The sequence below is a fragment of the Humulus lupulus genome, chromosome 3, assembly GCF_963169125.1.
Source record: "Humulus lupulus chromosome 3, drHumLupu1.1, whole genome shotgun sequence".
NCBI lineage: Eukaryota > Viridiplantae > Streptophyta > Magnoliopsida > Rosales > Cannabaceae > Humulus > Humulus lupulus.
In genome coordinates, this window is record NC_084795.1 from 4,742,504 (window position 1) to 4,814,592 (window position 72,089).

The 72,089-nt window shown below is 29.7% G+C and overlaps 4 protein-coding genes, 2 long non-coding RNA genes and 2 other non-coding genes across 10 annotated transcripts; 3 read left to right on the forward strand and 5 right to left on the reverse strand.

The window, feature by feature from the left end:
* The first annotated feature begins 1,459 nt into the window (after nucleotides 1–1,459).
* On the forward strand, nucleotides 1,460–2,548 carry LOC133821863 (E3 ubiquitin-protein ligase RHA2A-like). The gene has a single exon (XM_062254025.1). It carries the CDS (start codon nucleotides 1,611–1,613, stop codon nucleotides 2,124–2,126), a length of 516 nt encoding a protein of 171 aa, XP_062110009.1. The 5' UTR covers nucleotides 1,460–1,610; the 3' UTR covers nucleotides 2,127–2,548.
* A 17,949-nt stretch (nucleotides 2,549–20,497) lies between these two features.
* On the forward strand, nucleotides 20,498–20,571 carry TRNAN-GUU (transfer RNA asparagine (anticodon GUU)). The gene has a single exon. It is a non-coding gene; the product is annotated as a tRNA-Asn (tRNA).
* Nucleotides 20,572–21,354: 783 nt separating this feature from the next.
* Nucleotides 21,355–21,428, forward strand: TRNAN-GUU (transfer RNA asparagine (anticodon GUU)). Its single transcript has one exon. It is a non-coding gene; the product is annotated as a tRNA-Asn (tRNA).
* A 287-nt stretch (nucleotides 21,429–21,715) lies between these two features.
* Nucleotides 21,716–29,500, reverse strand: LOC133821864 (uncharacterized). 2 transcript variants are annotated; one of them, XR_009887771.1, is made up of 3 exons: nucleotides 28,977–29,477; nucleotides 22,300–22,485; nucleotides 21,716–22,210 (listed from the first exon to the last, which is right to left on the reverse strand). It is a non-coding gene; the product is annotated as an uncharacterized LOC133821864 (long non-coding RNA). The 2 variants fall into 2 exon arrangements; XR_009887772.1 differs by lacking the exon at nucleotides 22,300–22,485 and having other exon boundaries at nucleotides 28,977–29,500.
* Nucleotides 29,501–37,956: 8,456 nt separating this feature from the next.
* Nucleotides 37,957–40,294, reverse strand: LOC133820901 (zinc finger CCCH domain-containing protein 15). Its single transcript, XM_062253467.1, has 3 exons — nucleotides 40,115–40,294; nucleotides 39,382–39,990; nucleotides 37,957–38,512 (listed from the first exon to the last, which is right to left on the reverse strand). The coding sequence occupies exons 2-3, from the start codon at nucleotides 39,976–39,978 to the stop codon at nucleotides 38,207–38,209; spliced, it is 903 nt and encodes a 300-aa protein (XP_062109451.1). The 5' UTR covers nucleotides 39,979–39,990; nucleotides 40,115–40,294; the 3' UTR covers nucleotides 37,957–38,206.
* A 7,031-nt stretch (nucleotides 40,295–47,325) lies between these two features.
* LOC133821865 (zinc finger protein CONSTANS-LIKE 10-like) lies at nucleotides 47,326–53,135 on the reverse strand. 2 transcript variants are annotated; one of them, XM_062254027.1, is made up of 6 exons: nucleotides 52,950–53,133; nucleotides 52,124–52,687; nucleotides 51,704–52,033; nucleotides 51,358–51,579; nucleotides 50,097–50,443; nucleotides 47,326–47,598 (listed from the first exon to the last, which is right to left on the reverse strand). In XM_062254027.1, the coding sequence occupies exons 2-6, from the start codon at nucleotides 52,541–52,543 to the stop codon at nucleotides 47,472–47,474; spliced, it is 1,446 nt and encodes a 481-aa protein (XP_062110011.1). In that variant the 5' UTR covers nucleotides 52,544–52,687; nucleotides 52,950–53,133; the 3' UTR covers nucleotides 47,326–47,471. The 2 variants fall into 2 exon arrangements, with proteins under 2 accessions (XP_062110011.1, XP_062110010.1); XM_062254026.1 differs by having other exon boundaries at nucleotides 51,704–52,687; nucleotides 52,950–53,135.
* A 2,089-nt stretch (nucleotides 53,136–55,224) lies between these two features.
* LOC133821866 (uncharacterized) lies at nucleotides 55,225–58,692 on the reverse strand. Its single transcript, XM_062254028.1, has 7 exons — nucleotides 58,547–58,692; nucleotides 58,365–58,443; nucleotides 57,921–57,979; nucleotides 57,643–57,785; nucleotides 57,137–57,347; nucleotides 56,295–56,466; nucleotides 55,225–55,545 (listed from the first exon to the last, which is right to left on the reverse strand). Exons 1-6 carry the CDS (start codon nucleotides 58,547–58,549, stop codon nucleotides 56,296–56,298), a joined length of 666 nt encoding a protein of 221 aa, XP_062110012.1. The 5' UTR covers nucleotides 58,550–58,692; the 3' UTR covers nucleotides 55,225–55,545; nucleotide 56,295.
* Nucleotides 58,693–65,753: 7,061 nt separating this feature from the next.
* On the reverse strand, nucleotides 65,754–67,921 carry LOC133821867 (uncharacterized). The gene is made up of 2 exons (XR_009887773.1): nucleotides 67,697–67,921; nucleotides 65,754–66,536 (listed from the first exon to the last, which is right to left on the reverse strand). It is a non-coding gene; the product is annotated as an uncharacterized LOC133821867 (long non-coding RNA).
* Between the last annotated feature and the right edge of the window lie 4,168 nt (nucleotides 67,922–72,089).

The window sequence follows — 72,089 nt, forward strand, 5'->3', positions numbered from 1 at the left end:
AAATTTTCAGAAAATTCCGAATAGTTTACAGTACTGAAAACTAAGTTCAAACATGTTGCTTTCTACGCGCATAAAAAAATTAGTCACGCGTGCAACAACATGTTTGAACAAAGTTTTTGGTACTGTAAACTATTCAGAATTTTCTGAAAATCGCGCTGATTCTCTAAATAGCTACAATATATACGGTCATAAAAAAAAATCGCGCCGAAAACTATTCATAGATTGAGAATACTAAAAATTCCACCGGTAGGGCTCAAAGTAAATTCCCAATAAAAAAATTCTCCAATAATAATATTGTTTGGAATAATAACTACAAATTTGGAATTATTGAATTCTCATCACATGTGTGCATACAGTTGATGAAATGATTAATGAAAAATAATTAGTGTGGTGGTTGATGCTTTTATCATTACTCACCCGTTAAAAGTGCAAATATTAATTGTTTTAATGAAACTTTATCATCTTTTTTAGAAGTTAAAAACAAATTAAGAGAACTTCAATCAATCATTCAATCCTGTCAATCAACAAGCTTGTGATTTTTTGATTCTCTATAAAATCTCAAATTATAATTTAATTTTAAATTAGTAAAAGAGTAGTAATTTTTTATTTATTTATTTTTAATTAGAATAATAGTGATAAAAATGCTCAAACAATAAATACTATGTAAAAAATTTGACAATAAAACTACTTTAAGTAGTTACAATTTTTATAATTAAATACTCATGTAAAAATTTTGACAGAAAAACTACTTAAATAATAGTTTTTCTTGCACTTAACTCCCTGCCGTTAAATCAATATTATGTGACATATGGTACTTAATTGCAAAAATTATAACTACTTAAGTAGTTTTTCCATCATTATCCCTTTTTTAGTTTTGTAAATTTAAACTTGACAAAAAAAATGTACAAAAGAAATAAATATTAAAAATAGAGCATTACATGAGTTTTTGTTTTACAAATTGGTAGAAAATAAATAACAATTTTTATTATAATTAGAATATTATTACTAGGAAGGAAGTAGTATACTTACCTACCATGGTAGAAGTCTTCATAATTAATTAGTATAAATTACACAGAATTTCAAATTTTAGAAATATCATTTAATTTTTAGTCACTTTTAAAAAAAATTAATTTTATACTCAATATTTATTTGAATCTATTAATTATACCAATAAGAGTATTATAAAAAATGTTATTATAATAATAAATAAAAATTAACAAAATTTATTTAATAACGAGTACTTTATCAACTAATTCCTCGTAATTATCCAAAACCAAAACAAACCATTTTAATTGATACATTATATTAAATACTTTTTTTTACAATTTTGCCTTTTACTCCTTCCTAATCTTTTTATTTACTATTTCGTCCTTTTCTTTCCTTTTCAACTAACCAAACTCCTTTTTCCTATGTTTTTATTTACCGCTCTTTCCGACCACAACGCCCATATAACTCCATTCTCCCTCACAATACTCCTTTGCCTCTCTCTCTCTCTTCTTTTCTCCATTTCTCTCTCTAGAAAAACCCATTTCTCTCTTCTCTTCTCATCTCGAACTCGATTCAATCAAAACCAAAACTCTAAATTGGAAGAAAAATCTACATAAACTGAGATGGGATTACAAAGCCAATTAAACGACGTGTCGTCTGATTCGATCCCACTCCTGGTGGTGGCCCTCATCGCCGGTTGCGTCAGTCACGTTCGCTCCGCCGTCTTGGGCCTCGTCCATTTCCTGGGCCTCTCCCGATTTGGGCCCGACCCAGTCGACGACGGCGCCAGCGGCTTTTTGGGAGCCGTGGGCTCCGGACTCGCCGGCTTAATCGTCCTAGCCAACCAGCTCAACCTCAACCGCGCCTACTCCTACCCTTACCGCTCCGACGCCTCCTGCGGTGGAGGCTCCGATTGTGTGGTCTGCATGTCCACCTTAAGGACTGGGGAACAGGTACGCAAGCTCTCCTGCCGCCACGTGTTCCACAAGAATTGCTTCGATGGATGGCTCGAACATCTCAATTTCAATTGCCCTCTCTGCCGTTCGCCGCTCCATGAAGCCAACTTCGACGAGAGCGTGGCGCTCACGCGTCGCCGGCGCGTCGGCGCCGATCTCGTCTCGTGGTTTTCTCATCGGTGAAGTGTCGTATCCGACGGTCAGGATCGATCGATCGCCGCCAGCCTCCGATTATAATGATGTGCTGGTGCTTTTTTTTTTGGGTAGATTTACAATTTTCCTACTTTTTTTTTATAATTACTTTTTAGGTTTATGGCAGTTTTGACTGAGGGCTTTTTTTCTTTGCCACTTTTTATTTTTAATTTTCTTTTTAACATTTTTCTTTAATTTTTTTTTTTTTTTTAAAGAGCTCGTTGTGGAGTTTTTTTTTTCAGACTGCCTGTAAATTTGTCCCTTTTTTTTTCTTTCATATAGAATAATAAGAAAGAGGGATCTCTTTGTAAAAAAAAAAAGATAGTAAATTAGTTTTCGTTTTATTTTGTTATTAGTATTTAGTTGTAATTATGTTAACTAATATTAATAATTATAAAAAGTGCTTCTTAGTAGTTTTTTTTGCCACATATTCATGAACAAAGTTTTTTAGCTTTGCTTTTGGTATTTTAGAAAGTAACAAATTAAAAAAAATAATTATTATAAATAGGGCTAACATTAGAAAAAAAAATGATGGAGATAGAGATGTGTTTGGCTGTGCAATTAATTCTAGTGCCAAGTTGCAAACAATTGGAAGCACATAAGATCAGAAGGTGGTAATATTGATTTTTATTTTTGACCAAATTAGAAAATAATAATAATAATAATAAATGGTTCTCTGCTTTTTTATTTATTTATATTTTATTTTATTTAAGTTTTTACTGTTGTACTGATTAATCCTTGTTAATATGAAAAAGGAAGGGTGAATTTTTTTTATCTACTTGCAAGAAAGTCACTTGTAAAGAAATGAAAAACACATCAAAAGTTCGAAAATAAAACTACATAAAAATTGAACAAAAATGTTATTATATCTTCTTTTATCTTACTATTAGATCGAAAAAAAAAAGTGATTAAAACCTCTTTAATTGGTTGATCGGGTGTAGAAATATAGTGTTTTTTTTTTCAAAGTCACTTTGCACAGTAATCTTTTTTTTCTTAAACAATCTCAATACTCGTAAAGATATTATTAAAAATTCTCGATCATAAAAATTCATTATCTGTTTGGACTCTATATTTTGACAAATTACTTTTGGAGTTCGTATTTTACAAAATAGTTCAAATAGACTCATAAACTCAATTTTAATAATTTTTTTTAACTGAAATCACAAATAATTTACCAAACTAACAACTCATAACAAAAACACAACTACTTTACCTAATATTCAATTTTTTTTAGTTCATCAAAATCAATTTAGGGTTCTATTACAAAACGCAATGTTCATTCAAACAATAACAGTTAATGAGACAAAACATATGATCTAAAAAAGTATAACAACTCATGACAAAAACACAACTATTCTACCTAATATTCAATTTTTTTTGTTCTTCAAAATCAATTTAGGGTTTTATTATAATCATTTTACGAAATACAATGTACATTCAAACACTAACAGTTAATAAGACAAAACACGTAAACCCAAATAAATATTTTATAAAATAACCTAGTTTTACCAACTATTCTTAATTGTATGAACATGAAAGAGAGAGAGAAAAAAAGTTAATAAATGTTAAATTGGGTAGATATGCAGTGTAGTGTAGTGTAAGTGGAATGGGACCATGAATGAAGAGGCATCTATTGTGTATCGTTTTCAGTCTTAGTTGTTAGCTGCGTTTGGACACTAATAAATTGCATGTTATGTTGCCCAAGATTTCCCTCTTTATATCTCATTTTATTACCCCTTTGCTTCTATTCAAATCACCTCCTTCTTCCTATATATATATATATATATATATCACTATCACAACATCATTCTATATCAATCAATTTTCAATATTGTTTTGGGTGACTCATTATGAGTTGTAATCATTTTTTTTTAGATTTTTTCGTAAATATACATTTTTGTTTACTTTTTTTTTTTTTTACAGTTTATACTTTTTTTTTTAAAAAAAATAAGTTATTAAGTTTTCAAAAATACGATTTTCAAAGTTTCATAATTAAAAAAAATGATTTTTTAGGAAAAACAACTTGAAAATAATTTACTAGATAAAGAAATAATAATATATATACATCAGAATAACTAAATTTCAACAAATAAAAAAAACTAAAGACAACTTGAAAACAACACAAAAAAGAAATAAAGACAAAACCGTAAAAATGTAAAAAAAAAAATTAAACCGTAAAATTGAAGAAAAAAAATGTTTGACTGTAAAAGCATAATTTTTTAACGAAAAATAAGTATTTTATGTAAAAATCTGTTTTATTTTTAGGACTTGAATTTAAGCATAATACTACATATCATTTTTTTTTTGTCACAACTTTTTTTTTTTATGAGAATTTGTATTTATAATTGTAAATTTTGAAACTTAAGAGATAAAAAAATTATAAATTTGAAATAATTAAGTTTATAAAAGTTAGAAATGGGTAAGCCATATTTTTATATATTCACTATTAAAAGTTCATATTTTTAAAAAAACCCCTCACACATATTAGCATCTTCCAAGTCACTAAAGTGGCATTCACATTAGGAAACTCTTTTGGGCTTTACTTAAATCAGGAAGGCCCACATTATAAGTAATCAGGCCCAAGATTTTTAAATGTCCAACTAGTATCTTGGGCCATAGGATACTTGTATTTACTTATGGTGTTGTTTATTGGATTTTATTTGCAACAATGACATAATATATTATATTTACATATATGCCATTTTTATACCATTTTTTTGTTTTATATACTGGTTTTTGTAATACAAACATACAACCTTATTTTTTTTATTTCGTTTTGAGCATTGTGTAATAAATTAAATTATATACATTATTTTTATTATATTTTTAATTGCTGATAATGGATCTTTGAAACTAATTATCTCTCTCTCTTCTATGCAACTTTAAAAAAAAAATGTCGGTCACACCGTTGGTTGTTTGAGCTCAAGAGTGGTACCATTGCGACCTACTCTTAAAGGTGATCATTTTGATAAGTGGGAATCATAAGTTTTTTCACTGTCACCAGAGAAGATAAACGGAATTAAAAGTAATATTTTTGTTTATAAAAAAAATCGAAATGTGTTGTATTTAAAAAGTAACTATGTAGTTGCTTTTTAATTTGGTTAAACAAAAATTCATAATAAAGAACCAAAATGTGTATTTTTTTTTATTACAATTCAAAAGCAACTTCTAAGTTTTTTTTTGTTTGATTAATAAAAGAAACACTATTATTTACATGTAAATTACATTAGTGACTAAAAAATTAATTAAAAATTTGTATTAAAAAAGTTATTATATAGTATACTAAAAGTAACTTTTGATGATAAGCTATATAACAATTTGTTATACTTCATTATATCTCACTAGTTCCTAAAACAAGTTTGAATGTAACATAAAAATTTCTTAAATAATAAGACACTATAATATAACTTAAAAAAAAACTAATCAATATTTTAAGATAAAAAAGTTTCAACAAATAAATTTAGGAGGTAACCATATCTATATTAAATAATATGCTCTAAAAATAATTTTTTTTGTTAAAAGTAACAAATTGGTAACTTATTTCCTTTATAAGTAACCAAAATGTTACTTTTGAAGACTCAGAAAAATAGAAAATTCAGGATTTCGGGAATGTTTCCAATTCAGATATATTATTTTTGAAATCGAGTATTTTTTAATGATGTGACAAGGTATTTCTGTAAATAAAATTTTGTATGTGATTTTTGTAATTATCCTATGTTATATGTATATAATTGTAAAGTTCCCAACTAAATATAACACAACATGGAGACTTACAAAAATGCATGCAACTTAAAAAAAATAAGGTTGGAAAAAAAATTAACAAAATATGGAATAGCTAAATTATAAAAACATGGTGGCAAAGAGTGGAAAATACAATGTAATTACAAAACAAAAATACATTTCTTTTCTATAAACAACATTTAAAGATTGATTCGTAACTAAAATACAGAATATTTCTAACAAAGATTTACATAACTAATTTAAAAAATTTGTGAAAAAACATTTTTGTAAACTAAAGTTTATTAAAATGCTAGATTGCATAAAATAACTAGATTTGTAATGAAAGTTGTGGTCGGCAGTGGTCAACCAAGGGCATGAGGATAGATGGAGAATGACTATTATGCGAGTTTATATAACATATTTTCTACATGTATACATATATTAGAAAATTCTATGGTAGGGTGTGATATGTTAAATTGTAAACAATATTATGAGCATCAAATCTATATATCAGATTCAAAACAACAGTATATGTTCATACAACAATCTAAGAACACATTTTATTTAGAGCATTGAATTGAATATATAGATATAAAACATACGTGACAATGAGTCTCCAATGTTCATCTTTGAATCTCTCACGATCTACACAAAGATGATTATAAAATAGCAATACAAGAGAGAACTTATGGAGAGCAACCCTTACCAAAACCACATGCATTTCTCCACCCAACAATATATATGTTCTATATATATGTCTCGTATGCCTTCTTACCCTAAGGGGTATATTGGGCCTATTGGACTTATATTACTAGATATGGTAGACTATGGTTTAATGGGCCAACCTATAGTTTTTAGGGTGCTACCATGTGCCTCAATTGCAATTAGATTAATATTAATCATCCCATTATGGTCTTTAACTATTCGTAGAAACTCTAGAAAATGATTGTGATAATAGAATTATGTTTGTAATTATATTAGTCCATATAAAATTCTAACATGATATTTGTATCACATTCAAAAATCACAATCAAATCATTCATTGAGATTGTACTACGATCTTGGTCATTTATCATAATTGTATACTCTGAATGAATGGTCAGGATCGTACCTTACTGGTAAGCAAAAATTTGATACAAAATATAATTCAATTTGAGAATATCAATCAATATCTATGATATATAAAGTAATTCATTCAATATTTACATACATAAATTGAGTTTAAAGACTATATCAGTTAATATATCTATGTACTAAAAGCTGGTTAATTATTTTCTTTATTTATACGAAATTAGTGTAAAAAAAGAAGAGATTGAGCTCATTAGTCCTGTGTTGAGAGTGATTTTGTATAAGGGGTTTTGAGCTAATTGGAGATTGAGGGATTAATCCCTAATATCATTCTAGTGGATTTGACTAGTGATTTTGTCCCTGCCTTAGATGTAAGATCCTTTATGATCTTAACCAAATATTTATTGTTTGACTATGGGTTTTACTTTTTCATAGTGTTTGCATTAGGTTTTTTTCTTTTTCTCAACATATATAATTGTCAAATTCTTAAGTGGGTGTTTAATGTAGAACCTCACACTTGGGGACATCTTTAGTGCTTAAAGCCAAATTGATGGCTCATTAGGCTGGCCTATGACCATGAGATTGGACTAATTGAAAGCGATTAATTATGTGGTGTTGGCACCATTAAATAAAGAAAATTGCCAAGGGGCACCATTAGTGTCCAACAGCACAAGTAGATGACATACCGTTATTGATGCAATCCAATATCGAATCTCAATTATTTGAATTTAATAAGTATTATGAAATATCGCTAACCAATCATGAGGTGGTGTTGGACACCTATAACAATAATCATAAATAAAGTTGTGATGTCCTTTAAAGTATATGTTTTTTTTTTCTAATTTAAGATTTAAGAATGTGAGATAGCTTAGTTTTAGCTAAAATTTTGATTTGGGTTTTCTTTGGGGAAATTTAAGGGGAATTGAGATCTATTGATGAACCTTCAAAAGAGAATAGTATCTTAACCCTAATATACACCATTTCACCCAATAATAAAAAATAAAAAGAAAATCTTACCAACTCTCATAACCGAATATACATCAATTGATTGATTTTTTTTTTTCTACCCTTTTTTTGCTCTACTGCTTTTTATTGTTTTCTTCTTTTGGCAGTTAAAGCTTTCAATCAGATGAAGAAAGAAAGTCCAAAAAGTGTAATAACAAAAAAAGAAAAAAAAAAGAAAAAGAAAAGAGAATCCTATGGAATTTCCAACCCTGCCTGACTACTTTAGATAAATCATAATAGTAAAACGACAAAAAAAATATATATACAAAATAAACAACAACAACAAATAAGAACCAGAACCAAAACAAAAGTTTCTTTTTTTATATTTAATTCATTAGAAGAAAAATAAAAATAAAAATAAAAATTACAAGATAGGTTGTAAGTTATGCATGCCTGGTAACACTTACTTAAAAACAACAAACCTTAGTTTCCTAAATAACATGTTTACCACGTATGCATCTCTTACATCCCATGTTTAGTAACCTTAATTAAAGTAAACCCAATTAAAAAGAAAAAAGAAAAAAAACATTAAAAAAGGGCAAAAACTTAATAAAAATACAGAGACGAGGTTAAACATGTAATAAAAGCAAAATTAAAGGACTAAAATGTTAAAAAGGTAAAATAATAATAATCGGACCGGCTACCCTCAATTCCCCTGGCGATGCAATAATAATGTCCGCTCTCCCGATTCTGCCCCTTATATTTGGGCGAGAAAAAAGCTCAGGAGAGCGCAATTGCAAAGCCTATTAGCTTTGGGTTTTTTTGTTGTTGTTGTTGTTGCTTCTGTTCAACTTCGACACGTATTTACAAAATTGCCCTCCTCTGAGGAACCCCCTCCGCCGCCTTTATCGTCTTCTTCGCCGCCATCCGGCTGCCGGGGTTGGTTTCCGGCGTTGATCATGATTGCACGGTAAGTGTTTGTGAAAATGTCAATGAGAGAAAAGAAAAGAAGAAAAGGTAAGTGAGGGAGTTTAAAGGTTTGAAGAGAGGTAGTAAGTAGCTATAGGGTGTCTTCTTCTCTGGCTATGGCTAGAAAAAGAGAGAGTACAAGAAATTAGAAAGAGGGTTGATGAGTATAGGGGGTAAGAGGGGGGACATGATGGGTCATATATAAAGGCATAAGTGTAAGCTTTTTTTTTTTTGGTTCATTATATCAATATATGACTATGAATGAATGAGTAAGTGGGATTTGTTTATTATACCCTTTAACGAGTTAATAATATAAATTTGTTTTCCTTAAAGTTAGGTTGAAAATTCTTGGTCCAAGCTGAGAGGTAAGGGCATGTTTGTGGGGAATGCAAATAACTCCACTAACTCGTTTTCCAAGGCTCTTGGAATTTTCATATTTATTCCCATGGAGGAGAAGAAAAGGTGGAGTTGATGGGGTTAGTTTGTCTGTGTGTATGCGAACGTGGCTGCTTTGCTTTGCTTTGATTTGCTTTGTTTTACTACACTCACTCTCTGGCTCTCTGCTGCTGCAGCAGCACCGCACCAAAAAAATTGGTGCACTAATAAGGCTGTGTTTGTCATTTTCCCTTTTCTCACTAAGCTCAAGTCTCAAGACATAAGTTTTTATGGCCAACTTTTTAGTTTTATTACCTTATTATTGAGTGTTTGGGAAAGAAAGAAATGTATAAATATATATATATATATATATATATATAGAGAGGAATTTTCTTAGAGGGTCACTTTAAGCTCTACTGGTAGGACTCTCAGTGTTCTCGATTCGTGAACAGTTTTCGACGTGATTTTTTTTTTATCACTATATATATTGTAGCTATTTAGAACATCCTGCAAATTTTCAGAAAATTTCGAATAGTTTACAGTACCGAAAACTAAGTTCAAACATGCTGTTGCACTCGGGACTACTTTTTTTATTTGTAGGAAAACAACATGTTTGAACATAGTTTTCGGTACTGTAAACTATTCGGAATTTTCTGAAAATTTGCAGGATGTTCTAAATAGCTACAATATACACGATCATAAAAAAAAATCGCGCTGAAAACTGTTCATGGGTCGAGAAAAATACTGAGAATCCTACCGGTAGGACTTAAAGTGAAACCCTATACGAGAATTGGCGTATATAAATATATATATAATTATAGTTGTAGTAATTGTTTTTGTTTTTGTTGTGGTGAATGGTGAGGCATGTATTGGCGCATTGCCTAGAATGCTGTGCATGGATTTGGGGTGCTCCTAAGTGAGATGTGTATAGAGAGACTACTATTATTGACACCAAAATTTCAGCTAACCCCACCCACTTGGGACACTTGCTTTGTTATGTGCTGATTGTGGAGTATGATTAAGCAATGAATCACTGTTCAGAATATGGAGAAACTCAATGAAATCTCAGATGCAAATTTCAATGATGAAAGATGAACAAGTTAGATTTGTGAAAAGAATAATATAAGGGGAACTTGCATGTAATGTATTCATATCGATTGTTGTTCACATAATGTCAAAAATGAAATACGTGTGCCCTATTATTCGCAATGAATATTATTTAGAAAAATTGGCGAAAAATGATATCTTTTTCTTAGTGATTTTGTACTTTGGTCTACTTTTGATAATTTTTTGTAAAATGACCCATGTTTAAAATTTAACCAGATGTCTAAATTTTTCGTCAGGCTATTTGAATTTTTCGACTGCCTGTCTAAGTTATGATAGACTATTTTAAAAAAAATTATTATAACTATGTTAGAGTGCAAAAAGACTTTATAAAATATGTCATTTTGCCAAGGGACCCTATTATTTATGATAGTGTCATTTTTTTTAAAGTCAAAATTTATCTTGGAAATCAAATAGGATGTCGAGAATTTTTGATATAGTATTTTTGAATTCTTTATAAGGTGTCGATTATTTCCGATAGGGTGTTTGAAATGCCATTTTGCAAAATGACTATAAAAAGAAGATTATTTTGCCAAACACTCATTTGTAAGTGGTGAAATGTTTATCTTCAATCATTTATTAGTAGGTTTAACTTGTATATATATGATCATTATTAAAACCTTGTTACTTATTTCATCAGTTAATAGTGTAAATATCACCTCATACCAAATATGAAATGAAGTGTTGAGGTAATTTTATTTAAGAAGAAAGTTACTCAATAATTTGGCCTTTTGTAGCTACCTTCTTCTAGCTTCACAGTTATGCAAAAAAGTTCAATATTATGAATATGCTTATGTAGGGACACTAATTACCATCTAATTATCATCTTTATCTTCATGTAAAGTTTGTATAATTTATTATTTACTTAATCTAAGAGTTGATATATGTATATGAGTAATTGGTGAAAATGACATATTTTTTTAAATTATTTTGCATTCTGGCCTAATTTGGATAATTTTTTTACAAAATGAGTTCTGTTTCAAATTTCGACCAGCTGTTTGAAAATTTTCGATCAGTTGTCTGAAGCGACGGAGACCATTTTACAAAAAATTATCATAACTAAAATAACTTTAAAAAATAGATCATTTTATTAAAGGACTCTATATATAACGTATTATGAAAAGAATGAAAAAAAAATAAAGCACAATAGAATAATTATCAAATATCTTAGCATATACAGTTTATATATGCTGAGAAGATTCAGATTGTTGATCTTGGACAGAAAAATGGAAGTGTTTTTTTTTCTTATTTGAGAAAAAAAAAAAGGGGATTCTCATAGCTTATACCTCAATTTTTTATATACAAAATATATTTATACATATTTTTCAATAAAAATAATTTTTGCAAGCTTCTTTCAATACCTTATTAAATTAATAAGCACTTCCAATGGTTATCTTAATCACATTATGAAATTTAAAGTTTTACTTTTGCACAAAAGCAAGAGAAACAATATTCTAATGAAAGAAAAAGCTATACTTTGTTACAAATAAATAATTGTTGACAGCCTTTATAAGCAATTTGCAATTATTTGAACATAATATATGGATTGTGTTATTAATTGCTCAATTAATTTTACTTGGATAATGCATTTTCCTTTTCTTTTCTTTTATTTTTATTTTTTATTTTTTTTCTGTGTAGAGTACATTAACACAGCCTTAATTATATATATGGACAAATAATTGAAAAGGGTCATTTTCCATGGACAGAAATGTGGCTAACATGGCAATAACTTTTGGGTGATAACTTAATAGTGGAAGAAGAAGCTTAGAAAATGGATAAGCAAAAAAATAAGAAATAATTGGTAAAAATAAACTTTTTTATAATGTTATGTTGTAAAATAATATTTTTTTAAATAATTTTTTGCAGAATAATTTTTTTTTTATATCAGATCGAGAATTTCTAATAGAGTGTTGAGAGATATAACGAGTATTATAATACTATTTTATAGAAAATTATCAAAAACAAAATTATTATGAAAAATAACTATTTTGTCAAACCCCAAATATAAATTTGAAATAAAAATAAAGCAAAAAACAAAAGAAAATTGAGAGAACTACAATTCACATTAAAGTTTAAACCAAAAGCAAAAGATACAATAAAGCCAATCCATCAATTTCTTATTATAACATAAGTCAGCGGTTTTAGGATTCTCTCTTTTTCATCTTTTGCTGTTCAGTCCATTATTGCCATGTTATTTTTTTTTTTTTAAATAATAATAATAATTGTTGAAAAATGTTATAAAGATATTTATAAATTGACCAAACTAACCCCATCTTCACCTTTTTCTTTTTTCCCACCTGAAAAGTGGGTGGACGGTCTTGATCATTTGGTGGTGCGCCAATCTTTTTCAAATCTCCTTTTCAACTGATCCAAGCTCGTACAGCCGTTGATCTCGATCAACGGTTGAGATTGATTTGGGAGGCAATCACCTGTTTGAAGTTGACCTGTGTACATGTTGATGACGTGGCAACCATGATAGAGTGGAGTCTAGGGCTAGGGAAGTACCTTGGTGGGTATCTTTTGTCTTCTATTAAGGGATTCAATCTCAGCCGTCCAATCAGATCGTGCTTTTTTGTTTTGAGCCGCTAGATTTTTTTTCACGTCATCATTACGTCACGTTCTCGTCGAGATTAACTCTCAAATTTGTTTAACTTTTTTTTTTCTTGGTGATTACTATTTTTTTTATTTTATTTTTATGTAAACATGGAAAAATTTGTTAATGCTACATGTCAAATCTACAGAGAAAAAATATAAAAAATTATCATTGACATTAATTTCCAACAAAACCAATAGTGAAAAAAGTGAAATTTGTTAAATCAAGGGTGGTTAGGGTGTGATTTGATTAGTTTGGAAACTAATAAAATGACATATGGAGTTTGAAACACTAGAGATAAGACATGCTCTATGAAAACTTAAATACCAAATAAAGTGGAAAAAAAAACATTATCTTGTTAACTAACCATAAATATAAAAATAATTTTCCATACTATTTGAAATGAAGAATTTTAGCATCTATAATTAAAGGAGGTCCTTATTAAAAAAATATGCTTTAGTTAATATATATTTGGAAACTATGCTCCAAATTTGAAATTGGTCGACAAAGCCATTAGCATAAAAGTCCCTATTGCTTGTCTTTCTCTTTACCTATCTAGTCTCTCCTTCTTTGTATTTACTCGTGCTCTTTAATCACCCACCATCACGATTTAAGGGTGTGATTGGTAGAGTATCTAAATCCAACTTTATCATTTTAAAAACTTAAAAATAGTGGGACCTACGATAATAAGTCATTGGTATGATATTTTTGAAAATAAAATTCAAATCAGTATTCTAATTTTGTGTTATAAAATCAAAAACAAGAAAATCACGTTTTCTCTCATTCCAAATCATTATATCCTAAAATCCTAAAAATCTATCACTATTTTATATTTTTAGATTCCATACCAATCACATATTCAGTTTTTTAAAACCCAAAAACAGTTTTCAGATACTGAACCAATCATATTTTCAAACTATAAATTCAGATTTTATTTTAGAAACACACTTTTTGAAAATGCAATTTTCCAATCACGAACCAATCATTTTAAATGTGTAGTAACTTAACATATGAAAAATTATGCTTTTCAATTTTGTTGTTATGTTCAAAAAAATTGTATTTGGTTAATTTTGGTGCTAAATTAATGAAGTTTTAATGTTAGCTTAAAAACACCTGAAAAATAATAACTGCCACTATTGTCGAATTCTCATCCAATTACATAAATCATTAAAATTAGGGTAGTTAACCGTTTGGTACCCTGTGTTTTTACAAAGTATCATTTTGGTACCCTCTGTTTTCAATAATGCTCATATGGTATCTTGTATTTTAAAATCGTACATATTTGGTACCCTAAACTCAAATTTAATTAAGGGTAGGTAACCATTTGGTACCTTGTGTTTTTGCAAAGTATCATTTTGGTACCCTCTGTTTTCAATAATGCTCATATGGTACATTGTATTTTAAAATCGTATATATTTGGTACCTTAAACTTAAATTTAATTAATAAATTTTTTACCAATTTAATCAAAATGATATCAATTATGTAAGTTCCAAATTTAAATTTAATTATTTAATTACATATAACTGATAACAGTTTGATCATATTGACAAAATTTTATCTATTAAATCTGAGTCTAGGGTATCAAATATGTATAATTTTAAAATACAAGGTACCTTATGAGCATTATTGAAAATAGATGGTACCAAAATGATAATTTGCAAAAACATAAGGTACCAAATGAGTAAATTCCCTTAAAAATATATTAAGATAAAACCCTAACTTAAGTGTCGGGATTAATGGTGGATGAGTGCATCGCCGGAGTTAAAGCCATCAAGGTGGGTTAAGTGTGTTGTTGGGGCGCACAATCTTTGTTAACAAGGGCGAAAGTATTCTTACCTCTAAGGGGCCTTAGCCCCCTCAAATTTTGTGTCGGGGGATTGCTCTCCGAATGCGAGAGAAGAACAAACGAGAGAATTATAAGAGGGGTATTTTGGTCCAATTATGATTTAGAAGCATATTTTCCCAATTATTTGTAACTTAGACATGTTTCATAAACATGATATCCTATCCTTCATGCATAAGAACTCAAATTGGTCTTGGAAAGAAGAAAGGAAAAATAAAGGACCACGTGTAGTGCAAGTAATTAATTAGAAAGAAAAAAAGAATCAATGATTGGATACTCAAGGAGGAGAAAGAGTTGAATTGATAGTAGTAGATTTTGGTAGAGTGTCAAATGTGGATGGGTGGGGGGATTCCCATAAAGCGCCAAGTGTCTCCGTAGTGTCGGGTGATTGGCGGACAAGAAGCGGCGCGTGAGGCCTCGGTGGAATGCGTGAGCCGGCAGTGGGCGGGACCCACCAGGAATCGTCTTCAGAATTGATGAGATCAGATCAGATCAGATCAGCCACCACTTGATTTGAGCCGTTTCAAGGCTTTTTTTTTGTGTGGAGTTGGGCTGGCTGCCCATATACGGCGCCTATAGATATACACGTATTACACTTCTCTATCTCTCTCAAACCCAAAAATATTATTCAACCAATTCATTCAAACTTCAAAAAAGTGAAAGAAAGAAAGAAGAAAAAATAAAAGTGTGGATTGATTCTGCACGCCTTGGCATTGGATCCCGTTATTGATATTCATGAGGCTATCACTGTTCAACAAGAGAAGAGGAGGAAATGTTGTTATTGGTGTAATTTAATATCTTATCACATATATATTGAATTTAATAAGAAGATGTTTATTTTGAGTAATTGAGTTGTATTGAAAAGTGTAAATAGATTTAAAATTGAAGTAATATTAAACTCTTGTGTATAAAAAAATTTACTTTACTTTTAAAATACATGTGACGTTCACACAAATTATTAACTTTACTCCCTTAAAATTTGAATTAAAATAGTTTTAGATTATCATTCTCATATTTATTTTACTCCATACTAAACACCTATGGAGTATCGCTAACTAATTATGAAATACCATTTCATTTAGTGTTGGACACCATAAAATATCAAATTACAACATCCTCTTTTAAAGTTGCCCTATTTTATTTTTTATTTATTTTATTTCAACCCTCTCTTTATACTCAATTTGACCTTGTTTATTATTTAGGTAAATAAGTATTTGGTAGTTTGCGTTTTATCAAAATACGTACTTGGTAGTTGGTATTTTATGTGTGATTTGAAATTATATATATTTAGTACTCTCGATTAAAATTGATCAATAAATTTTTATCAATATGACTAAATTATTTTTAGTTATATGTAATTAAATAATTGAATTTGAATTTAAAATTCAAATAATTGAGGATAATTTGGCTGTATTGATCAAATTTTGAGTATAAAGTACTAAATATTTATGATTTCAAATTACATGGTATAAAATAAACATTATTGAAAATGTAATGTATTAAATTTATATTTCGATAAAACACAAATTACAAAATATTTATTTATCCTTATTATTGATTTACCTTTTCTTTAATTATCTAGAGAAGTTCATTTTACAACTTTACAATGTTATGCTTCTCCACCAAATATTGATCAAACCAATCGATTACTGAATAAAAATTCATTCTTATATAATCTTCCCATTGAGTTGTGTCTATATATTTGTATGAAAATGATTATTCGCGGCCAAATTATATATATTTTTTTATTTCATTAATATATCTAATTCTATTTTTTTTAGCAATTTAGGTACATTTGTTGTTTATTTTATTTATTTCTTATGATTCCAATTTACATTAAAAAAAATCGGCAAACATATCAAAATTTTGGCCTCTCATTACTTCATTTTCGTTACCTCCTCAAATAAGTATATTCTGGATAGTTTCATTAATTATTTATAAAAAATAAATTATGATTAAAAAAATTGTCCTATTAGAGATTGAGTAGGATAAATTTGTACAATTTTTTTTTTAAATGTTCCTAAATTATATCATGTGGATTAATTTGATAAGTGGAATTAATATTTCTAATACTCCATAATTACAAAACCAAACCACATAATACAAATTATTCAATCTCTTTTTCAAGAATGATCTGATTATAATCCTATCTTGAATCATTTCATAATTTCAGCAACATACTAATTTGAGAGATTTCTTTCTATCAAAGAATCATAAACAAAATTAAGTGTATAAACACAAGTTAAATTTGTCATCATCACAAAGATTATTATTCTCAATATTTGATTATTATTGAAACAATGAATTATTTATTCTCCTTAAAATCGTGAAGAAATCTTCAAAAATGGAATGTCGGCCACTTGACCATTGCTAAGGTTAAAATAAACATATTTAGATTTTAAATAAATATTTTGAGAATAAATTAATTAATTAATTAAATTTGTTATATGTTTGACATATTGAAAAAAATTAATGTAATTTATAAATTGGGATATAAAATTGGAATAATAGCCTCTTTTGTCTTTTAAAAAGTTACTTGGCGGTGGATTGTGATGAGGATCTGTTTGGACTTTTGATTTCGATTTATGAAGTTGGTTTTTCCCTTCTTTTTTTTTCCTCAAACATCATCATTGAACAACATGCAACATTAAATCTACTTCAAGTGATTTTTGTAATAATATTATATTGACTTATATTGTATATTATATTTAGTATTAATTTTTATTAAAATATTATATATCATTATATATTATAAATGTGAGTTTCACATAAATTATTAGTTTCGGTTAGATTTAATATAATTTTTATTATTTTCTAACACAATTAATTTTAATATTTTTTAATATGTTTATATTATTATTTTATAATATAAGACTTAATATTAAATAATAATTAAAAATATAATAATAATAATAAATTAATATATTTTTTAAAATAAAACTAAACAACCGTGCTTATATTACTTTTATCTACTTTACATTTATATATATAAATATAAATCAATAACAAATGTAGTTTTATAAAAAATCAAACATACACTTTGTGTATTTATATTTTGTTCAATTATTCTTGCACTTACAAAGGAATACTTGTCCTTATTGAACTCTAGAATTGATTAACTAATTTATTAATTTAAGTTTTTAAAAAGTTTTAGGTGATGGTTTGGTTTAAATTAAATTCAACACACACACAAAGTCAGCTTGGCCCAAACTTAGGGTCTCAAGTTAGGTTCCAAAATCATAAATTAAAATCAATAATTTTAATAAATTTATAAATTTAAAGACCGTTCAAATGAAATTTCACTTAGGCCTAAAAAAATAAAGATTTCGTCTTAAATACACATTTTTAAAAAAAAATATGTTCTCAAGTTTTCAAAAATACAATTTTCAAAGTTTCATAATTATTACAAAATACGATTTTTACGAAAAACAACTCACGGGACCAACTAAACATCAATAAAAAAACCTAAAAATAACGTGAAACCACAAAAAAAAAACTAAAAACAACTTGAAAATAACACAAAAAAAGAAAAAATCGTAAAATTGAAAAAAAAAAAAAAATCTGACCATAAAAACGTAATTTTTTAGTGAAAATTAGTATGTTATTTAATTTTCCCAAAAAAATATCATGGCCACCCTTGAATTCACAATATATAAATATTTTTTTAGCTTTTGTTTTGTATATTGGTGGAGAATATTTTTGTTCATATTTTCTATCTAATGTTGTTATTAAATTCTACAATAATTATTCAGCAAGTGTATTCATGGTCATTAGGAAAAATAATATATGTATCTTTGTAAAACATGCAAACATTGAAAAAAAATGGCAAAAAGGAAAAAAGATTAAATTTTATGGAATTACAAAGAATCAAGAGAATATAAAGTCATTGTGAGAATTCAATAATTGCTAATACACATGTAATGATTATTTATAGATGATAAGTAGAGACTATTGATTCATTAATTACATAATTATTCTAAGTAAATTGATAATTATTATTATTTAAACACGTGTAATTGCAAAATTATGATTATTTATAGTAAATTTAAAGCCATTTACATAAAATTATGAACAATAAGTTCATAGGATAATTCTATGGTAAGACCTTTAAAAAGAGCCCTACCGTAGGACTCTTTTGTGTTCTCAACCCGTGAATAGTTTTCGGCGTGATTTTTTTTTATGACTATGTATATTGTAGTTATTTAGAGCATCCTGCAAATTTTCAGAAAATTCCGAATAATTTACAGTGTCGAAAACAGATTATTGCACGCATGACTAATTTTTTTATGTGCGTAGAAAATAACATGTTTGAACTCAATTTTCGGCACTGTAAATTATTCAGAATTTTCTGAAAATTTGCAGGATGCTCTAAATAACTACAATACACATGGCCATGAAAAAAAATCGCGCTGAAAACTGTTCAAAGGTTGAGAACACAGAAAGAGTCCTACGATAGGGCTCTTTTTGAAAGTGCTACCAACAAAATTTCAAAGTTCATATTAGACAAAATGCAAATCCAATCATTGTATAAGAGAAAGCAGCATTGATATCAATAGTATACAAAATTTAATCATTATATCTTCCTTTGAGATTTTAATTAAATAGTTATAAATTTGTTAACTAACAATAGGGTGAGATGTTTTAAGTTGAAAGTCTTGAATTTTGATCGAGCCAAAGCTTTAAGATAAAAAAATATTAATAAGAAATTTTTTTTCTTTCCTCTAAAGAAAAAGAGATCGAAGGTATTGTTATGCTCGACTAGTAGTATTTCATAAATTTATTAGTACTACAGGTAGTAAGGAATAAGAACTATGTCCCATCAATCTAAGAAATAATAGTATGACTTGATCCACTTCGAATTACAAAAATAAATAACCTTGTAAATTCATCGTTTGCCACCATTCTACCACGACTTGTGATAAAATTAATAAAAGATTAATCCAACAATGAAAACATATGGGTCCGTTTGGTAAAATTTTTGTTTTTGAATTTTTTAAACACAAAAATAAAAATATAATTTTATTTTTGTTTCTTTATTTTTAAAAAATAAAAATATGTTTGGAAACTATTTTTGTTTTTTGTTTTTAAAAACAAAAAATAATACACGCGTTTAATAACTTTTATTTTTATTTTTTGTTTAACAATATAAGGTGTTGATTTGAAGAAGAGAAGAAAAAAAGAAAGGAAAAATTGAAAACTGTTTAAATAAAATTTTGAAAGTGAAAAAATTCTATTTTTAAAATTTAATAAATTTTAATTAAAATTAAAAAAAATAATAAATAAAAATAAAATTACCAAATACATTTTATGTTTAATTTTCAAATTTTTAATTATATAAATAAAAAACTATTTTTTTAAATGTTACCGAACAACACCTATATGTTTAACTATTACACCAATCTAGCAATATAGTCATCATGGCTAGTCTTCAACCTAACAAAATTTGTGAGTAGAAGAATCAAACTTCCAATGTACTGAATATTGACCAATCCCAGAAGAAAAGAAGTAGAGCCCATTTCAACATCTTATCAAATTAATTAGATGGAAAATAGGAAAATAACTAACTTGTTATGAAAATAAAAGTAACTATATATATGGGATAAAGATCAGTCATACATACCCAAAAGTGTGAACTAAAAAACAAAGAAAATTCAATTTATTTGGAGTTATAAAATGATACCACTCAAATAATTACTACAAATTATTAGGTATTTTAATATAGTTTTATATTATCTACCACAAATGCTGGAATAGCTCAGTTGGTTAGAGCGTGTGGCTGTTAACCACAAGGTCGGAGGTTCAACCCCTCCTTCTAGCGTTTTATAATATAGTCACCCATTAATTTTAAAAATCATTTCTAACACTATTTCTCAAATACTCCTTTTTTTTTTTTGACGTTCTTTGATTTTTTGTATTAAATTCAATAATCTTATTTTATCTTGTTTTCATATATTTTTTTATACATATATTTTTTTATTCAATAATATATTTTTTAGAAAAAAAGTCTTATTTTAACAAGTTTTTATACATTTTTATATATTATTTATATGTATTTTTTAGAATATAAAAAAGAAAAAAAATGTAAGAATAAGTTGAAAAATATATATAATATATATTAATTTTTAATAAAAATTGGGTGTACTAAACAAATTTTGAGGTGCAAATATAGGAGTCGTTTGGTAACACTTACAAAAATAATTTTTTATTTAATTAATTAAAATTTTGAAAATTAAAGATAAAATAGTATTTGGTAACTCTATTTTATTTATTATTTTTAAAAAATTTAATTAAAATTCATTAAATTTTGAAAACAAAAAATTTTCACTTTCAAAATTTTTTTAAACCGTTTTTGACTTTTCATTTTTTTTTCTTCTCTTCTTCAAATCAACACCTCGTGTTATATTGTTAAAAAAAATAAAAATAAAAGTTATCAAACGAATTTATTATTTTTTTATAAAAAAAGAAACAAAAATAAAAATAATATTTCTATTTTTGTGTTTAAAAAATTCAAAAACAAAAATTTTACCAAATACTTCTTTCATTTTAAATTATTTCATTTTCAATTTGATAAATAGTTTAAATTTATTTTAAATGTCAAGTAGCTGGAATAGCTCAGCTGGTTAGAGCGTGTGGCTGTTAACCACAAGGTCGGAGGTTCGAACCCTCCTTCTAGCGTTTTCATTTTCTCTAATTATTTCAACCTTTTTTTTTTGCAAATTTATTTAACTGTATAACTCATATTTTGTTTTTTGTTTTAATTATTTCATTCTATTTTTTCCCCATATTTATTTAACTATATTACTCATATTTTCTTAAAATTTCATCATACATAAAAGGGCATTCAAAAATTGATTTTATACTTCTTTTTATAAGAGAGTAATAAGTTCACATTTTCCATGTATATAAAAGTTGCTAATGTAACTCTTAATATACTAAATAATAATAATAATTCTAAGACCACAAAATAATTTACAGATTTGTTTAATAAACTCAAATTTTAGTGATTACTTGTAAGACTAAACTATATTGGTGTGTACAATAAAGCTCTATATGTAACAAGCAATTATGTATTTAATATCATCTTTGACTCTAAAACAATTTAAATGACATTAACACTATTGTAATTTACTCCATCAGGTCGTACACAATAAAAATGACATGTTTAGTGACTTAATAAATATCATTAAGGGTTAGTTACTCACAGTGTCAAACACTACATTATATAGAAAAGTTCGTTCAAAATTTATTTTTGAATAAGACAATTATATTTTTGTGCAGTTAAAACGGCTTACTAAATCTTACCACTACATGATTGGTGTAGTGGTGACCCCGTAGCTTTGTAACTATGTGATACACGTTCAATCTGAACTCAAAGTAATTTGTACATATTTATATGTATAGATTTGTATCCCAAAAATGATCGTCTTGCTGGTCCCCTGTGTGGTGGTGGCCAAACCCTACATTATGTAAAAAAGTTCGTTCAAAATTTATTTTTGGATAAGCCAATTATATTTTTGAGTAGTTCTAACGACCTACTAAATCTCACCACCACGTGATTTGTGTAGTGGTGACCCCATTGCTTTGTAACTCTGAGATACAGGTTCAATCTGAACTCAAATTAATATGTATAGATTTTACCCCAAAAATGGTTGTGTTGTTGGTCTCTTGTGTGGTGGTGGTTGTGGTGTTGTTGTCCTCCTCTTTTTGTGGTGAAATTCGAAACTCCTTCCCCCTAAGAGTGTGCTTGTATGTCATATGGTAGGTGTTATATTATTTATATACAATATAATGTTTTAGATTTAATAATGTGACAAAGTGTTTGTCACACATTGTAACATGAAAATACATGAGAGCTACAATTTGGATGGTGTGTATATCCAAGTGTGTAACATATTTTGGAGTTACAAATTTGTAACTCTCAAATATTACCCAGTAATATATAGAATATAAGTTACACATTTGAGTTTGAATTTCATAGAGTCATAATGTGATATGACTGTTGGAGATGTAATTTTAACTCGCATTATGTGTATGATAGTTACAAAATCAAGTGGGAAGGAGTTTGTGACGTTTTGAAAAAGTATGAAAATTTGGGAGGTTGAAATGCACTACGACCGCGACCATTATCATCTCTGGCCGCGACCACTGATACTCCTGGCTGCGGCCAGACATGCTGACAGCCAAATTCTAATTTTTATTTTTCCCCAAGTAACTCCCAAATATTTATTTTAATTCCATAAATATTCAATTAAACATTGGTAACAACCAATGGGTCGGTGAAATTTGAAATTCAAAGAATGTCTCAAAACTCTATAAATAGGAGTCTAATGCTTACTTGTAAGACATATCATTTCTATCCACTAGAGCATTTGGCTAGAAATACACCAAAGAGGGTTGTTTATTCCAGATAGTTATTCCATTTGTGAGAATTCACTTAGTGCTTGAGATAGGAGAAATAAACTTTTAGACAAATGTTGTAAACCTTATTCAATTTTGTGATTCCCAATATTCTTCACTTTGGTTGTGTGAATTACACAGTGCTTTCTTATTTGTTCTTGCATTTTTATCTTATTTCTTCTACTTCTCTTGTTTCATCTTCTATATATATTTGTTTGTGTCTTTTGCTGTAGAGTTGTAATTTCTGCTTACATTGTTTGTTCTACTTCTTTTAATTTATTTGTATCTATTGTCATAGAGTTGTGTTTCCTATCTTTCTCTTCATCTGCAACTTTCTATATTTACTTGTATTTTGCAATAGAGTTGTAACTTGTAACGTATCAATTGTATATTTTTGTCTAGAGATTTATTTGTTTTTCCTATTTTCATTGGAACAATAATATTATCTCTGACAATAGGCTGTGTCGGGTTAGGAATCATTAACATATTCTAAACTACAATGATATACACATTATCTATAACATGTAATGAAATAGTAATAATAAAAAAACAACCTACTAAATCTCTATAAACTAACTAAAATGTATGAATTGGACATAAATTTCTTCTCGGTAATTCTATAGGAGGGTAATGAATAAAACCTTATTTGCTGTAATCCCATAACAAAACAAAACTATTAATATTAGGGTTTATACATTTTTAGACCCTGTGTTTTGTCTCATTACTTATTTGGACCCTATGTTTTCACAAATTACTTTTTGGACCATATGTTTTCTAAAATAGTTTAAATAAACTCCTAAACCCGATTTTGATCAAAGTTTTTTGAACTAAAATCATAAATTATTCATCAAACTAACAACTCGGAACAAAAATACAGTCATTCTGCCTAAGAACTGTGTTGTTATATTCAATTTTTTGTTCATCAAAATCAAGTTTAGGGGGCCTATTTGAACCATTTTACAAAAACAAGGTCCAAAAAATAATTGATCAAAACACAGGGTCTAAACAAATAATGAAGAAAAACACAAGGTTTAAAATGGTATAAACTCTTAATATTAACATATGGATTAATATTGGGATTGTAATATGATTCTGATTGGAGTTCTATTAGCAACTGCGATTGGTTGTCTTAGTTGTCGTTTACTATTATATATGTCGTTTCACTTTATTAATGTCGTTTGTAGACTTATTATTTAATGCTTTTATTTAATTTGTTGGAAGTTGGAACTACTCTCTATCCTTACTCTTTTTCTATGTGTCATATGTTTTTCTTCCTTGACCAACATGATTTTCTCTTTCTTTTTTTTCTTCTCTGAGTTGTATTTTTCTTTATTTATTCTGATTTCTCTCGATTTCACTCTCAGTCAAATTTCACCTATTCTTGGGACTAAACACTCCTATGTTTTTTTCTTCTTCAAATTATCAGTTTTTGGACCTTTTATTTAAGAAAATTTATGCAAGAACCCTTTTGTTGTGTGATATGATAAAAAATTGTTTCTTATATCCAAATTTGGTCGATTTTTTTTTTCAATAAATAAGACAAAATACGCTGTATATTATGAATTATTATATTTAAATAATTTTTAGTGATTAAAAATTTAAAATGAAAAGTAAAAATAAAAAATCTCTATTATTTTCCCTTTCTCTTATTCACCATTCTCAAATCAAATTCAAGAATCAAACTCAAAATCACCTATGAAAATTTTCAATCCAAAATGCTTGACTAAATTTCAAATCCAAATGTAATCACTAAAATCATGATCCTATAGAATCAAAATACCAAATATTTGACAACAAAGTTTTTATTTTTATTTTTCCATAATAGAAGCCACAAAACATATGCAAAGTCCACACCCAATGATTGACTGTACTAGCACATGTCACGTAATCGTCTTCTCCACCTCAGACACTGGTTGTCCTCTCGAAGACAACAAAGAAATGAAAGGCGAATGCAAAGTGATGAAGAACCGCTAGAAGAAAGTGAAAATCAATCACCTGGAACACAGCAATACGCATCACCTCAGACTCCTCAACCAGAAGTTAGAAATACAACAGTTCATTACTCTCCTGAAACCTTTATGAAGTTCTATCCCCCTGAATTCTATGGCATCATTGATTCGAAAGTTCCGAAAAATTAGATTCGTATGATGGAAAGACTTTTTTATTTAGTTATAGTCTCACAACCAGACAAAGTTCGTCTAGCATGCTTATTGAGGGAGGATGCTAGCATCTCAACAATAGCTAGCTTCCTCCTTCAATAAGTATTGTGCCAGACGAATTTTGTCTGGTTGTGGGACTCGAGCCAAATCAAAAAGTCTTTTCAAGGTATGGATCCAATTCTCCGTGACTTTTGAATTAGTGTCGCCATTAAATTCAGGAGAATGGAACTTCATAAAGGTTTTAAGAGAGTAATAGACTGTTGTATTTCTAATTTCTGGTTGAGGAGCCTGAGATGATAAGTGTTGCTGTGTTCCAGGTGGTTGATTTTTACTATAGTATAGCGGTTCTTCATCACTTTGAATTGTCTTTCATTTCTTTGTTGTCTTCGAAATTGCTCTAATATTTCTTCCAATGGTCAATAATTTAGGGTCTAATTGGTATTCTATTGAGATCCAATTTTATGTTTTTAAATAATTAAAATTAGTGAGACCCATTATAATTAGTGATTGGTAGTTTGTTTTTTAAAATTAAATTCAAATCTGTATCCAAAATTTGTTAAAGAAAATTGAAAACGACAAAAGCTCGTTTTCTTATTTGTGAAATTATTTTTCGAAGTCCTACATATTCAACATCTGTTATATTTTCAAATTTAATATCAATCACATATTCAGTTTTTTAAAACTAAAAAACAATTTAGTAACATTGAACCAATCACATTTTCATAAACATATTTTTAATCACTAAATTCAGATTTTCATTTCAGAATCCCACTTTTTAAAAATACAGTTTTCTAATCGCGAACCAATCGTACCCTTACCTATTTTAAATAATATTTTTATAAATTCAAAATTTAAGTATTTCTTTATAAAAGTATAAACTTAGTTATACATTACATATAATGTTAAGTAAGGGATGCGTTACACATGAGTATGGTAAAATATATATTTTGTTCCTTTATACAATACAACTTTGATAAATTATTACTCAATTAGCTAATAACTTTGATTAAATTATAGTTTTGTCCAGCTCATTGCAAATGTGAAATTAATAATTTAAAAATTTATAAGATAATAATTTTTATAAAAAAAACACATAATTTCCACTTGATATCTACTCTTGAAAATAATTTTAATTATTTTTTTTTCGTGACTTGAATTTATTGCATATGCGTTCTTGAATCCAATATGGTATTGTTCGGTTTAGTAAATTAAGTTCATTCATCAATTTTTTTGACATGTTCATACATAATAATAATAATTCGATTAAATAATTAATTTTTATAAGGTCAACGTTATCAGTTTTAAGAGATTTTACTATATTTGATAAAAAAAAGTTTATGTCAATTTACAAATATATATTTGTAACTAATTAATTAGAAAAAACGAGGAAAAAAAACAAAAGAGAGTGCCAACTAACACATCTTAATAAGAAATATATAATCCTTAATTATTTTTCAATGGTATTAAATTATTATAATATTAATTTACTTTTATTAAAGTCATTTTTTAACTCTTACGAACAAACTATTAATTTATTAAATCAAAGACTATAAAAATAAATATGGAAAAAAATAATGATTAAAATGAAATATTAAGAAGTTGTTTTAACTAATTGAAAGTACTTTGAAATCAAGTTAACAAAATTATAATGTTCCATTATTAAATTAATAAATACTTTAGTCAAATAAGAAGTTAATTACCTTACTGTTCATATGGTTCTACTAAAACAAATTATAAATTAATTTCCAATAACATAATCTCTTTTATGGTCACATTTTGAATTTTGGCGTAAAAAATTCGCTTGATCATAAATTAATACTTATTTAATTATTATTTAAATTGAAATCACAACAAAAAGATTATCTTATCATTTCTACACAATCTATATACCCGTTCGTTCGGGTCCTTAAAAAAGAGAGTAATAATATATACATTTAAAATATCTCTCAAACATTATATACAATAACGTGTCATTACTTTTTTTTATTAAATTATTGTATACAATGTTTGAATGTATATTTTAAGTGTACATATCATTACTAAAAACGATTTAAGATCTGATTGATTCGTGATTAAAAAACTGTATTTTCAAAAAATGTATTTCTAAAATTAAAATCTAAATTTATAGTTTTAAAATATGTTTTTAAAAATGTAATTGGTTCAGAATCTGTAAACTGTTTTTTAATTTTAAAATACTGAATATGTAATTGGTAGAGAATCTAAAAAATATTAAAAAGTAATAGATTTGTAGAATTTTAAAATATAATAATTTGAATCGAGAAAAATCATAAAAGTTGTATTTTAGTTAAAATCATTATTTGGATTAAAAACTTAAAAACAAGCAATCAACCCAGAATTCACGTGAATCCTACTATATTTTTTTTTTAGCTTTAGAATTCATAAAATTGAATTTGGATTCACAAAATTCAATTTAGAAATACATGTAAATATTGCTCTTATAACACATTAATATTTTTTTAACATTTAATTTTTTAAAAATAGATAGAAATTAATTATTTGTTAGGTAAATTAACATGGAACCGGGATATTTTATTCACATTTTAATAAAGAAATTACATTATAACTTGGATAAATTAATACACTAATTAATTCATAACTTTTACACAATTAGAAGCTAATATAAAAAATTAATAATTCCCTAAATTTACAAGATACCCATTTCATTTTATAAAATAATAAATAAATTAATTAATTTATAAAATAATATTTCATTTTATAATTAAACAAAAGGACTAATACTTATTTTCTATTTTCATTTCTTACTGGTAAACAAACACAACCCTAATAAATAATTCTACTACAATTTATGCCACATTACATCTTGTATAAAAACACTTTTGTTTAACTATTTGAATTTGAAGAAAAAGAAAACTTAAAGACAAGAATCCAATAAATAAATTAACCCTTCGATAAGTTTAATATTACTATAGTCTCATTTATTTATAGATCTGGCCGAACATTGTTCAATAATGAAAAAATATAAAAATTGATAAAATGAAAATATAGTTTTTTTTTTCATTAAAAAAATGTCAGTGAATGAGAATAAAATTTAGTATTTTAGATCAATTTTTTTTTAGTACTTTCGTTGGAGTTGCTCAGTAATTGTAAAAATATTAAATAAAATTTGTATAAAAATGATCTTCCAATGAGTGAACTATTTTATATATTTTTTATATTACTCCATATTTTCTTTCCATATTAATTATATATATTGCTTTTTTTTTTCTTTATCAGTTATAATTTTAAGTATTTTAAAAATCAAAAAATATATTTAACGATGTAGAAAAAATATAAAATAAATATTTGACTTAATATAAAAAAAAATTAAGATTTCTGTAACGTATTTGGAAGAACAGAGGAGAACATACGACCTTAGTCCATATTAATATATTTTATCTGAAATAATAATAATTTTTAAAACAAACAAATTATTTTTACAGCTTCAAAATTTTAAGATCAGAGAGCCAGAACAGTCTATATATTATTTATATTACCCAAAAAAAATAAAAAAAATGTTAATTTTTTATTTAATGCTGAGTCGGGTCGAGAGCAGATCCACAATAAATTAATAAAAAATAGTTAATAATACGAAAAGAAATTAATAAATTTTATTTTTTTAATGAAAAAAAAGAGAGATGAACAATACCTGATGGGAAAGAAAGAGTGAGAAACAGTCAGAAAAATGGAACAGAGAATGGAAAAGGGAAGAAGGCCTGGAAATCAATGGTATGGGAGGTGTTGGGAAAAGCTCCTATTTTTCTATTTTTTTTTCATATATATATATATATATAAAGATTATACATATATAGATCTATAGATATAGATTATACATATTTGGATATATATATATATATAGATATAGCTTTGCCCAATCCCCCCATACCTACAACTTCCAGCAAACTCATTCCCTTTTCCTCTTGTTCCTATTGTATAATAATAATCACCATAGATGAGTGTGTATATATATATATATACAGTTTTGAAAGAAAAGTGTTTGTGGTGAAGTGAACGAGTGAGGAAGAGAGAGCTCGTATTTATATATACAAAAAAGAAATAAAATAAAATAAAAGAAAAGGAAATAATTGAGAAGAATCGTGGAAATAAGGCAAAAACGCGGTTTTGGGAAATTACATAAATGTTTATAATTTATTTATTTTTATCAAATAAATGGCGTGGTTTAGGGGTTGGTGGAAGTTTCAAGGAAATGAAGGAAAGAGAGATGAGAGCAGAAAACGAGTGGATGTGGATGGATGGTGACTCATCAACCTTATCTTATTAAGAAATGCCCACCGTTTGAAGTGCATTGTACACTTTCTACTAGGGCTGAGCATTGGGTGGGTTGGTCGGGTTACAAGGTATTTTTATACGTTTAATGTCATAATTGGATTAGCAAAAGTGACCCGTAACTTGCCCAATTAATAAATTTTTTTCTAAACCCGTCCAATAAGTTGGGCGGGTTGGTCAGGTTAACCCGCCCAAACCGAAATGGTATTTTTTTTTTGCGGGTTGGTCGGGTCAACCCGCCCAAACAAAAGTGGTATTTTTTTTTTTAACATTTTTGTAATTTTTTTCTTTTAAATACTAGTACTAATAGTGTGAAGTTTATATTTTTAAGCTTAAAACAATATTTTAAATTTATAGTAAAAAAATTAAAACAAAACTTAATTAATTTATATATTTATTTGAATATATTAAAAATAATAAATTCTTAATTGGGCGGATTGATAATTATTTTCAACCCGCCCAATGTAACAATTGGGTGGTTTAAATTTTGGTTGGTTCATTCGGGTTACGTTTTTTGGCGATTTTTTCGGGTTGGTTTGGGCTGTTTATTCGGGTTGTAAAATTTTTTGCACAGCCCTACTTTCTACCCCCGTTTGAAGTCATACTGTTATTGGTGCAATTCAATATCGGGTCTCATATATTTGAATTTAATAAATATTATGAGGTATCACTAACTAACCATATGATGCCACCTCATATGGTGTTGGGCACCTTAAAGTGTCAAATAGCAATACTCTATCTTATTTGAGTGATGTTTAATATCACGAGGTGACACTCTATGATTAATTGACGATACCTCATAATACTTATTAAATTTAAATAAGTAGGATATGATATTGAATCTCACCTGTGTGCCACATCCTTATAGTGTTGGACACCAGTGGTGTCCCTTAATAATTTTCTATCTTCTTTGTTATTGCTATAAAACGGTTGGATGATACTTGTCACTACTTTTATGTCGATTGGTGTATTTAGTATCGGATCATGCTTATTATTTTTTAAATTAAAATATATGGGATTTTATATTGAATTATATCAATGACAATTTGTCGTGTGAGGTAGTATTTGATAGTATTGGTATCTTTTAGCAATTTTTTATTTTTTTTTGGACTAATTTTTTTTTTTCCGTCTTAAAGTGTTTAACATCATATAAGGTGTTTCTTTATAATTGATTAGTGATACTCAATATTACTTATTAAATTAAAAGAGGTGGACTCCACTATTACATTGTACCAATAATTTAGATACTTCTAGTGCCTATTAGCAATTATCTATTAAATAAGAGTAGTTCTAGACACAATTAAATTGCATATGCTTTTTACACACAATAATGTTAATTTAATTTGAACCATATATTTGCGGCATAAATACCCATTTTGTTGCTAATAAGTACCCAATTTTTAAAAGTTGCGGCATAATTACCCATTTTGTTCATTTTGTTGCTAATAAGTACCCAATTTTTAAAAATTGCTGCATTAATACTCAAAATTCCACTTTTTAGACTCTGCCGTTGGTACCCACTTAACAGAGTTACTATTAAGGACACGTGTACTGTCCTGATAATTCTTCTTTTTTTTCACCTAATTAATTAAGAAAATACATAAAACTAATTAAAATAAAAATTAGTACTCTAAAGTCTTACAGACAGATGACATCTGATAGTAAGTACTCTAAAGTTTCCTCTTGGACTTTTTATCGGGCTAAAAATAAAGCTAGACACATTATTGATGGTACTTATTGTGTTTTCTTAATTAATTAGGTGAAAAAAAAAGAAGAATTATCAGGACAGTACACGTGTCCTTAATAGTAACTCTGTTAAGTGGGTACCAACGGCAGAGTCTAAAAAGTGGAATTTTGAGTATTAATGCAGCAATTTTTAAAAATTGGGTACTTATTAGCAACAAAATGAACAAAATGGGTATTTATGCCGCAATTTTTAAAAATTGGGTACTTATTAGCAACAAAATGAACAAAATGAGTATTTATGCCGCAAATTTCCTTATTTTTTAATAGGAACTATATCAAATTATGTATTAAATGGGTCAACACAAAATGACAAAAATTAAACATGTGACACAAATTAATTTATTTCGTATTGTTTTCAACCCTTATCATCATATCGTGTCAAGTAATACTAAAATGCCTCATAATATTGTTTTATAAAGCATATTAATCAAATTCAAATAAATTAGAACTAATATTGTGTATTATAGTTTATTAAATTATTTTAGGAGTTATGTAATGTTGAGTTTTCTTGACTCAATAATATTGATTTTTTTGTCTTTCCCCTACCACAAACATAGTCTATCATAAAAGACTAACAATGAAAGTAGAGCCTATTTTCTAATTTATGAAATTTGTATTAAGGATATTATTGTCTGCAATTGACACGTGTTAATTATTAGAAAAGTATTTAAGCTCTATAGGAGTTAATAAAGTTCGGAGCTTGCCTAGAGCTCCTCGGAAGGTAAGCCTTTCCCAGTATGTTATGATTCGCCTCCAGAGATAAATGCCTTCAACTATGTTATGTCCCTAGGACCATTATCATAGTCTTCACGATCACATGTTTATAAAGCAGTGCTATGTGCCATGTACAACAATCCTGAACCACAAGCAGCTGTCTGACAAAGCTACTATTCCTTCAAGTTGTGGTGTCGAGTCCGTACATGCGACAAGCAGCACGTCCCAATGCACCGCTTAACATAGGAAAACGCATAGTGACCCCCTGATATTTTCAATGGCGTGTTTTTCCAAGAGTTTGTGGGCTGCAACCTCGGAAATGGTCTCGTGTGATACGCACGAGCCCACCACAACTTGTATTACGAGAATGTGCGTTAACTAACATTTAGATCATAATTAGTTGGGAATGTTTGTAGTAAATCCCCTCGAAGGGAGTTAATGGTCATCGACCACTATATATAAGGCTAGGCACCCATTGTGAAGGGGCCGAAGTTTTGCATTCAGAACACTTCCAAAAGCTACCTGAACCTCATAGAAGCTTGAAACCTTCAAACTTCCTCAAATCCTAATACAATAGACTCGTGAATTAGACTTAATTAATAACTTAATTACATAGAAACTATGTCTTTTTAGTGCATTTTCTTTAAAAAATTTAAATTAGTTGATTGCGAAAAAAAATAGTCAATATACACCACATTTAAAAAAAAAAGATTACAAAATAAAAATTCTTATTTATAATTATTTAAAATCCAAAATTTAAATTGATATTAAAAAAAAAGTAAAATTAAGGAAAGTGCATTGAATAAAAGCATCAATGGACCACTCTCTTTGATTTGCAGAAAACTAACGGTTCACACATTCACTCTTGGGGAGCGAGAAAGTTTGTCTTTGTGGAATACAAAATTAAATTGGAATCTTTATTTTAAGTTTTCTTTTCTTTTTTTTACAAATTATTATTCCTCTATGGAATCCAATGTTTTTTTTTCTTTCTTAAATACAAAAAAATGGAATCCAATGCTTTATTTTTACTATTTTAATTTTTCTTGTCCTTTTCCAAAAATATGACCATGCCTTAATTTATTTATTTTTCAAAATAAATACCAATCAATGTGTAAGTTATCACATTTAAAGCATGGGAAATTATTTTGGTAGGGCTTTCAAAAAGAACCCTACGATAGGGTTCTTTTGTATTCTCAATCTTTAAATAGTTTTTGACGCGATTTTTTTTATGACCGTGTATATTATAGTTATTTAAAGTATCCTGCAAATTTTCAGAAAATTCTGAATAATTTACAGTACCGAAAACTGAGTTCAAACATGCTATTTTCCACCCACATAAAAAAATTAGTCACGCGTGCAATAATCTGTTTTCGGCACTGTAAATTATTTAGAATTTTTTGAAAATTTGCAGGATGCTCTAAATAACTACAATATATATGGTCATAAAAAAAAATCGCGCCGAAAACTATTTATGAGTTGAGAACACAAAAGAGCCCTACTGTAGAGCTCTTTTTAAAGGCCCTACCATAAAATTATCCCTAAAGCATGATATTAATTTACAATATTGTTGTTGATAAACCTTGAAATGTTTCATTAGAATAGTAATATAATTGAATTAGAAGTAATAATTTCTTTTTTTTTTGTAAGAAAAATAATTAACAAAATAAAATATGAAAAATTCTACTCTGTCGTGGAACTTTAGAAAAAATAGTGGAACAATAATTAAGGCCTTTGAATATCCACACAATATGAAATGGAATAAATATTGAAGTAATTTATACTTTTTTTTTAATTATGGTAAAGGCATCATTCATTTTTTATTTTATTTTTTTTCCAAATAATTGTACAATCTCATTTAGATATGAGACTATGTAATTTGAGGCTAACTTAAGTGGTTGAGTGGGTAAAAATGAGACATGAGTTAAATTCCTAATTGAATAAAAATAAAATTAGATATGAAAATACAGATCTCGAAACATCCATATAAATACATTTTTTATCATCCATCTGCAAAAGCAACTTCTCTCACAAAATTGAATATCATTACTATGGAGGACTAAAATACCACTGCTGCAAATACAAAAGGGACACGGTGAAATAAAGAATGAATAATGACATGTGTGTCCAAAATATACACCTAAATATTATATATAGTGATGATGTGGTAGTTTGACTTAGCCAAATTACATTTATTAAAACTGTGATTTAATGTTTTAAAAAGTAGTGATACGTCACTGTGTGTAATGTTTGAGTACATATATTGAATGCACATATCATTACTCAATAAAGAATAGACATAAGATTATTGTTGTCCAATACCGCAAAAATGATTGAGACTCACATATTTTAATTTAATAATTATTATAAGTTATCACTAGCGAGTTAATTATAAGGTTATCTTTAACGTACGACAAATATAGTGATGCTGTGGTTGTTTTTTTTCCAAACCAGCAGTATTTGATTGGCATATATGCACTGGCACTATAGCTACTGCATCTTTTTTAATTATTATATTATATTTTATAATGTTTAAATATATTTATATATTATAAAAATAATAATAAAATAATAAAATATATTTTTTTGATGTAATTTTTAGTATTATAGTTGAAATGGAAAAAAAAAATATAACACATATTTAGTGTCGGTCAACACCAAATTTAGAAATATGATTGGAAATGGTCTAAAGTAACACTTCTTGTGGTATTAAACAACTTAAAACGTAAAATAACAACACTCAAAACTTTACCTAACCTATTGCATTTGTGTGAAATAAAACAACACCAAATAAATAGATTTGTACGACACATTTAATTTTTCCTGACGTACAATATTGCATTTGAAAATATCTATTACTATTTTAAAAAAAAAAAAAAAACAAGGGCACTTTTGCTTTAAGAGAGCTGCCACAATAACTTTTCCTATCAAAATCATTTTTTTAATTAAAAAAAATCTAAAAATAAAAGTTGAAAAATAATGTAAACATATCTAAAAAGGGAAGAGAATGAACAACATAATTAATCTTATAAATCTATGTATATGTATATCAAAGGAAAGAAAGATAAAGAAGAATCATCAAAATAGGTGGAAGTGAATGGAATGGGTTTTTTTTTTTTTTTTTTTTGGAAAGAATCAAATGATTTCTTCCCAAATAAACCCAATCCCATAAATCCCTAGATAGCTTCTATTTTTCTCTTTTTTTTTTCATCTATATATATAAACAAAATTAAGGCAAAAAAATGAAGTAGGAAGGGAAAAAGAGGAACTATAGGAAATCCTTGGCATGGGAGGAATAGGCAAGAGAAAAATGAAAGAAATAAATAAAATCAGAATTAATTTCTTGCCAAACCTCCCATAGCCAAAAACTTCCTCAAGCTCTTTCTCTCTTTCCCTCTTCTCCTCTTGCTCCCCAAGTTTCACACTTTGCCTCAAATGCAAAGCCCTTCTTTCTTTCAAGTTACGAAATGTATATATATTCTCAAAATTGAAAAGTATTGAATCAAACAAAACGCGTTGACGTCACTAATTATTTGTATACTTCTATTTATTTGTTTTTTATTTCTAAAAAATAAAAATCATTTTATTTTTTCAAAATTAAAATTAATACTCACCATGATGCCAAGTTATGAGAATTAAAATTTTCAGTCTTCAAAATATTTGTCTCTAATATTTTGTATAAATAATTAATAAAAGTTTCTCGTAACATCTGTTTTTATTAGTTTGGAAGGTTACGGTGATATTTTTCATATTCGTCGACACAAAGTTTATTTGGCAAAATGATTTATTTTTAAAGGATTTTAATAATTTTTTACAAAATGACTTCTCATAATTTAGGAAAATTTGCGGCATAAATACTCATTTTGTTCATTTTGTTGCTAATAAGTACTCAATTTTTAAAAATTGCGGCATAAATACCCATTTTGTTCATTTTGTTGCTAATAAGTACCCAATTTTTAAAAATTGCGGCATAAATACCCATTTTGTTCATTTTGTTGCTAATAAGTACCCAATTTTTAAAAATTGCTGCATTAATACTCAAAATTCCACTTTTTAGACTCTGCCGTTGGTACCCACTTAACAGAGTTACTATTAAGGACACGTGTACTGTCCTGATAATTCTTTTTTTTTTTCACCTAATTAATTAAGAAAATACAATAAGTACCATCAATAATGTGTCTAGCTTTATTTTTAGCCCGATAAAAAGTCCAAGAGGAAACTTTAGAGTACTTACTATCAGATGTCATCTGTCTGTAAGACTTTAGAGTACTAATTTTTATTTTAATTAGTTTTATGTATTTTCTTAATTAATTAGGTGAAAAAAAAGAAGAATTATCAGGACAGTACACGTGTCCTTAATAGTAACTCTGTTAAGTAGGTACCAACGGCAGAGTCTAAAAAGTGGAATTTTGAGTATTAATGCAGTAATTTTTAAAAATTGGGTACTTATTAGCAACAAAATGAACAAAATGGGTATTTATGCCGCAATTTTTAAAAATTGGGTACTTATTAGTAACAAAATGAACAAAATAGGTATTTATGCCGCAATTTTTAAAAATTGGGTACTTATTTGCAACAAAATGAACAAAATAGGTATTTATGCCGCAAATTTCCCCATAATTTAAATAGTTAGTCGAGAATTTAGATAGGTGGTCAAAAAATTTAAACTACTGGTCGAAAAATTTAGACAATCAATTAAATTTTAGACAGAAGTCATTTTGTTAAAAATTATCTAAAATAGACCAAAGTGCAAAATTATTTAAAAAAAAAAGAGATCATTTTTACAAATTTCTTTAGAAATTTTTTTTATCTCATATATTTTGAATATTTAAGGAAATCTGGTTTATTTTTATATACTCTCTTAAATAATTTTTCAAGTGAGTGAATCATTTATTAGATGTTCTCGTTCTTTATTATTGTTTTACGAATTTGTGATATAATGTTTTAAATTTTATTTTTGAAATTTCATGTAAAGTAGCTGGAAATTGTAGTTTCAATTTTTCATATTGACAAAATGCACAAATATTAGAATAACCGTAGGATTAAGAGAAAGAAAATGGTGAACAATCCACATCGTTGAGTTGAAAAACGAGTTAAAAGGACAATTATTAATGGTGAGCCCCACATGTTTGCTGTTTCTCACTCAGGAATATTTTGCCCACTTGTCTTCGCATTCTCTCCCTTATCCACACTAACTCATATACCAAAGAACCAAAAAACGACATTGTCCTTAAACGACAATCTCTTACAAAAACGACATTTTCCTTAAACGACAATCTCTTAAAAAGAAAAAAACGACATTTTCCTTGAACGATATTCTCTTAAAAAACGACAATCTATTAACAAAATCGACAGCTTCCCTAAACGACACAGTTCGCGAAAAATAAACAAGTAAAACGGTCGTTTCAATACCGTTATGTACATGTAAGTTTATAGTTTTTTTAGTGAAACATCATATAATTGTCTCAAATATTACTATATATATATTTTTAGTTTTGTTAATTTTAAAAGTAAAAGCCATTCCACCTTCTGTATAATATGCATTATTGTAATTTACATACTTAACAAGAGTAAAAATATAGGCACAAAAATATATTACATTAAAGTGCAAAATAAAATTTCTTTAGAGCACTCCATTTAACACAGTGAAATGAATTTTACATTATAAATCAAAGAAAAAGAAAACGTGGGATAAAATGTTTTTAACCCAAGAGAATTAAGAACAATTTAAATCAATAGCCAAACAGCATAATTGTACAGAGAGAGCATCACATCTTTCAGGATTTCTCATATAAATCTTAACCTCACTTTCTTAATTACGGCCACAAAGCCATGCACTAATACAAATAATTTTCCCTCAATCTTAACCCACATGACAATAATAATTATTCTCTCATCACGTAACTTATATATATATATATATATGATTATGATATATGTCCACCAATATATATATACTTCGTTACACAAAATGAGTATTATAAACATGTTCCCGCCCAACTATATATTTCCTAGTTAATAAACCAATTCGAAAGTAGTCTCTGTTCACGGTTATATCATCGACTCGACCCCAAAATCCTTAGTTTATATATATATATATAACTTTCTTTGTTTTCTGTAATGGTAAAATATGGATTATTTTACCTTGTGGTCACGAGGAGGGAGGGCGTGGAGAAAATGACATCGATGACCATAGGGACAAACGACGCCGTTTAAGACCATTCTGCAAACTTGGGTCTTGTAGCGAGGGTGGCGGATCACAGGGCGAAGTTCCTCGACGCCATGAGCGAACTGGCAGTGATCTCCATATGGGCACTCACCAGTTTCCTGCCATTTGTTGCAGATCTCAGTCTTCAAAGCTCCTTGTTTGTATACATCGAGCTCAACTGGGTCCCCACCATGATTCTCCTTCTTCTTCCCTCCTCCAACGTTCACCTTTTGCTGTATCAGTAAATATATATGATGTAAATAACCATTCTAAATACAATTTAGCATATGGGTTTATTGTTTCCATAATCCCACTGATTTCCAAGAAAGTGAAACTTGAAAGAAAATTTAAATTCAAAGATATGGAATGTAATAATATCCTATTCATGAAAATATAAAAATTCAAATTAAAACGATCTATTGTAAGTTTTTTGGTTATCAAGCAATAAATGATCAGATCAGGATCCATTATGTATCTAAACTTTAATAATGTTCAAGTAACTAGTCAAAGAAATTGATAAATTTAGATAGAAAATTGGTTTAAAATATTTAGTGTAAATTTTCCTTTTGTATCCAAACAAATGATTTGTAATTCCACAAATTTCCTAGAAAGATAAAGTTGAAAGAAAATTTAAATTCAAAGATGTGAACATTTATGTAAGTTTTTTAGTTATCAAGCAATAAATGGCCAGTCTCTTTCAAAAAAAAACTTTAAAAAATTAAAAAATGGTCAGACCAGGATCCATTACTTTGTGAACTTTAATAATGTTCAAGAAAATAAGATAAATGAAATGATTAGAAAGTAAATGAAATGAAAATTTTAGATAGAAAATTCGTTTTCCTCCATTGTAGTTTGAATCATGTATAACGACTTCATGTTATTAATTTTCTAAAGATATTTGCACACGTGCGATTATCCTTGCTTTATAACTAAGAAAGATTAGGTAGTGGAGCTCATCTTTGGCTTCGTTAGAATTTTTTCTTTTCTTAAAAAAAAAATCAAAATCATCATTGATACAATTACAGAAAATTATTCACTCCGTACAGAGATTAATGGAAAAGAAAAAAAAAAGAAAAACAATGAAGCACGATTTCGTTATTACCTTAACAATATTCTGCAGAGTCGCAGAGGTTCGGGACCGCGAAGAATCTCGACTCCTTCCGCCATTTTTGACAAAAGCCTGAGCTGAAACTTTCAAGTAATCTTCAGACTTGACAGAGATACTCTTAGGCAATCGCGAGCATATATCGATTGCCTCAACAGTCTTCTTGGGTCTGCTATGTTCAATCGGACTAGTCCTCTGCCTCTCTTCACGACTAATCAACTCTTCTTGATCTCTGTTCCAAAGGCCATCACCAAAACCTTTTTCGCTAAACACTGATCTTGAACCGAGACGATTCTGTAGCGCGGATTGAAACAGAAGACGGAACTGCTTGTTCAGCTCCACATTGATCGACCGGAGATGGCTGTTCTCGGTGCGGAGAGAGGTAACCTCGACGGAGACTTGACGGAGCCGATTAAGACAGAGGCTACGGCGATTCACCATTTCTTGACGGTCTTGCACAAGAAGAGAGTTGTAGAGTCGGCGGCGATGATCGTCGACGGCGACGGCGGTGATTGACGAATCTGAGTCGAACTCATCGTCGCCAAGGAAGAAGGAATTGGATGAAACGACGCCATTGGTAGAATACTTTTGCATCTTGAAACACTTCTGAAATCAATTCAAACAAATCAAGAATAACAAACAATTATCAACAAAACAAGTACACACATATATAAACATGTGAAATTGTCCATAGAAGTGATTAAGCTCAGAGAAACGATCGTGTATTTACCAGGAAAATCAGAGGGAGAGAGAGAAAGTTTTTCGGTTGAGGGAAAATGGTGAAGAGAAAATGGGTTTTATAGAATTGTTGGAATTTTTGGAGGGAAAGAGAAGAAGAAGGGAAAAGGAGTGTGAGTCAGTTAGCCTCGGGAACAGAGAGAACAACGAATTTCGAACCGTTATAAGAGAGACAGCTATAGCGTCTCTTCTCATTACGGAGGACATTATTTTTATTTTTCCATTTTTACCCTTACTGTTACATTTATTTTAATTTGATCATGAAGGGTATTTTCGTCATTTTCATGTTGCTTGTTCACTGTAATAATGTTGTACATTTTAGTGCAGTGAATATAAGAAGGTTTCCCTCTCCACATATAAATAAATAAAAAGAATATAACAAGATTTCCAACTATTTTCATTATTAATATAAATTTTTTTTTGATAAATCATTCAATTTGGACTCTTAATTTTAAAATATTACAAACAAATTATTTATTTGATTAATTAATAAAAAAATAGCACCTCAGCTCAAATTTGAATAATAATAAATTTATAAGTAATTTGAATTTTTATTTATGATGGACCAAGATTGTGGAAAAAGAAAGAAAAAAAGTATGAAAAAATAGTCCAAAATATTGAAATGAATTAGTATTTTTTACTAAATGAATTATATTTGTAATTATTAAAAACTAAATATCTAAATTTATATTAAAAGAAAATAGAGGGTCAAAATTGTGTAAACCTATCTAAGAATGGTACAAAGTTTGTGATGCTATATAAAATTAAGGGTGTGTTTGGAAAGCTGTCATGTAATTGGAATTAAGTGTAATTCAGAGTAATTACTTGATTTGACGTGTTTGTCATTTGATCATGTAATTACACAATAACTATGTAATTGAAAGTAACCGAGGGGTTCTAATTACACTTTTCAATTCTCGTAAACCCCATGAGAATTAGATGTAATTACATTGTGTAATTACTAAAAACTATTAATTTACTAGTATTTATTACATGATATTATTTTTCTGTGTAATTACTAATTATTTTGGCAAACATGATAATAGAAATTCATAAGTAATTATCACTTGACATCAAAACACACTTTGTATTTTAAAATATAGGGTGATTACTAGGATATGTTGTTATCTATGTTTTCCACCCATAACACGTGGCATGACCCAATGGGTCTATGGGCCATCTTAAAGAGGTTCGGGCCCATCCTGAGCCCAATAAACAGGGAAGGAAGAAACCTTGTTAGCCCAATCATCATCGAGCATAACAACGTTCGATGGGCGCGAGCCTAACGAAGGAACCGAGATTAAGATGCAGGTCCGACTCATCTCCCCAGTCCCGACCAACCTACATCCTCCGGAATGTCAACTAAGGTGGCAGACTAACCAATTGATGGAGTTAGACCTTATCAAGAATCCATGGGAGATACTCAGTGTCACGATGTCCATCTTGGAAAATGGACCCGAGTCTTGGTGAACGAACTAGGACTCCAATAAGTGAACTGGAACATTAGTAAACGAACCCGGACCATATGTCCGGATAGGGTAAACCTGATCTTCCCTGATGCTCACATGTCCCTGAGAAATCTGGAAGATGGTCTCCTCAACTAAACTAACATGCAGAAGAGGGTACGCACAGAATATATACTATTCCTAGGAAACAGAACTGCTACTACTCTGACAGATCATGTCCCCAGGATCCCTTGGAAGCTCACGCGGACTAGATCGAGCTAACGTACAATGGGCAGCTGTAAGGCTTGGTCACACTTGAGCCGACCCAATGGGCTCAGATTAACTACATTTTATTATATAACAGTTTATATTATGACTCCAATAGCAAGCAAACGGTGATTACATCCCTATTGGGCCCTGATTAGGTTAACTCAAGCCCACTACGCTTGACTGCCTATAAATAAGGCTAGTTGTGTACTGTAGTAGGGATCCCAGATTTTCTCTTGTAAGCAATTACTCTGCTAAAATTTGTAGAAAACTCAATTTTCAAAAACTCTTTAAAGTCTAATACTATTGACTCGTGGACTAAGACTCATTAACGCCCCAACCACGTAAAAAACACAGATTGCTCATCTCTAATTCTTTCTCTTTAGCTCTTGTTTCTTAATATATTTATAGTTTCCGAAAACTCAGTAAACATATGTAATTACTACCCTAATAATTACGAGACCTAGTAACTACACAATTACTTCCAAACACGCCATAAATCTCATATATAAATAAATAGTTTTTTGTTTGTGCCTTTTAGATTCTTACAAAATGGTTTTATTGATGTATTTGATATAAACGTACAACTTTATACCATGTTTCGGAAATTCAATGAATAAGATCATGGGGATTGAAATAAAAATATGTTTAATAATATAGTAAGAGAACCAAAAATCTGTTAAAATTGAAATGATTCATAATATATGAGTATATGACCTGTTATTCAATAATCATAAGTAGTGGAAAAACGACATATATTAGGCCTTCTTATATACTTGAGCTCCAAGTAACAATGATTCACAGTAAAAATATTTTTCATGTAATTGCACCAATAACATATTTTGCATCCCACCCCATTCCCCCTTATGAGGACCAGTTGACTAAGTCAAGATTAAAATATAGAGGGGTAGTAATATGTATAATTTTTGTTTAATTTTAGAGGGACTAATATGTATTTTTTCATATATTTATATATATATATATATATTAGATACAAACAATGTGTAATATACAAATTTGCTTTATTTTATTTATAAAATTTATATTAATGTCATATAAATTTTGAAATAAATATCATATTTTAATTAAATAATTTATTTATTTTTTGTTTAAGTTTATGTTGGTTTCATTTTTTGAATTTGAGAGTGATTATATATTATATGTTTAATATAAATAAAATATTATACGTAGATTTTAAATTTAAATTTTTTGCTAGTTTTTTTTTAAATAATTTGTTGCTAATTTACAGTAGACTATATTATATGTTTAATATGATATTATTCTAATAGGTGAGTTTAAGTTTAATTAAATTTTATTTAAGTTATAAAACGTATGATTTTATTATTTTAAAATAATTATTATTGTAAAATATTTCAAAAATATTATATTTTAATTTGCTTAATTATTTACTATTTTAAAATAACTATTATTGTAAAATATATGAAAATTATCATATTTTAATTTGTTTAATTATTTATTATTTTTAAATAATTATCATTGTAAAATATCTCAAAAATATTATATTTTAATTAATTATTTTATTTTATTTAAGTTTAAGTGTTTACAAACCACTGTTAAATATAAGAATATTTTGTTAAAGTTAACATTAAAAAAATAAAAAATCGTTAAAACAAAAAAAATTCGTTATCTACACACTTTTTATATAGAAGATATATATATATATATATATGAAATTTCTTTCGTATATATTGTACCTATTTAGACCATCAATGCGATTTTCAGAAAATTCCGAATAGTTTATAGTACCGAAAACTTGGTTCAAACATGTTGTTGCACGCGTGACTAATTTTTTTTATACGCGTGGAGATCAACATTTTTTAACCTAGTTTTCGGTACAGTAAACTATTCGGAATTTTCTGAAACTTTGCAGGATGCTCTAAATAACTACAATATATACGGTCATAAAAAAAATTCGCGCCGAAAACTGTTCACAGGTCGAGAAACACTAAGAGCCTTACCGATAGGGCTTAAAGTGAAGCTCCTACACGATAATTGTCCTATATATATATATTTATAAAAAATACAATGTACAAAATTGTTAAAAAAAAGTTACGAGGCCATAGCCACTCCAGTACCCCTAGTTTCGTCATTGGTGAGACTCACTTTGAACCGTTCTCTTTATGTTTTAATTATAATTTATTTTTAATATAAATATTATTAAAAATATATAATAGGTAAAAAATATATTTCTTAATAATATAATATTATTTTACAAATTTTAATTTTTCATAATGTGGAAATTACACTATATGATTTTTTTTTACTATTTAATTATTTTTATAGAAATTTCAATTTGTTAATGTTTTTATTGTTTTTTTTTCATTCAAATATATGGCTCTTAGATTCCCATATAAATATATAAATTGATAAATAAGTCGCAAATTTTGTATGATTAAATTGTAAATTTTGAAACTTAATTATTTAAAATGCCATATATTATAAGATTTTTTTAAAACTTTAATTTGAGAAAATAAGTAATATGATAAAGCCATATTATTATACATTAATGTTAAAAAATTATATTTTTAAAAAGTTCTCTTTTTAATTAATGGGTATTATTCGTCAGGCTCCGGATCCATTTAAGAAGAGACAAAGGCGGGAATGTGGGGACATTTTTTGAGCGGGGACATGGGTGAAGGAGCCATCATTGACTAGTGATGCACATAAGGTGGGGAATTGGTGGGGATCCTTGTCTCCATTTATAATTTTAATCCCTATCCTCGCCCCATTTCTGTTTGTTCCCTGTCGGGGGCGAGGTGGGGAATTCCCTATTGGATCGGGAAATCCCACGGGAAAACAAATTATTTAAAAAATAAATTTTAAAATAAAAAATCTAAATTATATGTAAATTAAAATATTGTACAATATTTATGATTTCATCTATCCCCAAGACAAGAAAATTTCAGGGTAACAAACATTCTCTAGAATTTCCCTTAGATTCCCTCCCCCGCTGCCCCATTTAATATTTGGAGATTGAAAATTATCTTCGTCTCCGTCCCGTTCCCAATTTAAACAGAGATTCCCCGTCCCAGTAGAGGCGGGTCGTCACAGAACCCTGTCTCAGTGAGAAAAATGTACATCCGTATCCCTGACTCTATCCCATCCCATTTTCATTCCTACTATCTTATACAAGGGGCACCATATATAACACCACATTTGATGTGATATTTGTGATCGATTAAATTTAATATTGGATCCTACACATTCTCATATACCATGAATGGTTCTTATGTTCAAAGGACGTACACACCACTTTTTACCATATAATTTTACTACTTAATATATACATTAACAATAATAATGATGATAAAAAGAGGGTGATTTGAATAAAGCCTAGTTTCGGTTAGAGAGAAAGAAGCATTCAATTAAGTGGTTGCTTGGTTTATAAGTTTTGTAATTGTAATTGAAAAAAGGTAATACATGGTTTTGGTCATTTGGGGTGTGTTTTGAAATTGAACAAGTACCATTATCATCGTCTTATTATTCTCTCTTTTTGGGAGAATTAATCAATTTGAGTTTGTGGAGTTTGCTTCTTTATGACAACTATAACTACCTAGCTCCACCATCAACATCTAATATCAAATGTTTGGTGAAATAATAATAATAATACAATTGTGTACTAAACCCCACACAAAAACACACTTATAATTATCTCATTCCATGGTTGCTAAGTTCAGCAAAACATTATTTTCAATATAAGACAGCCTCGTTGAACAAATATGTTTTTTTTCTTTAGGTTTATCTTTCATTTTCATTACAGTTTGGCCATGATATATTCTAATATTGCGAATAATATTGATCGACAAACCCCCTCTTTTGTCTTCATTTGCCTTTCAAATTAATCAAATCATAGCCTATTTGGTTGCTGACAATTTTGTTTAAATAGAATACATCCTTTCAGGGTCGAACATGACTGGTAGGAAACACTATAGAAAATTTATTATTTAAAAAAAAATTATATACAAAATGATATTTTTCTAATTTTTGGGGGCCTTTGTACATGTATATAAATGGTATTTTAAAAAAAAAAATTGGACCCCATTATGTGAGGGGGGCATGGTGCAAAATGACCCTTAATGTTGTGTGAAAGTAAGTAAATGTCCATGTTTTTAATTTTGTAGTAAAATAACCTAATCATCTATTTAATATCACATATTACCAAATACACCCTTTAACAAATTACTATTTTATTCTAAATATTTTAATATTATGGTATATGTATATTAGTTTTGTTTAATTAGTTTTTATTTTAAAGTTATTTTGATTTTTTTTCGTTTTTTATGGGTTGTTGAATGATATACTATACTACAAAATATATATACTGAGTTGAAAAATAATATACCATCAAAACTTACAAAATTATTACTAAAAAATGTATATACTATGCTAACAAAGTTATATACTACCATTAAAATATATATACCATGATACAAAATTATATACTACCACTATGTATAATAAAATAGAAATTAAATATCACAAAAAAAAAAATTATATACCATACTACAAAAAACATATACTCTAATTGAAAAATAATATACCAACAACCTATAAAAAACTTAAAAAATCAATATAACTTTAAAATAAAAACTAATTAAACAAAACTAATATACATATACCACTATGTTAAAGTCATACAATCCTAAATAAATAAATAAATTATAAAAAATGGCAATTTAGATAATCAACAATGTAAAATGGTCATTTATCTACAATTTTAAAAATGAGGACATTAGCTTCTTGATGGCTTTATTTTGGGTTATTTCCTATAATTTCTCTTATGTGAGGGCCCTAGGTAGGCACAGGCCTGACCTGCCTGTTCCTCGGGCCGGACCTGCATCCCGTTACGTGTTACATTATTTATTTTATGTACATAATTACTATGAGCTTGATTTAATATACTTAGGTTTCCAATGATTAATAACCGTCCAATCAATCTAATTATTCATTCGACAATTATAGATGAACAGAATGTCTCTCCTAAGAGGACAAAATTCGATCCCGATATATATACATTTCAAGAAGTATAGAACTATTTATCCATACATAATTATACATAAACATCATATGTCAGTCTAATAAATTATCATTCTACATAAATAATAAAGATATATATATATATATACATATATAATATGTATACACACACATGATATTTAAGTCTTTGCTTTTTGTGTACTTGTAAGAACTGTATTTTTATTGAGCTAATCATAAGCTGGTGTGGGATACTATACCGTGCATAAATAACAGAAGAACCATTGAACATATATATAATCATGACCTTATACGAAAACTTGCAAAGAGAAAAAGCTTAATTTAAACGACATTTATTGATTTTTTTATTTATACTTCGAAGCCCCATTGATAATAGCCTCAATTATTTTAATAGTCAACTCCCAATGCCTATAGATATATGGTCTGTTGGAACCAAAACATAATAAGTAGAAACCTAACTATACAAGAAAGGGACTCATCCATGAATTGGATGGATATCAAATATTGATTTCATATAATATAAACATGGGGACTAGTACACAATTCTTGGGTCAATATTAATTTTGGACTAGTACTAATTCACAGAGGCATTTCTACGAACAGTTGGTGTACAACAAATTCTTAATAACTTCGTGCCACGTCGACACTATTGGAGTCATACCCTTGTCTCTTCACAAAACGCCCTTTCACCCTGTTCCTCACATCAGCATTTACTTTTCGAGATGGGTATCGAATTTGCTTATCATGCCTGAAAATTGAACAAATATTAACAAAAAAATGGCTTAGAATGTATGTTAAAATAATCCATATAAGAATAACAAAGGGTATATTAGCTACTGTTTGATTGAGACTATAACTCGATGATTAAATTACAATTTGAGAGGAAAAATGTCACTAGGACTAGAATTGTAGTCTCATCTTAAAATTAATTGGCGTTAAGTGGAGTAACTATTTTCTTTATAAGGATATTGTTGTTCTTATATATTTTCTATGTGAGACTTTTTTCACATTTAATACGTCTCTTTACGTTTGAGTTTTAATTTGTGGGAATATAGGACATCACAAGGCTGATCGGTAAATTTGTAGGATACACGCCGTTCGAAATAAGTCATAGGATCCAACACGAATGGACATACTTTGGAAATATCCCAAACCAAAGTTAAGGGTGGAGTGCAGTGAAAATTGAACCTGCTCTTGATACCATATTACAATTTGAGAGAGAAAATGCCACTAAGACTAGGATTGAATTTCCATCTTAAAACTAATTATAAAATTATTGTTGTTCTTATATCTTCTCGACGTAAGACTTTTTTCACATCTGAAAGATTACTTTAACTAACTATACTTAAAGTACGTGGATGTATTCACCTTGATCACTGTGAGGGTTGGCTCATTTACTTGGCAAATTAGTAAAAAATCTGAGGCCTCAAACTTTTACTTTACTTTATGTATAAAAAAAAAACTTGAAAAAATTTATGCCTAATAAATAAGACCTCAAAACGCTAATATACCTAAGACTTTAGAAAATGTTAACTCGGCCTTGATCACTAGTCTGATCAATTCATATTAGAATCCATACTTAATTCTTTTGCTCTTCCTTGATTCTTGTGCTTATGATTTTAAGAGATTAGTTTCTTAACTCAAATTTAATTTAATGTCTTTTTAGTTATCATCTTATGAGTAATTATGCAATTTATATTTATGTTGATGTGTAATTGTTGTTGATATGTGTTCATGGTTTAGTAATTCTAACAATATATGCACACCAAACATAGGAAGGTCTATTTTTGTAATTAGTGAAAATTGAAAAGAAAAAGAAAACAATAGAACTAACGGGTCATAATTGTTCATAATGAAGCTCATCAACCATCCAAAATTAATAATGACACACAAACTTTGGAACCCTAATGATTACTTTCTGACTATTTTATTTTATTTTATTAGATTTGTAAATTATTAAGAAGAGTCTGGGACTTCAAGTTATATGAAAATGAAAAAAAAAAATTCAACTTCACCTAAATGCTATCTTAAGTTTAGAATCTTGTGGCTTAGCTCTATTTTAAATTTGATAATAGAATGACATGTGACAATTGTTGTAACCAAACTTCATTAGAAAAATATGTCCAAGCCTTTAATTGTACTCTATTTCAATTTCAGATTGAAAAAGCACTAAGTAATACTATGCATTATTTGATTAAATTACAAGGCAATGAAAGAACACGAAAACCATTCCATCAAAATCAATCTCTATCAAGACTTTTTTCTTATAGTTGGGTAGGAGTCTTATATTTAATTGAGATATATCCTATGTTTAGTATGGACACGAGTGCTAGTTTATTATGAGTGTCAAATGTCAAAATTATAATAAAACAAATTATTGATTGATATGATTTCTTATTATAAAAAATATGTTCTATATATTTTTTTACTATGTGTTTTGTCTCATTATCTGTTTGGATTCTGTATTTTGACAAATTACTTTTTGGACCTTATGCTTTGTAAAATTGTTAAAATAGAACCCTACACCTGATTTTAGTTAATGTTTTATCAACTAATATCACAAATAATTTACCAAACTAACAATTCAGAACAAAAATAAAGTCATTCTGCTTAAAAACTGTGTTGTTATATTCAATTTTTTCTTCATCAAAACTGTTACAAAACATAGGGTCCAAAAAATAATTTGTCAAAACACATGGTCTAAACAGGTAATGAGACAAAACACATGGTCTAAAAAAGTATAAACCCTTACAAATAACGAGTTTTCTATATTTTATTTTATAAATATTGTTATTGAGGATGTATATTTCCCCCCAACGAGGAATGAAGATAATTTTTTGTCTCTAAATGTTAAATGGGGCGAAGCCAGAAATTGCAGTTTCCACCCGTTGAGCCAATTTAAATTTTGATTTACTTTTTTAATATATTTTTTATGTATTTTATATTTTTCTTCTTTATATGTATGTATTATATTAGTAACTTTTTTAAAAATTTAAATTTTATTTTAGATAATATTTAGTATTTTAAATTATAATAATGTATAATTTTAATTTTTTTTATCATTCACTATTTTTATTTTTAAAATTGAATTTTTTTAAAAATAAATAATTACATGTGAGAATTTTCAACCCCGCCCCTAATTAAAATGTCACAAAAAATAATGTGACATTTTCTAATTGGTTAAATTTAATATTAAATCCTATTTATCATGAAAATATTTGGAAATTGAATAAATTAAACACTCACATTCGAGACTTCTTCTTCTCTTTGTACCTCATCTTGGCATTTTCCCTAGCTTCAAAATCAAAATCAGGATAATTCATGGAAGACTCTCCTCTAATGTAAGGGGAAAGGCCACTGTCCAATGAATCACCACGGCTACCGCTGCCGCCGCTGCCACCACCGCCACCGCCGCCACTATCGGCACTGAACCTCGAAACAGAAAGAGACATGCTTGAATAAGATGGTCGATTTGGGCATGGCATATAATAGTTCATGCTAGGCTGATTAGCAGAGCTGTCTTCATCATGAGCTTTGTTATGACTTGCCATGTCTCTTTCCAAGTCCAAAACTAAGAAATCCACTGAAGCCTCCTGTATGGTTTACATTCACATTAGTAACACAGAAAAGAACATGAACAATTCTTCTATTGATATAATTATTACCCAAAAAAAAAAAAAAAATCGAAGGAAAAGAAATGTGTCGATTAATTGAGGTAGTAAATTGATAGTTACAAAAGATGGAATCTGAGTAAGTAATTCAGTTTCAACCACACAAAAAAAAGTGCCAAAATTACACTAATTTTCAGTCCAATGTGGTTTGCTCTACTAATTGGGTCTGTCACACTAATAGTGTTTTAATTGAATATATATATATATATAAATATATTTTATGCATAATTAGAGCACTCACTATAGCTTTAAAATAAAAAAGAAGTGGATGTTCTATTTTATACATATATCTTAATATTATCTCTTTTCTCTCTATTTTTTCTTATTGTTTTATATTTGAAATAAAAAAAAATATTAAGAAAAAAATAGAAACATTATTGTATGGTATTAAAAACTACATGCAAAATAATAATAAAAAGATTTTGATGATGCAATTTGTAGAATGAATAATGATATGTGCACTTATAATTTACACTCAAATATTACACACAATGATGTGATAGTACTTTTTAAAGTAGTGGATCTCAGTTTTAGTAAATGTTATTGACTAAGTTAGTAATGTTTATGTGCATATTTTGGGTGTAGATATGAATACTCTTTGTAGAATATAGTAAAAAAGTCATGTGCTCTTATGATATGATCCACAACATTGGGCCTTGACTCCTTGCATAGTATTGGGCCAAACACAACAGTTCATTGTGGTGCCAAATCTAATACCAGTTGAATCATGGACATTTGAACATTCTTAAGAAGGGTTCTTCTTCCTATTAGTATTGTGTGACCAACAAATTTAAAAGAACAAAAAAAAAAAGAGATGATGAAGTTATGATACAAACCTCCATTATTCTTGAGTGGGAATCATCAAATTTATCAAGAAACAAACCCTTGTCTATAGAAGAGTATGATTCATCTTTTTCGTTAAGCAATGCTCTGCTAGGATCTTGATCAAAAAGTTCTTCAAAGTTTCGGAATGTCAAATCCACATCAGGAATATTGAAATCATCTTCCCAAACAAGTTCTTCACATACTCCAAGGTCTTGCATATTTTGGGACCATAACTTCAAAGGAGAAGCAAATGAGTAATAATCAATGGCACTAAAATAAGACAGTAATCAAGAGAAGTACAATAGCTCATAGTTTATCTAAGAGGCACAAAGCTTGTATCAATGGTATTGACCGAACCTGATTACTCTGAACTGGACTTCTGCATTGCCACAAGGGTTCTCCATGCAAAGGAAGCCCAACATTTGAGGATAAAGGAGAATGATCAGGTTGAGAAAATGGACACGGGAAAGGGTCACATTTCAGCTCTGTAAATGGACTACTACTACTATCTTGAGAATTCAGTGAAGGGTTCGAAAGGTTTTCATTTTGTTTCTTTGCATACTGACGGATTGAAGAAGCTACATTGCTTTGTGCTTGGCCTTGAGGTGAAGGGTTACCTCCTTGAGTGAGCTGAAGCTTTTTCAAGTCCATAATCTGATGCATAATAAAACTAATGCTTCTCTGATTCTGATAAACAAAAAAAAAAAAAAGTGTTAGATTCACATACCAAGTGAGTTCAATCCAAATTTTGCACACCATAACTCGTTGATTGCTTACTCCAACTTCATGCTTAGCAGTGAGCAAATTCACCACATTGGAGTCACCAGAACCACCAGAGGATGAAGATGGCACAAAAAGCTGATTATCACCACTTAATTTGAAACCCCACAAGGCTGCAAAATCCTTAGCGGAAGGGGACCCCATGAAGCTTCCGATGGCGCGCTTTTGAATCGGAGATGAGGGGTCATGGGGTGCGGCGGCATCGCAGATCCCACAAACAAACATCTGGTGATCTAACCACTGAACCTTAGCTGGTCTGAATCTGCAAGGATCGCATAGTATCGTCCTCGAATGCCGGCTTGAAAGTGCGTTGGCCGAGTGGACTTTCGCGTCGCAGCACAGGCAGAGGTGGGCTGCGTCGGCCTTGCAGTAAATCACTGGCCTCGATTCTGTGCAGAATTCGCATATTTTCTCCATTTCTTCTCTCCAATTCTCAGAAATATTAGTCACTAAGTGAAGTTTTTCAGTTTTGCATTCCAATAAATTTGTAATGCCAACCCCAAACACTTGTTTCTTCCAAACGAACTAAATTAGGATAATCTAACTTCGATTTTGGAAGATCTAGTACAATCAAACAAGAAAAGAAAGAACGAAAAAAAAAAAGTCAATGTTTCTGTAAAACCTCCAAAAGTTTCTTCTAGCTAGACTTGATTTTCATTATTAAGAGATTCAATACACTAAAAACAAAAGGGGTTTCACGTGAGGTATATATCCGAGCGCTGAACTCATGGATTAGCTCAAAGCCTTAAAAAAATTAAATTCTTTAACGATTAGAGTCTTAGAGATCACAGTTGAATCATAGTAAAAAGAAACTGAACCTTACCTTTGATGAAAATGAAATTGCGATTAACAAACGATGTACCCCCTTTTGATTGTTTCTCGAGAAAACTGAAGAGAATTCAAGTAACCCATCAGAGAAAATATAAGCAGAATTTTCCCGGGAAAGAGAAAGAATTTTCCATGACTGAATATCTGAGGAGCTTGTCTTTCTTTCTTTATCTTCTTTTTTTGGTTCGATCTGTGGTTCTTTACCCGTTTAGATCTGACGTGTACATTTATGAACGTGAACTTTCCAGCATGGATGAGAACACGTGGCTACTGCAAGTGGGTCCCACCGCGTTATCCATATGCACATCTCTAAAGTGATGATGTGTCGAAGGAATCAAGATACAATGTAAGATTATTATCCCCGATGATATATCTAACCAATATAATACTGACACTTCATTTAATTTAATTTTGACATCTCATATTACTAGAGGTGTACACCGGTCGGGTTTTCGAGGTTCAGTGCATTAGGTTTGAGTTTTGTGGATTTCGGGTGGAGGAAAGTGGTACTGAATCCAGTTCGAAATTTTCGAGTCTTGAGGTGATTTCGGGATTCAGGTTGAGTTTGGACGAGTTCGAGTGGGATTGGTTCAAAAATGGACTTTGAGCCGAAAATAAGCCTTAATAAAAAAATTTCAAAAATATAATTTTTTTTACACTTTTTGATTTTTTTTTACTTTTCACATGTTTTTATTTTAACTTTGTTGTTAATTTGGTAATGTTGATTTTTTACAAATTGGGTCTTGGTAATTTTTTTTTTAATTATGTTCAACCCAAACTCGTGTGTCATTAATTTCAAAATCCGAACCCAACCCAAACCATGTCGAGTTCGGATCGAATTTCACCCGAATTTTACGGATTTTGCAAAAATTCGAGTTGGTGGGGTCGAGTTTGCGAGTTTTTCGGGTCAAATGTTCACCCCTTACATATTACTAGGGGAGATAATAGTTTTTAATGAAAGGAAAATTAAATGAAGTGTCAGTATTATATTGGTTGGGCACATTATGAGATACAATAATTTGACAAAGAATCTTGATTCGTGGGGAAATTGGGCCACGATGTTAATCCTAAATTTACCGAGCTTCAACCAATGGTACGTCACCATGTATTGCCTTTCATGCCTTACGACGATTGAGTTTCTGGCTGTCGTGGTGGGGTCAATGGAGAATAGTCAACCTAGCGAATCTTGAAGAGCCGGTGATTGTTTGTGTTTTTACAAAAACAGATAATAATTTTAATTTTTTTTTTTGGAAAAGTTTTGTTTTCCTCTCAATTTTTATTCCTTCGTCACTAAATTTGATTCTTCTTCTTTTATTTCATTTTTTCGTACAAAGATGCACTTTTTTTGTTCTTTTGGTGGAATTATTGTCCAAATTCCGAAAGATTCTAAAGTATGGTACAATATAAATTGGGAAATTTGGAATGGTATTTCAATTTTTTTATTTTTAAAAATTTTTCGAACTTAATTATCTATTTTTTTCACTTAGACTTTTGGTACTAAAAAATTAAAAACTAAATAAAAAATAAAACTAAGATTCTTTGTTTTTTTATATATTTAAATTTTAAAAAACAAAGTCAGGAGAAAACTGTGTCAATAAATCCGTCCACTTTCATATATTTTCTTTTAAATTATTAAATCACCAAATGATTTTTTTTTTTTTTTGGTTTGAAAAAGAGTTTTGCTTTTAAAAATAATAATAATAATATAAGATTGTTTAAGACCTTTTCTAATGCTAAGGACAACAATTACCATACAACAACCCAAGCTAATAATAATAATAATATGTTTTGGACACATGAATATTTTTTCAATCAAAAAACTTTGTTATAAAGTAAAATTCTAATTAATATATATAAAGGTTTATACTTTTTTTCACTATAGGTTACTTATTTGAACTCTTAATTTTAATAAAAAAAAATTTGGATCATTAATAAAGACAAAATTGAATATAACAATACAATTATTAAGTAAAATAATTTTATTTTTATTTTAAATTGTTAGTTTGATAAATTATTTACAATTTTAACTCAGAAAACTTTGACCAAAATTAAATTTAGTATTCTATTTAAACTATTTTACAAAACACAGAATTCAAAAAATCATTTGTCAAAACACAAAGTGCAAATACATAATTAAACAAAACACAAAATAAAAAAATATATAACTCCCATATATAAAAATATATTTAATATTAAGATAATTATTATTGGAGGCATATTTTCAATAGAGTAAGACTTTAAAGAGGTTTTTCTGTTGTTTAAGGAAACAGTGAAAAAGACAAGTCAATGAGCTAAATTAGTACATGCCAGAATACACATTATCACTTGCCATTAATCCAAAACAAGTTCAGTAAAGTAAAGTTGCATTTTATCTTGTCTGACTTTTAGTTTTTAACTACTCTTGTACCTATAGAGAAATTTAATTGAAGCTGTACACTTATGACCATGTATTGAACCCTAAAAAGAAAAATGAAGAAGAAGAAGAAGAAGAAACAACGAGACAATAGTTGTAACCGAAAAAAGACTAAACACCAAGTGCATTCTGGCCTCCCAAAACCATAGCTTATGTTCTTTCTGCTTGAATCAAAATCCTGAAATATGCAAAGCAGCAGAGATAGTAAATTGCCAAAAAAAAATTGAATGATAATAGAAGTAAAGCAAGAATAATGCACTGCAAATCGAAAAATAGGGTAGACGCGGGAAAGTAAGGGAGGGCATAACTTGGTTCCATGCTATTCTTCTTGACTACCGACGATTATTGAAACCAAAATAAGAACTTCAATTCGAAGACTAACGGATGAGTATATGAATCAAACTTACAAGGGATATAGTACTAGGGACCATTATTGGAAAAAAAATTGGTGACAATCATATGATAGAGTAAGAATTATTTTTAAAGGGTGAGCATATATTGCATGTTGTTTATACATTCTTCTTCTCTTCAAATGCAGTGATTGCTTCATCACAAGAAAACACATGATGACTAGCTCCAAATTCACATAAGAATATTCAACTGTTTAACCAGAAACAATAGAGTAGAAAGTAAAGGATAAAGTAAACCATTAATCAACCAAATCAAGTAACAGAAGGGGAAAGGGCGAAAGGCCATCATTTTAAATAAAAATTCCATCAATGCACAAGATCAAAGGCTCCAGTTCTACTGGGCATTCCCAATGTAATTCAGAGAAAAAATAAATCCTTCGCTAAAATATTATCTTATTCTTCAATGGAATAAGAATATTAGAACATAATAGGAAACACTAACATCCTAAAACTCATAAAAGCAAGGTGACTTCCAACCAATACAAAACAGCTTTTTTCAGCAGTGATGGAAAATTACCTCATCGGATTGACTTAACATGAACTTCGATAAGGTCATTATCCTCCATTCCCAGAGATTCAGGGGTTGATTCTGGACCTACTGTATCCCCATCAAAGCAAAATGCTAGGGTCTGCAGGTCAAGCTTAACTTTATCGGCATATAGTTTGAATAGCCGCTCGAATTTATCATCCTATACATTATTCGAAATTAAATTGCTCAATATCAGATGACAAATCTCCCTCAGAGAAGCATGAAAAAAGCAAGAGATAATTAAGACAAATCATATATAACAGGAAACTCAAACTTTACTTTGGGATGTATAAATATAATGTATAATGAAAAACTGCAAACTGCAAGGAAAGAAAATATAATGTTCGGCGTAACCAGATAAATTAAAGAATGTGTTCTAAATTGCAAAATCATGGGCTAAGTTCATGCATAGAGTTTGATTTGATGATGGCATTAAGTGTGCTGAGAAGCAGGAACCCTCTATGTTGTGACTTTAAACATAGTTTGCATTCATTAATAATAGCATCATAGACTTAATACTGAAAATCAAACACAAGTTCCAGGCTTCCAGGACAACATTTCTATCAACTCCCTGAATTCTGTCAAACTCCGATAAAAACTTATGCATCTTTTTGTGCCAATGTATTTGTATCTTTAAAATCATTAATATATAAACACTCTTAGCCTTAGAAAGATATATTTCTTCCCCCAAAACCTCTATATTCCAGAAAACCACAAAACTTCCAAAACCCAGCACACCAACTTTTACCAATATTTACTTGATTAGATAAATAGGTTATCAAATATAAGAGCACAAACAAATCAGGATCACAATTTCTAAGAGAACATACCATGTATACACGAAATTGTTTGAGTCCATCTTTGTCCTGGATAGAAATAACTATTTTAGCTCTTTCAGCACAAGGTTTTGAAGGCTGATCCGCAGCAGCCTCCAAAGAAAGCATCAATGATTTACTGAGCTCTTTCTTTGCAGACTCCTCTATAGCTTGCAATACATCTTGGGTCGATCGTGCAAACGATACTAGCTCTTTATTCTTTAACCTACATGCACAAATGCATTTGATGAGAAAATTATGTGGTGAATGGTACCCCAAACTGTCTTAACTGTGAACACATCAAATGAAACAACATAACAAGCAGCAGTTCAAAATCAATTCATTCTAGATTCAGATAAAATAAAAAGAAAAGTTGTCAATATGATTCGAGAAGGGATCTGTATACTTGGAAGATGTAGCCCGAGCTACATTGTTTGAGGATAAGAAGAAGACATAGTCAAACAAGAAAGCTAAATACTTGGGCTGCATTGTTTGGAGTACTGTAAACTTATTTTTTATACCTCAACTCTTTAATGGTGGAATTTTCAGCAAGGATCCTAGCATTACGAGAAATTTTGGGTGGAGGGGGTAGCCAATCCTCGTTTTCCTTTTCTTCACTGTCAAGTATATGAACTAATTTCCCATTTTTCACCACCTTCTCAGCCTGATACCATATGGTTCAAAAAGTCAAAAAAAAAAAAAGTGAGTGACAGAGAGAGAGAGAAGGGAGGGGTCCATGTCAAACCTCTCCCAATCAATCCTACTTCATGTATTCGCAAACAGAAAAGAAATTCATTACCTCAGAGTTCGAAACCTTCCTTCTTTTCGGAGAAGCTGGAGAAGCATTCGGTTCATCATCTGCCGTAAAAATAACAGGAGTAAATTTCAATATCTTAATCAAATAACAAATCCTAAATTAAAAACTACTACTTCAAGTAAAAACTAAAAACTAGCAAATTTTACTTGTTTCCCCAAACCAAATCCTACAGTAATCTCTGCCACAAACATAAAATGAATAAAACTAAGCTTCAAGACATATATGAATATATATTTAAAAAGAAAAAAATTGATGCAAGCTTCAAACTTTCAAGTTCCAAAATCAAAGCCAATAAAATCCCACAACTAAAAATCATAAGTACACGATGAAACTTGCAAAGTCGATTTTCTTTCCCCCTATTAAATCCTAAACGAATTTCTAATCAACCAAACAGACAGATAGTACTACAATAATACTAAAACTAACCGTCATCGAGGGATACGACATTGAGTGGTTGAATACGCCTGTAATCGAACAAGGGCTCTAGTTCATCGGTAAAATCCTCCTGCAAAACCAGAAGTAGAGAGCGATAAAGACCTAATACTAAATAATTAAAACCCATTAGAAAAAAGAGAGAAAAAGAAAACCCTAGCTTTCTCAATTCTCACCATAACGAATCTCCAAAAGCTTTCTTTGCTGTGAAATTTTTGGTAATCGAAAAATCCCGCCGAAAGCCTGATCGAATTTAAATAAAAATAATAATCTCAGTTTGATGGGAAATATGAAGGAAAGAGAATATATAGTTTTTGACCTGCTTGAGAAGAAAAGACAGTTCCATTCCGAGTCGGTAGTTTGATTGGGCCTTGTTGGGCTTGTTCTATTTTCTTGGGCTTTTCTCTTGGGGAAATTACATAACTTATTACAAAATATTTTTTTAGTTTTTTATATTTATGTTTTCTTTAGTGCACTTATTAGTTAGTTTTTAAAATATTTAACAATTATGCCTTATTTAATTTTAAAAGCCAATTTATTTTAAAATAGGTAAGTTTTTTTGGTTACCATTTTTTTTATTAAAATGGGCAAATTACATTTGATATCCACGTTTTGCTCCCTTACCATTAGTAGTTTCCATTTTTAACTAAACTTCATTGTCTTTTAGGAATTTACTCATTTGGTATATGTGTTTTCGCAAAGTATTATTTTGATATTTTTTTTCTTTCAATAATGCTCATATGGTACCATATATTTTAAAACCATACATATTTGATATCATAAACTCAAATTTAATAAATAAAATTTTGTTATTATGACCAAATAATGAAATGCGGTCTGATTAAATTGGTAAAAATTTATTAATAAAATTTAAGTTTATGGTACCAAATATATACCATTTTAAAATATAGGATACCAAATATGTGTGATTTGGTCCGGATTCTTTTACTAACGTCCCGGTCCATTCACCACATGATTTTCCAGATCAAATGGGGAATGTGCATAGCTCCAAAGTGTTAGTAAAGGGGAATGTTGATCTTTACTATACATGCGGAAAGGTTTTATTGACCAATGTGTTGTATGTTCCAGATATGAGTAGGAATCTTATGTGGGGGGATTTGTTGAACAAACTAGGCAGGAAAGAGGTGTTTAAGTCTGACAAGCTAATTCTATCCAAAGGCAACTACTTTGTGGGGAAATGGTATGTGTGTGATGTGTAAAAAGCCTTATTCTACTATGTTTTGCAAATGATAACTAATCAATATTTATTTAGAAAAATACTACAATTTTTTAAAGTTCAGCCGCCTTATCAAATCATATCATAAATATGAGCCCATTTGTTAAAATAAAAGCATAATGTCTTTCATGCAATTTAAAATAAAATGTTAAAGTCTCACTTAAAATATAACTAAATAGGATAAACTCATAAAAAATTTCCTAGGCATTGCTAGAATGTTTTCAGTTCATCAGAGCCCCATGGCATACATACTTAGACCATGGAACACCCCACATTACCATGTGTGCCAATCAGAAAACCTATCGCCTACCTGAAAGGGGGAAAATAAGGGGGTGAGCTAAAAGCTCAGTAAGGAAGTACAAACAAGAACAACAATTCACATGGGTACAACACAAAACTATTCTCATAGTACATAAGCTTAAAATAGCATATAATAATCTCATACACTTTATCTAAAAGATCATCATAACAAATAAAGCAAATAATTCTATGAGGTAACCAGTAAATCATAAACTAGTAAATCCTTTGTTTGGTAATTAGGATCTCATGTTCCATAATAACTTCAGTGGGTCCACCCTATGAGTTACGTCATACCTTAGCAACTCATTTGTTGTGTCGCGTACATCACAGAAACAATACTATGTTTTTCCTACAGTTATACATCACATACATACATAACAATTTACCTCACAATTGATATCTCATACAATTCAACATAATAACATAAGAATTCTAGCTAACTTTCTTACCGCAAGTCCAAGTAAATTAAAGAGCGGTATACTTCACAACGAGCCTAGAATAACAATCAAACACTTGTCTTAATACCAAATAAAAAGAAACATACCTTACAGACTGTAACGTCCCTAAGGTAGGGTACGTCTGCCACATACTCGTAATTCTAGGGTTTACGAGTATGTAAGGCACTTGACCAAAAGAATTAAATAAAATGATACGAAGAAATACAGAAAAATTTAAAACTTTTATATAAACTTATTAGAAGAAATTATTACACGCATGAATACTTTAAATTTAAGGCAGCCATATGAAAACTCTAAAACCATTATTGCATTGCTACTGAGTCCGTGCTCCACAAGTTGCTCAACAGCTAAAGCCACACCTGGAAAAATGTTGGAAAATAACATAATGAGCTAACGCTCAGTAAGCAAATCTCATGCATACACATACACATGAATGTCGTGAGTTTGTAGTGCACATATACTAATATGCTGACTTATATACTTATGCATTTCATTTATTGCTCATGCACTTTCAAACTTTACTTTTATGCTCTTTCTTTTAGTTTCACATTTTTATGGGCCCAATATCACTTGTGCACACTGTTTGATTCAGCCAATGCCTGCAGGGCTTGTTACACATATCATATAGAATCCCATGGGTTCTCCTCCGGCTAGCTATCATCTCAGCTAGGCTCATCATAACACTCATTTCATCGTTGCCATAGCTGCCATACTTATTACACATATGGAGGAGAAAGACGGAAACATGGCAAACATATCTGAATGGTCAACTCTGACCTAGCCCACACTAGTGGGCAGCCACTATAAGTCTTATAGACTTCCGTCTTCTTTACTGAACTTACTTGATTGCTTCATCAAAACAGTGGCACCCTTTTTAAACATCTTATTATCACTTTGCTTAAGCCTTGTGTCATTAAAATGTTTAACTTTACATAAGACTTTTCAAGACATTTCATAACTTTTCTCATATTCATATGCATGGTCTTATATCACATAATAATGTATCACATAACTGTACATGCCATGCATACATGCTGATGCTGAAATGCCAATGTTCGTGTTCATGACTCATGTTGATGGTATTCAATCAAGGCATTGTATCACATCTCATATAACTCAAAACATCTTTAGTCATAATACATGAAGCTTTGGGTTGGTGGCGTTGTTATACCTTAACGTAGAGCTATGGCTCAGGTCTAAGGTTTCCAGCCTAAAAACTTAAACGCTTCATATATCATAACATATAACAAATCATGAACATAGAGTAATCCACATATCCATCAACATAAGAACACATACTTGCACATAATTCATATCATTCTTAACCAAGTAAGACATCTTTCACATATCACAGAATTCATCAATTACATATCACACAACACCCTTATGGTGTTCATATAACCATTTTTCACATACTTATCATATGCATCATCATCATACCATACTTAACTCATCAGATGTACACAATCAATGTAGTCATGCATCTTACACTTAAGCACAAAATGTGAGATTTACTTACCTTAGGTCCTTAGCTTATTTTAAAATTCCTCACCAAGAGTCAATCAATCAAATCCATACAAATCCTATTCAAGGCACATCATTTATTAAATTCTATCAAAATCATAAATATACACTATTGATAGTGTATATTAATAATACCAGAAACTATATAAATGATAATAATAAATTATTATCAACGTAATGCAAATAACTCTTCATATAAAACCATGCTTTAAACCTTGCTCATAAGATAATGTACCCTTATGATAATAATAATAATAATCCCAACAAAAATAATAATTATCGTCTATAATTAAACTTATTTCGATATTAATAACAAAATACTTCAATAGCAATACGTATATGGATGTATATATTCAAATAGTCATTTTATAAAAGAAATCATATTTTTAACATAAAGTTGTAATAATCAATATAATGATAATAATATAAATATAAATATTTATATTATTATTAATTAGTCATAATATCAATTCCAGTGATATAATAAATATACTTTCTCCAAACTTCACTGGTCTTACAAATATCAATAACTGTAAGAAACTAATATTTGATATTATTTTAATATTCAAATATTAATATACAATAATAATGGTTAGATAATAGGTTTACTATAAATCATACTTTTCATATATATATATATATATATATGAATCTGTATTCTTGATTTACTTAACAAAATAATAACAATAATAATTAAAATTACTTAATCATAATAATTTCCATATTAATATAAAATCAATTAAATATGTATTTTTATACTTTATTTAATATCTAATATTTTCTAGAAAATTAGACAGCACAACGGCTATAAAGTGGACAATTCCAAAATCAAAACCTGTATAAAAAATATATATAATCCCAGACAGCCAGTAAATTACAGAAAATATTCCACATATCAATAATATATAATTATATACTATAAATACACATAATAACAATTACTCTAATCAATCACAATTAAATCACAATATATAGGTTAAAGAAATTATACCAAAATGATCGGGTTCCACAATAAGTCAAACGATGATTTTCTGAGGCTCAAAACGTACTTCGGAACCTCGAACACTAAGTTTCGACCGTCGATCTACGGTGGATCGCGGTGGCTCGTGGTGGGCCCACCACCCAACTATGGTAGATGTAGGAACAAGTTATTGGGTTTTGAAGCCCACAACACGAGGAGCACGATGGTGGTGACGGATCGGCAAACGGATGCCCGAGGTGGCCGAATCGCAACTTTGAAGTCGCGGGGTGGCCGAACTTAAATCGAGTGGTTGAGGCGTTTAATCGGCGAGTGAGCTCTAGATTCCCGCGTTGGTCGATAGTTCGGAGGCCTCTGAATCCAACGGTCCGGCGCGTGGCTAAAAATGGTGGCCGGAAAGTACTCCTGCGTCGTCGGCAACAGTAATACGCAGAGGAGAGAGAGAGAGAGAGAGAGAGAGAGAGAGTTTCTGAGGAGAGAGAGAGAGAGAGGGTTTCTGAGGAGAGAGAGAGAGGGGCTCGGGTAAAATGAAAGGCTGAAGCCTTTTATTTTATTTTATTTTTTTTTATTTATTTATTTTTAAAAATTACACTTGGACCCAAAATACTAAAATTCTTTTCAAATAAGCCCTTTAGCCAAACTTTCTTAATTTTATAAAAATCCCCAATTAAAATTATTTGACATTTGGGTCCAATACTTGACTACTCAAGTTTCTCTTTCTTTAATCTCATTAAAAACATAAAATCATATTTTAAACACTATTTTTCCATTACTATTTCTTAAATTTGTAAAGTTGTACATTTTATGTATTAAAACTTTGATTTATAATAAATAAATGTATTATGAAAATGTTGGATATTACAATCCTTCCCCCGTTAAAATAATTTCGTCCTCGAAATTTCAAACTAAAATTTGATAATCGGAGACAATAACTACCATTACAAATAAACAGAACAACATTTCACAGCATAAGATTTTATACACAACACTTACTTTCACCCCGAAAACAAAACTTATTCCTGACTTCTTGTAATCCTTATCATATATAAAAAGGCGAGGATGTGTAAACACCTCACATGAGGACTACAATATAGATAGAAAGGAAATAAGCTATAACAATAGTATAAATTACAATGAATGTATACGAAAATACAAACGAATCCTCATCATCCATACTTTTGAACACAAACCACATAACGTAAGAAGAGAAAATGACCATCATCATGAAAACATCCTTGATCTTCATGTCTTACAGTCAATTTTTTTTTTTTTTTTTTTTTTTTAAGCAGATGCAATTGACTGGTTATACCTTGATAATAGATGCTAAATTGAGCAACAAGTTTGTTCAATAGAAAGTTTTTCGACATAAAAAAATTGGATAACTAGAAAACAATTATATAGCCGATGAAGATTATTCTTTAAAACCAAGTCTCTGTGAAACCCTTTCGTTGTCAAAACCGACTTCTTGCCCTGAATGAGAAATAGTGAGATAGGCCATTCATTAGGTACCAGTTCAGAAAAGCCTGACTCTCATTCTTTCTCTAAGAAAACATTTAAAAATCAAAATTGTTTCCAAATGTATAAAATAATAAAGGGCATATTGATACTATGCTAGAATGCAAATAACCGTGGCCACTCGGAAATTCACACACTTAGCTTAGTATCCCTTCATTGAATAAAACATGGGATAAGTCTTGACTGACCAATCCACCACTTCATCTACGAAAACGAATAATTCTCACATGTCTAATAAGTTAGACATGTCTCATTTCAACACCTATACCAATAATACTCAGTCATCACTTCACACAAGTAATACATTATCTTACTTTCGGGATAAAACAGCTAATATACTATAATTTAATCGCCGAAAGTAATTCACACTACATAGTAATTCAGTAAATAACATTTATCACCTCGATTCATTCAACAATTTACAAATTGTTTCCATGTTCAAATCAGGATCGCAAAATCAATAGAAGTGATTTCCATGTCGACAACATCTAATAAGTTTGACTTTCATCATCAGAGAGGATAGCGTAACACATTGAACAAGATAAAATCTGTGATATCTATCTTGAAAACAAACAAATTCAAGGATCCAATGACCCAACAGTTCAACACATTTTTCTATAAATAAAATTCATCACATACACACTAAAACACAATCAATCTCAAGCTTTTGAAAACCAAATCATTATTACTTCCGTCCATTACTCAAGCTAAGCAACCTATGGCATCCTCATCATCTCAGCTGAACTTAGACCTAACTTTAGCTTTACCTGAGCCAAATCTTCCCACTATCGAATCTTCACCACAAATTTCTGCACCCCTACCACAGCTAATGGTGTATCCTATGGTACACATCCCAGAACGAAATACTCAATTTCCCAGAGTTTGGCTTCCCAAATTTTATTCTGATACTGGCCTTGTCACGGTGGAGGATTCAGCTATGCTCGATAAAAAGGTGGCCATTAGTATAGGTCAAAGCATACTCACCCCTAAAGACCAAATAATTTTATCCCATAGGTCAGACCTACAAGCTGTAAAAGATTCCTTAGTTCTTACCACTCAGGCGGCAGCATCGGTCTCAAACCTAGGCCAACGGGTTCTTGCAAGAGAACAAGAGGTTGACCACTTGAAAAGGTATATAGAAACACAAAAACAAGAGATGATAACCATTAGAAATGCCAACAAGGCATTGACTCGAGAGAAGGAGAAGTTGGTTAAGGAGAATGGGACTTTAACTACACTTCTTGCTAACTACTCAGTCGATATGAAGGAAAAATTTCAGACACTGCAAACTACTGGGGAGACCCTTAGAGTTGAACAACAAAAGTTGATTGACGAGGTAGAACGTGTCCAAAACCCCAATCCTTAATGTATTATGTATTTTTTTTTTTTTTTTTTTTTCTATATATTACTACTGTTTCACTAAAGTCTCTTATTGTGTGTGCTCTCAGCAACAACCTAAAACTCTGCTCTCCAAAACACTAACCTGACATATTAACCCTTAACACACTAACTGGACTGATAGGTCACTTTCAAAGCTTGAGAATATCAATTAACAATCCAAACATCGACATCGATAAATCATCAATTATTTATCACATCAATAATAAAGGCATGCATTCAGATAAATAACAAACTTCAATTTCTCTACCGTGCATGAGAATATTCATTTAATCCAAACTCATACTTATATCATGGAAACTCAATAACACAATGAGTTTCTAATACAATTATACAACATCATTAACATACATTAACTAAAATATGGATAAATTATACTAACCATTAACGTGTGGCTTGTCTTGTGGCGGAACTCAGTAGCATTTCAGATCCCAAAATCTAATAACATAACGAGTATACGACATCTACAAACTCAAAGCTCTGATACCATTTGTAACGTCCCTAAGGTAGGGTACGTCTGCCACATACTCGTAATTCTAGGGTTTACGAGTATGTAAGGCACTTGACCAAAAGAATTAAATAAAATGATACGAAGAAATACAGAAAAATTTAAAACTTTTATATAAACTTATTAGAAGAAATTATTACACGCATGAATACTTTAAATTTAAGGCAGCCATATGAAAACTCTAAAACCATTATTGCATTGCTACTGAGTCCGTGCTCCACAAGTTGCTCAACAGCTAAAGCCACACCTGGAAAAATGTTGGAAAATAACATAATGAGCTAACGCTCAGTAAGCAAATCTCATGCATACACATACACATGAATGTCGTGAGTTTGTAGTGCACATATACTAATATGCTGACTTATATACTTATGCATTTCATTTATTGCTCATGCACTTTCAAACTTTACTTTTATGCTCTTTCTTTTAGTTTCACATTTTTATGGGCCCAATATCACTTGTGCACACTGTTTGATTCAGCCAATGCCTGCAGGGCTTGTTACACATATCATATAGAATCCCATGGGTTCTCCTCCGGCTAGCTATCATCTCAGCTAGGCTCATCATAACACTCATTTCATCGTTGCCATAGCTGCCATACTTATTACACATATGGAGGAGAAAGACGGAAACATGGCAAACATATCTGAATGGTCAACTCTGACCTAGCCCACACTAGTGGGCAGCCACTATAAGTCTTATAGACTTCCGTCTTCTTTACTGAACTTACTTGATTGCTTCATCAAAACAGTGGCACCCTTTTTAAACATCTTATTATCACTTTGCTTAAGCCTTGTGTCATTAAAATGTTTAACTTTACATAAGACTTTTCAAGACATTTCATAACTTTTCTCATATTCATATGCATGGTCTTATATCACATAATAATGTATCACATAACTGTACATGCCATGCATACATGCTGATGCTGAAATGCCAATGTTCGTGTTCATGACTCATGTTGATGGTATTCAATCAAGGCATTGTATCACATCTCATATAACTCAAAACATCTTTAGTCATAATACATGAAGCTTTGGGTTGGTGGCGTTGTTATACCTTAACGTAGAGCTATGGCTCAGGTCTAAGGTTTCCAGCCTAAAAACTTAAACGCTTCATATATCATAACATATAACAAATCATGAACATAGAGTAATCCACATATCCATCAACATAAGAACACATACTTGCACATAATTCATATCATTCTTAACCAAGTAAGACATCTTTCACATATCACAGAATTCATCAATTACATATCACACAACACCCTTATGGTGTTCATATAACCATTTTTCACATACTTATCATATGCATCATCATCATACCATACTTAACTCATCAGATGTACACAATCAATGTAGTCATGCATCTTACACTTAAGCACAAAATGTGAGATTTACTTACCTTAGGTCCTTAGCTTATTTTAAAATTCCTCACCAAGAGTCAATCAATCAAATCCATACAAATCCTATTCAAGGCACATCATTTATTAAATTCTATCAAAATCATAAATATACACTATTGATAGTGTATATTAATAATACCAGAAACTATATAAATGATAATAATAAATTATTATCAACGTAATGCAAATAACTCTTCATATAAAACCATGCTTTAAACCTTGCTCATAAGATAATGTACCCTTATGATAATAATAATAATAATCCCAACAAAAATAATAATTATCGTCTATAATTAAACTTATTTCGATATTAATAACAAAATACTTCAATAGCAATACGTATATGGATGTATATATTCAAATAGTCATTTTATAAAAGAAATCATATTTTTAACATAAAGTTGTAATAATCAATATAATGATAATAATATAAATATAAATATTTATATTATTATTAATTAGTCATAATATCAATTCCAGTGATATAATAAATATACTTTCTCCAAACTTCACTGGTCTTACAAATATCAATAACTGTAAGAAACTAATATTTGATATTATTTTAATATTCAAATATTAATATACAATAATAATGGTTAGATAATAGGTTTACTATAAATCATACTTTTCATATATATATATATATATATATGAATCTGTATTCTTGATTTACTTAACAAAATAATAACAATAATAATTAAAATTACTTAATCATAATAATTTCCATATTAATATAAAATCAATTAAATATGTATTTTTATACTTTATTTAATATCTAATATTTTCTAGAAAATTAGACAGCACAACGGCTATAAAGTGGACAATTCCAAAATCAAAACCTGTATAAAAAATATATATAATCCCAGACAGCCAGTAAATTACAGAAAATATTCCACATATCAATAATATATAATTATATACTATAAATACACATAATAACAATTACTCTAATCAATCACAATTAAATCACAATATATAGGTTAAAGAAATTATACCAAAATGATCGGGTTCCACAATAAGTCAAACGATGATTTTCTGAGGCTCAAAACGTACTTCGGAACCTCGAACACTAAGTTTCGACCGTCGATCTACGGTGGATCGCGGTGGCTCGTGGTGGGCCCACCACCCAACTATGGTAGATGTAGGAACAAGTTATTGGGTTTTGAAGCCCACAACACGAGGAGCACGATGGTGGTGACGGATCGGCAAACGGATGCCCGAGGTGGCCGAATCGCAACTTTGAAGTCGCGGGGTGGCCGAACTTAAATCGAGTGGTTGAGGCGTTTAATCGGCGAGTGAGCTCTAGATTCCCGCGTTGGTCGATAGTTCGGAGGCCTCTGAATCCAACGGTCCGGCGCGTGGCTAAAAATGGTGGCCGGAAAGTACTCCTGCGTCGTCGGCAACAGTAATACGCAGAGGAGAGAGAGAGAGAGAGAGAGAGAGAGAGAGTTTCTGAGGAGAGAGAGAGAGAGGGTTTCTGAGGAGAGAGAGAGAGGGGCTCGGGTAAAATGAAAGGCTGAAGCCTTTTATTTTATTTTATTTTTTTTTATTTATTTATTTTTAAAAATTACACTTGGACCCAAAATACTAAAATTCTTTTCAAATAAGCCCTTTAGCCAAACTTTCTTAATTTTATAAAAATCCCCAATTAAAATTATTTGACATTTGGGTCCAATACTTGACTACTCAAGTTTCTCTTTCTTTAATCTCATTAAAAACATAAAATCATATTTTAAACACTATTTTTCCATTACTATTTCTTAAATTTGTAAAGTTGTACATTTTATGTATTAAAACTTTGATTTATAATAAATAAATGTATTATGAAAATGTTGGATATTACACAGACATAACTCATGTGTGCATGGGTCACACACACATGGCACAAGTTGCATCTCAATTCATCCATACAATAATCTTACATAAACTCATAAAGAATAATACCATTTCTAATAAAGTAATCTCAATAGTTTCAAAACAAAGATCATGCACTTGATCAATTATTGTACATTTGAATGTAAACATCAACTTGCATGTAACATGCAAACGTGGGGTTCTTAAAATTTTCCTTGAAGATGGTAAATTCTATTGGGATTTGATAAATCATGCTTACATTAGCTTAATAATTAAAATTTGAACCAAAGTTAACCACCCTATGATACAAATGCTTATCTTTAATTTAATACCAAAAATACCCCTCTCATAACAAAATCCCATACCTTTCCTCTCTAAAATCTTGCAAAAAAGATACACATGGGTAAGTAATTTTCTTTGATTCTTGTTGTTGTTGGTTGTTTTTATGATTTAGATTGCTGTTTAGATGTTGGATCTGTAGTTTGTTGGTATTTTTTGCTGTTTTTTTGGTGAAAATCGTGGTCTGTGAAAATCTGCGTTTTTTTGGGTTCCTTGAATTTTTTTCTAAATGCCCGATAGTGTCCGATATAGGCCCGATGCAGGGACGATAGTTGTTGGGTTTCAAGGTTAGTGATGAGGTCCGATGGCCACCCGATGCTTGCCCGATATGTTTTGGTTACCCGATGGTCATTAAGGTTCGATGGCTACCCGATGGTTGCCCGATATTTATTTTCATTCTACAAACCCTTTAAGTACGATAATGGATCGATACGAGTCCGATGCATGCCCGATAGTTGTTATTAAGTTAATGCAGACCTATTAGTACGATTGTACACGATGTTACCCGATAAGTGCCCGATGCTTGCCCAATAGTACGATGGTACACGATTTTACCCGATGGTACACGATAGTGATAAAAAAACTTGATAAAAACCGTACCTTTCGGCTTTTCCCCTGCCCATTTCCCGTTCCCTCCCAAATCCCAACTCTTCACTCCCACAAAACCATCGAGCAACATAAGTACTCACACCCGACGCTTCTCTCTCCCTCACCCACCATCACCCGACGCTGCTCTCTCCCTCACCCGACGGTCGGAAAAACCCCCACCGGAGACGTAGAAAAACCAAGCCCCAACCCCCACTGGAGACGAAGAAAAACCAAGCCCCAACCCCCACCGGAGACGAAGAAAAACCAAGCTCCAACCCCTCACCGGAGAAGAAAAACCGACACCCCATTGCGCAAAAATGTCTAGGGTATGTGTTTTTTTTAATCTCTTCTCCATTAAAAAATGTTATAGTATGTATTGTTGAATTTGACTGTGTTAAATCTGACTGTGTGACATCTGATAAACCGTAAAATTTTGAAAAAAAATTCTGGGTTTTTTTAGAGGTACGATAAGGTACGATAGTGGGTCGATATGGGTACGATAGTATTTGTGTTTCTCATAACTTCAGGTTGAAGATGAGTGTACGATAGGGGTACGATAGTGGTTCGATGGTGGTACGATAGGTTGTGTTTTCTGATAACTTGAGGTTGAAGATGGAGGTACGATAGGGTACGATGTTGGGTACGATGTGTGCCCGATAGTGGGAACAAATTGTTGTGTATGTTATAATACGATGGTGTACGATGTGAGGTACGATTGTGCACGATAATGTTATAGTTCCAGTTTTCCATTGGTGTCCGATATGGTGCGATAGATTCCGATAGTTGCTCGATAGTATATTGCAGAATATAAAATTTGATGTTTTTTTTTGTTATTCTATTTAATTGGGTATTTATTTGTTTTATGCAGAACTTAAGACCTCACAACTGATAGTTCCAGTAGAGGAACATTTTACGGGACGTATCACTTGGCGCGGCAGTTGGTACTTTCCAAAGATTAAAGCAAAATTTATACAGTGTGGTTTATTGGATAGGGTGAAGGAATCCCCTTTCAAACAGTTCTTCATGGCGGAACCATTAAATTTTTCTGGTGCCTTAGTCCATCAATTGTTGTTGCACAAATTCAGAGGGGAGAAGACTGACGAAGTCCAGTTTTATATTGGGAAAAAAAGATGTAGATTTAGCCAATTGGAGTTCGCTTTAGTTACTGGTTTAAATTTTGAGGCCGGACCGTCTGAAGCTGAGATTAAAGCGAAGACCACTTCGGATCGGTTAATTCTTGAGTACTTCAATGGTCATTCCCAAGTGAGCATAGGGCAACTGCGCAGAACTTTTGAGAGTTGTCAAATAGTTGATGATGTGTACAAGATGGGTTTGTGCTTATTAGTTGAGGGTGTTTTGAAAGGTCGTGAGGAGAAGTTGATGGTTTGGACTGACATGCTGAAGATGGTAGACGATGTTGACTTCTTTTTCCAGTACCCGTGGGGGAAGATATCATACCAGAAGTTGTTACAAACTTGTCAAAAAGACTTTGTTGAAATGAAGAAGCATTTACAGAAGAAGATTGAGAAAGGAAAGACTCAAAAGGAGGCCAAGTACTCTATTTATGGGTATGCTGCAGCATTGCAGTATTGGGCTTTTGAGTCCATCATT

Excerpts from the sequence above, each read along its gene's own strand:
- LOC133821866 (XM_062254028.1), bottom strand. Across the intron at positions 57,980-58,364 it reads TGTCGTATCCCTCGATGACG|ATGATGAACCGAATGCTTCT; the intron begins GTTAGTTTTAGT and ends TTTTTACGGCAG. Across the intron at positions 56,467-57,136 it reads AACAATTTCGTGTATACATG|GATGATAAATTCGAGCGGCT; the intron begins GTATGTTCTCTT and ends AATAATGTATAG.
- LOC133821863 (XM_062254025.1), top strand. The coding sequence starts at position 1,611 with ATGGGATTACAAAGCCAATTAAACGACGTGTCGTCTGATTCGATCCCA.
- LOC133820901 (XM_062253467.1), bottom strand. The coding sequence starts at position 39,978 with ATGCAAAAGTATTCTACCAATGGCGTCGTTTCATCCAATTCCTTCTTC. Across the intron at positions 38,513-39,381 it reads CTCTGCAGAATATTGTTAAG|CAAAAGGTGAACGTTGGAGG; the intron begins GTAATAACGAAA and ends TTACTGATACAG.
- LOC133821865 (XM_062254026.1), bottom strand. The coding sequence starts at position 52,543 with ATGGAGAAAATATGCGAATTCTGCACAGAATCGAGGCCAGTGATTTAC. Across the intron at positions 51,580-51,703 it reads GTCCAGTTCAGAGTAATCAG|TTATGGTCCCAAAATATGCA; the intron begins GTTCGGTCAATA and ends TCTCCTTTGAAG. Across the intron at positions 47,599-50,096 it reads GAGAAGAAGAAGTCTCGAAT|GCATGATAAGCAAATTCGAT; the intron begins GTGAGTGTTTAA and ends TTCAATTTTCAG.